This window comes from Condylura cristata, unplaced genomic scaffold, assembly GCF_000260355.1.
Source record: "Condylura cristata isolate star-nosed mole 26May11 unplaced genomic scaffold, ConCri1.0 scaffold00004, whole genome shotgun sequence".
NCBI classification, from domain to species: domain Eukaryota; kingdom Metazoa; phylum Chordata; class Mammalia; order Eulipotyphla; family Talpidae; genus Condylura; species Condylura cristata.
Window position 1 is genome coordinate 11,587,891 of NW_004567105.1, and position 71,064 is coordinate 11,658,954.

The 71,064-nt window shown below is 39.6% G+C and overlaps 2 protein-coding genes across 3 annotated transcripts in view; one reads left to right on the plus strand and one right to left on the minus strand.

The window, feature by feature from the left end:
• UTP20 (UTP20, small subunit (SSU) processome component, homolog (yeast)) overlaps window positions 1-1,408 on the minus strand; it is an 82,725-nt gene extending 81,317 nt beyond the window's left edge. For both annotated transcript variants that reach the window (XM_004675758.2, XM_012720371.1), the window contains exons 1-2: window positions 1,216-1,408; window positions 351-431 (exon numbers count right to left, since the gene is read on the minus strand). In XM_004675758.2, coding sequence (XP_004675815.1) covers window positions 351-431; window positions 1,216-1,260 — 126 coding nt within the window. In that variant the 5' untranslated portion in view covers window positions 1,261-1,408. The remainder of the gene's footprint in view (window positions 1-350; window positions 432-1,215) is intronic.
• A 31,546-nt stretch (window positions 1,409-32,954) lies between these two features.
• Window positions 32,955-60,395, plus strand: SLC5A8 (solute carrier family 5 (sodium/monocarboxylate cotransporter), member 8). Its single transcript, XM_004676484.2, has 15 exons — window positions 32,955-33,308; window positions 37,067-37,132; window positions 38,663-38,714; window positions 41,187-41,254; window positions 42,267-42,421; window positions 43,718-43,858; window positions 45,654-45,783; window positions 49,347-49,435; window positions 50,305-50,417; window positions 53,301-53,368; window positions 53,763-53,849; window positions 54,359-54,558; window positions 56,590-56,693; window positions 59,912-59,988; window positions 60,218-60,395. Exons 1-15 carry the CDS (start codon window positions 32,955-32,957, stop codon window positions 60,341-60,343), a joined length of 1,830 nt encoding a protein of 609 aa, XP_004676541.1. The 3' UTR covers window positions 60,344-60,395.
• The last annotated feature ends 10,669 nt before the right edge of the window (window positions 60,396-71,064 follow it).

The window sequence follows — 71,064 nt, forward strand, 5'->3', positions numbered from 1 at the left end:
CTGCTGAGGGGAGCAGCGGGCGGGTCAGGAGAGGTCTGCCACGCCATGTGGTCACCTCCGGGGCAGGCGGGAATCGAACTCATGCAGAAGCGGCTTTAGATTCTCAGTGCTGTGCTTTAACTCGCTGCGCCACTAGGGAGGGCCCGGTGCTTGGATTTTTAATCTACTCTAATTTATTTCTAATTTGTCATATGTGGCTACTGTATTAAATAATCTAATGCATTTCATGTTCAGAAAGGAATAACTTGAAAAACATTTCACTTCTACTAAAGGAGACAAAAAAAGAAAGAAAGAAAAAGAAAGCCCTAACTATGAATACTTGAAAATAGGCTAATATAAGATTCTCTTACCTCATCATAGCTTGCAGTTCTGTCAATCCGGTGAATAATATCGATATTCACATTCCCTAGTCGTTCTGCAAATGTAAGAAACTGGGGGAAGGAGAAGTGAGACGTTTAAGATGTGTTGTCATTAATACTCATCTTATCTTAAATGTTTGTTATATAATAATCTCATGTGTCTTTTCCTTGAGATAGTGGAACGTTTAAAGCTTCACTAAGCCCCCTCATGTGTTGTCATTATGCATAACAGTATGTTTCACTTGCAATTACAGATTAGTAATCATAACACTGAATTTTGAAACAAGTTATTTTCAGTTATGGCATCAAATTTCCAAGCTGGTTAGATAGACTTAGAGCTAGGCAGGCGAGGTGGCATTTCACACCGGCCCACCTACACCCCCAACAAGCACAGAGACCAGTCCAAGTCGTTGCAACAATAGTATTTTAAACACATAATGAACTACTACTGTGTAGTAAATGAAGTAACTCTCAAACCTTTAAGGGGTAAACATAAAGTAACTCAGTAGCCCTGAACATAAAATCAACTCCCTTCTGCCGACAACCCCTCCCTCCCTCGATTCCGCAGAAGAGCAGGGGAGAACACTCCGTAAGCAATTAGCCTATAATCAATCAGTTAACTCTAGATGGAAGGAAATTCCCAGGCAGGCCGGGCCCCACCAAGAACAAAATCTGCCACCCGGACTCCTTTCCCCACCTCATGTTTACTATTCCCGGAGAGTATCCCACTTTTGACAGTCTCCAGAGAAGCGATTTACACTCCGCCCAAACCACTACGCCCCCTGAGCGCTGTTCAGAGTCAGTTCCACCGCTGAGACCAGGAATCCACGTTTTTGGCTCAAGCTTCTTCGCTTACCCGGTGCGTGTTCTCGGTCTTGTGGGAAACGGGCTTTGTCTTCATGGCTACAGAGGGGGAGCGGCCGCGAGGGCCTCGCGACGGGTCGGAAGGTTGCAACTGATTGTAAGTAAGGGAAAGTGGCTCACACTCTAGTACTCTCCGACTCCCAGGTGCGGAGACTCTCACGTGCGGCGAGAGCCCCTGGGCGCCGCCATGTTGGAGGCGGGGAGGAGCCTGAGCCGGTCACGTGAGCGGAAGGAGCGGAAGGAGCAGGCGCACCCCCTCCCGGCTGCCTCCGGGTGGGGAAAGGCTGCGGCGCAGGAAGGTGGGCGTGGACTGGGTGTTTTTCTTAGTAAAGTCAGAAAAATGTGTATTTTTACCATAAAGGAAAACCAGCTAGCAGCCATTGCCCCCGCTGTGTGCGCTGACCGCAGAACTCTTTACCGCAATACTTCTCACCGTAAAGCGCGCTGTGAACACTCTAAGTATATATATATATATATTTTTTTTTGTTATTTTATAACAGTTTATTTTTACATCATTTTGTACATTTTTTTCCCCATCTCAATTGTAATCCCCGCGGGTTTCCCATCACCAAGTCATCCGTGTGCCATCACCATAATCCCGTGCACTTCCCTCCCCACCCCCCGTTTTTGATCCCATTCCCCACTCCACCCCCGCAAAATGTCTCTGGTATATGGTTTGTGAAGTATATATTTTAATCTCGTTTTGAAAGTTGGGGGGGCGGTCCCTAGGAAAAGAGGAGGTGCCGGGCTCCCTGCCCCACCCAAGGGAGGGTGGAGCTGAGCAGGGAGGAGAGGAATCTGGAGTGGAGACTGAGCAGGAAGGAAGCAGGATGGAGAACCAAAGGGAGACCTGAGGAGGCTCAGGGAGCAGAGAGACGTGAAGAAGCGGCTCTTGTTTCATGGCTTGGACTGGGTGACACAGATGTGGGCCAGAGACCCGTGCGGAGGTTCTCGAAGGCAGCGTTTATCTTAGCTTTGATTTTGCTTTTTTCCTCCCAGGCTTGTCTAGCCCCTTCTGACCATTTTCCTGGCTGGAAGGTCAGTTAGACCTGTGGCAGCTTTCAGGCCTTGCTTTGGGCCAGTTCCATTTGGGTGGACTTTTACCCACGAGGGGCTGGGTGACTTTGGATGTTTGATTTAGAAACTATATTCTTTGTCTTTTCTGTATTGCATGTTTTGTCTTGATATGGTAGATGGAAGAACCTATTTAGAGCAGGCAGGTTTGGGGGGCCCAGGGTTGCCCCTTGCACTGCCCTGTAAGTTTGTGATGAAAGGAAAAACAAGGACGTGGCAGTTTGACAGAGCTATATCTGATATTCTTAACCACTATGTTTTAAATAAAATAGAATCATTACAAAGGCATTATAATGAAAACTCTTAATTTCTGCACAACTTCAAAAGCACTGTTTTTGCTATTACTCTGTCAGTTAGCCAAATAAATTGTACATACAGTTGTGTGTATAGTAGTTATATGACATATGTATATTCATGATATTCCTCATTTGACAAATATTTTTATGGACTGTGTTCATAAACTTTTTCTGAGTTGAACAGGACAGATAATAATAGTGGTTCTGTTCGGATATTTAGTCTGAGGTGGTTACACTTAGATAGCTAAGCAAGATACTAAAGCAATTGAATACACTCCTGCCTAGAGGCTGGGGGAGGTGTCTTACATACATACTTAACTGCCGCCAAGTGTGATGTATTTAAGGCAGTGGAACTGGATGAGATCATTTATGGAGAGAGTGAGTAAAAGGCGGATCTTAGCTGAATCCTGGAGTGTGTTGACATTTAACCGTGAGTGACCAGGAAAATGGGCAAGAGAGCCAATGAGATAGAAGCCAGCTCATCTTGACACAGAACAGACTACTGATCTAAAAGCTGGAGATAGAGTAGTGGCTGCTGGATCAGACACAGTGTGGTCAGTGGTGTTCAGTGTAAAGGACAGGAGGCAAAATATGCAAATGTTTTCACTTCATTAGGAGGAGCCAGTTAAGGGATCAGAAAGAACAATAAAACAAAACTAGCAGGCATCTGGCTAAGAGACTTTATGTGATGGAAGGGGAGGAAAAGGGAGCAGGGCAGGGGAGAGAAGAGCACAGGGACTAGGGCTGTCGTTCATGGTTGAACTGGTGGTGGGAATTTTATGGGGAATACACCATGATGTAAAATACATAAATTTTAAAAAAAGAAAAAGCACCAGAATTTCATTAACCAAAAAATTTGGATCTGTGAAATCCAAAGTGAATCATAAATGGATGTGACTGTATCAGAACACTTGTTGAGGGGGGAATACTTATTTACCCAGTGAATCTTCACTGAGTGCCTCATATGTGTTAGGCACGAATCTAAGGACTGCAGACAAAGCAGAAAACCTTGCCTTTGATGGTCTCACATTCTAGTGCAGGGTGACCAAAATAAGTATATGACTTCCTAGACCATGATGACAATGAATGGATAGAAAGTAGGGTAGAAACTGTTCTCTGTTCTGCAGGCTTCGTTTTCCGTCCCATCTTTTAGAAAAAGTGCCCCCAGCTCAGGTTTTAGCTGGCAGTGTGACCTCTTCATTGTTGCCAAGTTCAGGCTGATATCAGTGGAAGTGTTTTGTGTAGTTCTCAATTCATTTACTGAAAAGGAATAGTAGTTGGTTTGCTCCTGCCTGTAAACTTGCCTTGGACCCATTTTTTCCCCTCTTTTTCCCTGGCTGGGATTGACTGGGGTATCCTTGGAAGCCAGCTATAGAAGATGACAGAGCTAGCTTTAGACTGCTTAACTCTTAACTGTTACATAAGAGGAAGATAAACTAACAAGCTATTTTGTTTTTTGGATTCTTTGTTATTACAGCTTAATTGGTACCTAATTCAGGGAGCATAGGGGCAAAATGGAGAAGGTTTGTTATTTGTGTACAGAAACCTGAAGGAAGGGAGGAAAGTTAGGAAGCATGGGACTATTTGTATAAAAAGATAATTCCAGAGTGAAAGGCAGCAAGTACAAAGTCCCAGAGGCAGGATTGAGCTCCTCTTTAGTCCAGGAGTCCAGCACCCTGGTACAGTGAGTAAGGAAGAGAGGAAGTGAGAGGAAGTGTTGGGGAGCAGATCACACAGTCTTTCAGACCATAGTACAAAAATGCTGAAACAACCTCTTAGCAAAGAGCTGAAGGAGTCCAAGGCAAGGATAGTGGAAGAGTCCATGAAATAGGAGGCTACCAGATGCTTTAGGCCCAGAGAAAGGAAGATTGCCCTCCTCTTCTGAAGCACATTTCAATTGATCTGTGCTTGTATTCACGGGGAATTCCAAAGACATAATGGTTTCAACATATATTCTTGGATGTATTCATACACTACATTCATAACCAATATTTTTTCTATATCAGGATCATGACTTTTCCAGAGATTTAGAGGAGTTTTTACCCAAAAGGTGGATAATATTCCACCAAGGAATAGCCAGAATCTTCCTTCGCATGAATGCCTCTGTCACAAGAGCTATGCAGTCACTTAATTATTAGAATCATCATTTCACAGACTAGAGAAGCCCAGAGTCTCACCCACAATGTCTCACCCATAATGACACAGTAAATGAACAGCAGAACAGGGACTAGTATCTTGGTGTCCTAACTTCCTTTCCAACATAATCGACTTCACTTTGTGTTAGGTAAAAATGGTGGTGTTAGATATTTCAAATCTCAAGATACTCTAGTAACATTTGAACTGGGTTTGGCTGGGGAATTCATTACTTTGTGTCAGCAACAGATTTTCTATCCTAATAATTTTTTTAAAGATTTATTTTTATTTATTTATACATACTAAGAACTAGAGTGTAGGGAAGAAGTGCAGGGGGTGAGAAGATTCACCAGGGACGGGGTGAGGACAGAACAGGCAGATCTATTGAAATACACTGCTAAGGGGAGCAGTGGGCAAAACATTTCCTGCACCAGTGATTCTTTAAGTAAAACAGTGAGCATGAAAAACTGCCCAGATTACAGATAATGTGGAGGGAGATAATTAGTATTAGTAAGGTTTCTTTATAAAGACTGGGAGGCTTTCAAAGTATTTACTATACATCATCTCTGATCCTTATAGCAGTCATGTGAGGTAAGCAGGTTAGATATTACCTGCGATATTATAGGTGAGGAAATAAAATAATCCCAGAGACAGGTGACTCAGCTCAGCTCATGCATCTTTAGTTGATGGTGCCAGATTTTCTAGTTCCAGTTCAAAGGACGTATTGCCACATGCATCCTCCCAGGAGATTAACAGCTGACACTTAAAAAGCTTTGCATATTATGACTCATTTACTTTTCCTACAAGGCAGATTGTATTATTTACATTTACTAATGGGAAATTGAGACCCAAAGAGACTTAAGAGACTTGCCCAAAGTCACATATCTTCATAAAGAAGTCAGAGCTGGGCCCCAAACATTTGTATACTGTATCCAGAATCTGTGCTGTTAGCCATTGCACTATGCTATTTCTCCAAGTAGAAGTTGGTGGAAACTTAATGATTCATTTAGTTCAAGGGCATACTTCAAGAGTCTTCAAGATCAAGTTCAGATAACTCGAAATTCCCATGAATATCACAAGCCCTTCCCTTTGATGTTTATGGCCACTTGGTCTGTTATCTACTTATATGATAGAAAGATATGATCAAAATTTGATTTTTAGAACATCGGGGTGCGGTGGAAGAAGCATCATTCATCATAAAACTTGACATCAACGTTGAAAAGGTTTTATAGGAGGAGTGAACCACCTGCTGTTCTGCAAAAGAATCAGTGATAAGAAGTTATCACTCTTTAAGCCATTGGTAATATGGAGAAATATAGAAGATATACTTGTTTCCCTTATCTCTTCTCTTGGTAGCACCACCTCAGTTTTCTTTTAGACAACCCTTCCCATCCTGCTCCTTTGCTTATTCCCGGTCCATGTGGTTTCAGTACCAACCCAACCTCTATCTCCAGGTTTAGATGCATGGTCCAGGTTGAGGCCCAGTGTAGCCACTTGAAAAAGACAAGTGGTTGGTTAAACAGTTGCCTTAGGGATTAATGGGAAACAATCCTCTTTCTACTTAAATAGACTATAAACTCCTTGAGGGATAATTATTTATACCAATGAAGCTAAAGCAGAAGCAAATAGAAGTGAGAGATGGAGAAAGAAAAGGGAGGAAAGGAAGACCTCTATGTAAGGGTCAACGTCTTGGCATGGGTAGATTCATGAATGGTCAGCCAGGTAAACTGCATAGCATCGTTCAGCAGTCACCACTTATGGGGGTCGGGGGGTGGGGGGTGAGGGGCTTGGTACATTATTCCCAGCAGCTCAGGCACCAAGGCTATTGGCATACCCTTTGCACCGTATACGACATGCCTCATGCTGCTCCTGACATGGGCTCAGCAGCCAGGTGTTTAAACTACAGTGCTCACCTTCCTTTGTACTGCCTCCCTCCGCCCTGGGGCTTCTTGGCCTCCAGAGAAGTGTTTTGAAGTTCACATATGCAAACACAGAGAAGTGAGGGAGCTGGCATCTCATGGGGCCAACCTTAACCACTTAAGGAGTGGTTAAGACCAGGAGCTAGCAGGTCAATGGTCTCCTCTGCTGGTATGAAAACCAGTGATTCTGACCAACTTGTCCTGGGTTTCTCAGGGTTCTCCTGGTTTTTCACAGCAGTTCAGTGCAAAACCCAAGAAAGTCCCATGTTGCAGAAACCCCCCTAATTCTGAAAAGCATTCTTTAAGACTCTCTAGGGGTAGCAGGGGGTCAAGTTCCATTTCCCAGAGCTTAAAACATAACTGTATTGCCTTTCTTTACTCCGCTGGGAACATGTCCAAAAGCAAACCACCTCCATGCAAGTCCCTGTCTCAAGTTCTGCTCTCTGTTGGTCTTTGAATTGGGAAACCCTGGACTTACCTGTGCAGCAGTGAGTAGTTACAATTCTGGGAAACAGAAAAAGGCAGAGGCAGAGGAAATGAGTCAGGACCAAATGATCACTTCCTTAATGTTGCTCCACAATTAATCTGGAAGATAGGGTATCGTTCAAAGATACTATTATGAAATGGTTATGATAGGGTTAAATTGCCCAAACATTAGTAAATTATTAGGAAGGACTGTAGTCAGGAGTCTTAGCTTTTAGTCTCACTTCTAGTGTTTAAAATCCTGTCTGATCTTTGTCATTTTTCTATTGCTTGGGCTTCATTTCCCCATCTGTAAAATAACGAGGATGATTTTTCTCTTTTTTGCTTTGTCATTCTTCAACTGTTGCAGTTACTCAGAGTGATGGTGATGGGGGGAGCAGAGGCTTGAGGCAGATGAACAGGTTTGGTGGCTAGGAAGGAGCAGGGACTGAAGGGACATACCTATGTTCCAAGTTGAGTACATGTCGCAGAAAAATTTATTTTTTAAAGATTTATTTGTACAGACAGAACTGGAGTATAGGCCAGAAGTGCAGGGGTGGTAAGAGTCTTCACCAGAGACAGAGTGGGGAGCAGAACAGGCAGATCTATGAAGTACACTGCTGAGGGGAGCAGCGGGCCGGTGAGGAGAGGTCTGCCACGCCATGTGGTCACCTCCAAAATGGGGATCTGGGAACCTAACTCGCACTAAAGGGGTTGTGGCTCACTTGCAGTGCTGTGCCCTAACCCGTTGCACCACCAGGGAGGGCCCAGCAGAAACATTTTGAACATGGGTGAGAACATGAAGGTCACCTAACTCATCTTCTAAACATTCTTAGATTTAACAGTTGGCTTCAAGTCCTCTTTCCAGAGTGTTAACTAGACAAAATTTCAGGGCCAGACATTGGCCTGTGAGTTTTAAGAAAGGTCATATGATAACTGAAGACCTATGTCGCTAGGCTGACGTGTGCTGGAGGGGTTTGTGCCTGCTTATAAGCCAATGGCTAAATATTCAGGCAGTTGGCAAGTCAAACAGTGGCAGATGGAAACTGGTGAGAATATGGGTAACGTAAAAATAGGCACATGCTCCAGATGGGCTTCCTCAACTGCTTGAGCTGGATCTCCCAGCACATCATGCATCCGGCTTTGTGGGTTTTCTAGGCAATTTGTGACTTTTATAGTACTATTGATTATTTTAAACATTCTCCAAGCTTCTAACCTATTACAGGTGACGTATAGAAGCATTAAAGCAAAAACAATGTATAATTAAATTTCCACTAAATACTTAAATATTGATTTTATTATTTCTTTTTATTTTATTTTTGTATAGAAGAACTGGAGTGGAGGACAGAGGTACATGGGGTGAGAGGAGTCACCAGAGACAGAGTGGGGAGCAGAACAGGCAGATTTTACTGAAATATGCTGATGAGGGGAGCAGCAGGGTGACAGGAGAGGTCTGCAGCACCTTGTGGGTCAGCCCTCTGGTCAGAAGTGGAACTGAGGCCGTAGCAGTGATAGTGCTGAGACTTAATCCCTAGGCCATGGGGTGGGGGGTATCCTAACTATTGCTTTTAAGATGTATTCATTCTATTTTTCTCAACCTAAGAATAAAAGCACCAATTTGTTAAGCCAAAGTAGATGAAGTACTTTAGGTGTAATGATCTCATACAAATTCCTTTAATTTACTGCGGTCATTACAGTGATGATCATCACCCTTTCATGGAAACTGGTTTCAAGATTTTCCTTCCCTGAGTTTGAATTAATAATTTTTTACTTCTGTTTGCATATAGCTTCATTTGCCCTGGATGGCAATACAATTTTTTTGTAATTTATTCTGATATACTTTCAAAATGTTTCTTTTTTCTTCCTTTTTTTTTTTTTTTGGCTATTATTTATCTAGTTGAAAAGGGAAAAATTCCATCACAGACTGGAGAAGTCTTCAAGAGCTCTGTGGGTGACACTGATTCTTGAACACAATACCTACTTGTCCAGGTAGGGAAATCTGTCTCATTCTGTGACTTTTTATTTTAATAGTTGGATGTCTATTGTCGTAACACAAGCCTTTAATAGCCTCTGTTTCACAGTTTTATGATAAAACCATATTGTCATTTTTTGGAAATGTGGTTTTACTCTTCTGTCTTCTTTTTTAAAGTTGAGATAACATTGATTTGCAACACTATAAGTGTTTCAGAGGCCTAGATTCACCATGTCACCACACCACACCCTCCTCCAAGGCATCTTCAATATTCTACCATACCTTTGTCTCTCCCCTGTTTGTTTTCCCCCTTCCCCTCCCCATCTTACAGAATTAATTCCACACTCGGATTTCCAGGGTTTGTTAATGGTTTGGTTTTGTCTGTTTATATTCCACTTAAAAGTGAAACCATCTGGTATTTGTCTTTCTCCTGACTTATTTCACTTAGCATAATGCCCTCTGGTTCCATTCATGTTGTCACAAATGGAGTTCATCCTTTTTTTTTTTTTTAAATAGCTGAGCAGTAAGTATTCCATTGTGTACAAATGCTACATTTTTCTGATCCACTCGTCTGTCCTTGGGCACTTATGTTGTTTTCATAACTTGGGTATTGTAAATAGCGCCGCAGTGAACAGACAAGTGCAGACATCCCTTTGAATTCAGGTTTCTGTACTCTTTAGAGAGATACCTAGGAGTAAGACTGCTGGATCAATGGCTGCAGGACTGTGTCTAAATTAAATATTGTTTTTTGAAAGGATTTTTTTTCTCTTTTGCTGTTTGGATTTATGAATCCAAAGAATGGCCTCATTAAAGTCTGTCTTTCTCCCTCCACTGTACCTCTCCTTACTGATCCTCTGAATCTGAAAGATGCAGCTTTCTATAGCAATCTTGGCAGGATTCCATGCCCCCAAACCCTGCAGGTTCTGTCAAGACAGACTCTTCCTTGCCAGGAAACTCACAGAACCACATCAAGCCATCCCACTGCTGCTTGAAGGGAGTTTGTCCTCATGACTTACTCATTCAGGGCACTTTGGGAATTCTTTACAGATTTCAGAAGCCTAGTTAGAATCATCACTCTGTCACTTGGTAGTTAAGTGACTCAGCCAGTTACTTCACCTCAGTATTCCATCCTTACTGATGGAATGAACAATGCATACTTGAGAGGTGTTGTGAATTTCCCATGAAGTCAAGGTAGCTTAAGCACAAGGCACCTCACCTGTATGGATGCGTGGTGGAAGGGGAGGCCTTAGGCATGTTGTATTTTAATTTTATGTTCTATAAGTCCCCCCCACCCTGCCCTTTACCCATCTCAAAATGTATATTCATAGTCATTAGGATCAGCTTCTGCTGTGGCAATGAATTCTAGGACATGTTATCAAGCCCTTAGGCCTGGCCTTTATAGGAGCTTCATAAATAGTCTCTTAGGAAAGCAGGTACTTTTTTTCCATCATCACACATCTCAGAATCTTTCCTCCACTCCCTAAATGTCAGCGCTCGGTCACGTTCAGTTTCGTTTGCTTCTCACTTCCTGGAAGAGGCTCTTTGCATATCATCTGCCACTTTGCCACACTTAGTGCAGAAGGTGCCCAGGCAGTGCCCTGCTGCATTTTAATGATGGGACAGCCATGTCTTGCAATTATGTTCTGCACAGGAATGATGTGACAGCAAGGAGTGACCATATAAATTGCCTGAGGTTCCTTGGTGTGACTGGGAATCAAAGTCATAGTAACACCCCACAGAACATCCAAGAGACCAGGAAAACAGTGAATGAGACAACACTGATGTTTTGCCAGTTGTTAAATTAAGAGGCCAGTTGTCAGTTGATCATGATGTAGACACTTCCCTGAGGAGCGTGTGTATCTCACAGGATTGTCACAGGACTCTAGGGAAAGGTCTTCGCCATGAGCGAGGGACTGTAATGCTTCATTAGTCCTAGCAGACACAGCACTTTGCCTGTTCGCCGTGGCTGTAACAAGAATTTCTGAGCTCTTAGTGTTCACTCAGAGTGAGTGACTGGGCAAGTGGAGTGCCTGTGAGCTTGACCTTTAGGACAGGAACTTCAGCTGCAACTCAGCTGCAGCCTCTGTTGAGAGCCCTTTGTGTACAAGGCACCATGAGTGGTGATGGAAAGTACCAGTCCTCTGGTACTTTCTCTTGTGCTGCCTAGAAGATGCCTGGTTAAGTGCAGAGAATATGGCCAGTGAAGCTGGTTTAATCCTAGCTCTTCTCTGTGCTGGGTGTATGATTTAGACAATTTATGTAATGTCCTTGGGAATAAGACTACACATTCACCTTGAAGAACTGCTAAACAAAGCAAGTTCCTACTAAGCATGCACTTTCTTATCCCCCTCCTGAAAGCATAGAATTTAAATGCAATTTTGGTGCCCTCAGAAATCGATTATGTACATTTCTGAATTTTTTATGATTTTAGTCATTGAGGCATTGTGCTTGATTGCCAAAGCAGTACAGTTTTTATTTTGTGGCACATGAATTAGAATATTTAGTTAAACAAAAAGAAAAAAAAATTACACATAATTCAGCCATAAAGTTTTAACTTCTGTGAATACCCTTGGGTGTATCCTTTCAGAACTTATTTCATGCTTGTAAATACATATGTTATTAAAAATATACACTACATATTTTATAATCTACTTTTATAAAAATTACAATAGGTCATTATTTTGGGAAGCCCTTGGGAAAATCTCTTTCATAACAAGACAGGTAATAAATGTTCCTTTTCATGGGAAGCCATTGAGAGGAGTATACTATGACAATTGTCTATTGTTGCAAATGAATTGAACCAAAATTTGGTCCTTTCTTCTCAGCGAAAACTCAAATAGTTTCTGTAAGAAAACCAGTAATGCCTACAGATCTCCTTCTTGAGGCCACTTGGTTTAGAAATTGTGTTTGTTTTAACAGTTCATAAAAGTTAAACGCAGGCTTTTATTTTCAGAACAAGACAAAAAGATATTTGTGATTGGATAATGTGTTCATCTGCTCAGGCTGCTATAAGAACATATCAGAGGCTGGGTGGCTTAAACAGCAGACACTGATTTCCTCACAGGTCTTCAGGCTGAAAGTCTGAGATGAGGGTGTCAGGAAATTTGGTTGCTGGGCTCTCTTCTTGGCTTACAGCCAGCCACCTTCCAGCTATGCCCCAACATGTGGAGAGAGATAGAGACCTTTGGTTTCTTCCTCTTATTACATTAATCCTACTACAGGGGCTGATGAGTTTATCTAAAGTGAATCCCTTCTGTAGGCCCACCTCACACTGGAGTCTATGGCTTCAACTTAAGGATTTCAGGGACAATCAGTCCGTAACAGGTATTGTAGGCCATAGCTTCTGCTGTACAAAAGGCAATAAAAGAGAACAAACGCTTCCTCCTCTATGATCCATGTTGGAAAAAATTACCCAGACTGCTGTTTATATGGTTGAGGAATCTTAACACTTGTGGAGAGATGGAAGCCATGCAGGTAGACTGGGTATTAGTTTGTGAGACATAAAAAACCAAGCCTCTTGGTTCATTCAGCTCTCTCTTGTGTCTTCAATATTGTTATCACTATAAGAAATCAAGAATTTTAAGAAAATGTTGGCGAGAGGGGCTTGTCTGATTACTTTAGGTAAGCTTTAACCTAATGTTAACTACCTTTCTGTCCCAATACATATAAAATTTGCAGAGTAGGAAGTTATACAGCCTGCACCTCAATTTCTTTAATGGAAATGGGATTAAGGGAGTGATCCAATTATTTATAAAAAGACTACACTCTGGGTATTGCCTCTATTATCATTCAACAAGGATTTTTTGAGTTTGTTTTGATTTTGAGCTGCTACTGCATTCTGGGCACTGTTTTATGCGCTAGGGACTTATGGTAAACTAGACAGGTAAAGATGTTCTTCCCCGGTAACTTGCAACTCTATTTGCTGACATATACCACCATCTGATATGTATATAACCTTATTGTTTATAGCTTCAGGACTTAGTCATGCAAGGTGAAGGCAGCGACAACATAAACAAAGTCCGTATTTTCGGAATATCAGTTTCACTTGAAGATTTAAGGGAGAAGGAGTGAGGGTTTCATTCTGAGGAAGGGTGAGGCTGCTTCTTCCAGTCCCTTCTTCTAAGCACTGGGCTTGGAACCTCTTCACCCAAGAACTGGCCCTGGCTCCCCCAATGGGAGAACTGGATGGCCTCAACTTACTGCCCACAAGGGTCCCAAGCTAGATAGAATGAGTGAGACCTTGGAGTGGGATAAAGGAGCAACTGATGACAAAGTGTCTAGAAGGAAGGGACTCTGTGAGGCCTACTTGATGAGGGTGGGTATGGATTGAGAGGCAGCTCAAGGGAAAATCTCGCACGTTTGTTGGAGGAGTCTCCCTAACCATGGTATCCAAGTGGAGAGGTCACATGTTGGATGGTTTGTAAACTCTAAAGGTTGAAGACCTCAGCACGGGGAATTCTGTGCTCCCACTCTACACAGCCTACCACCTCAGTAATTGTGATTTGTCTACTGAATGAGCTGCATGTGGTGCCATAAAATTTCAGACCAACTTCATGTTCTGGTGAATCTAGCAATAACTTACTGGCCAAAACATACTAATCATGAGTCCCTGTTTTTTGTTTTTTTTTTTAATCCTCCTTGCTTTAGTGAACTTTGACTCGTCCCTCCAAAGTTAGATGGGGCATCACCTCCAAGAAGCCTTTCTTGATCCTTCTTTGAACTTACATATCTATTCCTTTGCTGTGTAAGTTGGAATGTTTACCGGTAGGCTCTTTGAGGACTGGGTAATGATCTTGCTCACCCTTTCATCTTCACGAGCTAGTTTATGATCTACCAGATAAATAGTGATCGTGATTATTGCATTTATTATCCCTCTTAGGTCAAAGCGATAAGTACAAGTATCTCCAGTTAGGCATATCTACAAGTTTTATTCCTGGCATGTAGACTTTGAGATATGTGCAGGAAATTTACAGGGAGCGATTTCTGGAGTACTGAATGAAACAAGATGTGGCAGAGGAAGAAATGGGGTGTCAAACTGCCAACATGAAGACCTAAGCTACTTTCCCAAGGACCTCTGGAACAGGGAAAGCTTGCAGAGTTATCCTGAATCCGAGCAAGGGAATGTTTTTCACCACATTATCAGTCAGTCAAAACATGCAGGTTGTCGCTAAGAAGGAGCATGGCCTTGGCATGAGATGTTCTTCAGCTGAGAGCAGAGTTAGACATCATGGCTTCCATGGCTTTCGCACTGAGTGTTTCCGTCCAGGAGGGACTAGCATGCCCCATTGTCCATCACAGACCTCTGCTTGTGCTGTTTGGACCCAGCAGCTTCATTTAAAGGGTCTTTCCTGAGTACTAATGAGTGCACTTTTCCTTAAAAAATCTCTACCTCAGCGTGGGGAAAGACATCCACATTCTGGTTTATACATCAATCTCTTACCAGGTTGGTAAGCATGAATTTTGTCTAGGTAGGTTTCTGAACTTAAAATTTGAGTGCAAGATTTAGAATCCTGGAAAGCCTGCCAAGATATTTGGAAGCTCTTTAAAAAAATCTCTCCACATAGGTCTATTTATGGCATTTGTAGGGCAACAGAAATTTCATATATGGATATGAAATTTTATACAACTATATATTTATTTCCAGAGAACACTGAAAATGAATATACAGAGAAGGATGTTATATGTTTTGTTATTTCAACCCCTGCAAATTAGGTCTTTGGCTGGAGACCTCCTACTTCTGGCCCCGAAAGTGCCTGAACCACTACCACTCCCTTATTGAAAGCTCTCTTTACACGCAGTGTTTTAAAATCAAACATGGTAACCAAAAAACAAGCAAACAAACAAACAAAACCTGTGAGTTAGAAATGAAATCTCTGGGGTTTGAGGTGGGTATTTTAAGAGCACTGAAGTTTCAGTGGGTGGTGAGGGAAGTAAAGAGGATTAAATCAAATTTCTCATGAAATTAGAGTTGGCACAGTTTCTTTAACTCCAACCCCCAGCTGTATCCTGAGACAAATAGGACCACTGCCAAAGATAACCTGCTCTTTGTTTGACCACTGGGTATAAAGTAACTTAATAAGTTTTTGCAAATGTCACAGGATTTTTAGTCTCAGTTGGACTTCAACTATTGTGGATTGAATTATGTGCCCTTGAAAATGTGTATGTGAAATTTGTTGGAGTCCTAATCCACAGCACCTCATAGTGTCACCTTATTTGTATGTAAAGTCTTTACAGATGTGAGCAAGTCAAAATGAGCTCAGGGAGGCCACAGTCCGGGATGAATGCTCCTTGTAAAAACTAGAAAAACTGGGAACAGATGCAAATACAGAACACATGTCAAATGTGCATGAAAGTGACTATTTATAAGCCAAGGAAAGAGACCTGAACAGAGCCTTCCTTTAAAGCCATCAGGAAGAGATATTCCTGCTAACACCTTGAGTTGGGACTTAGAGTGTCATCACAGCCCTAGAAAACTCACCTACCTACTTCATTTCCCAGAGGTCATTATAAACTCTGTGGGTGAATCTTTTGTGTCAGGAAGCAGAGAAATGTCAAGTGAAAACAGCTCATTAAGTAAAAAGTGGGAATTTATTATTTTTATAAGATGGTCTTAGAAACCCAAGGGCAAAGTGTGGGCTAGGCTATTGGGGCACACCGCAGGCAGGAACACATTCATTCATGCATGCATTTATTTCTCCAAATATGTTACTAAGGGTTGGTTTTATATCATTGCATTTGTTTTAGGGGCTAAAGGTTTGCATCTGTGCAAATGTGTACTTTCATACCAGGACCACCACCAGAGCCCCAATATTGGTCCACCATGCTCCATTGAGTCCTCTCTTTCCCCTTCTGGTTGACCTGGTTTTACAAGGATTTGCAACTGGTTTGGTTTTAGCTGACCCTTTATTTTGTTTCTCTGCATTCCACTTGCCTTTTACTTACCTTTTTCTAGCTACTGGTAGTTTCTGCTGGTCCCCAGTCTTCTTTGGCTTGTAGTTCCATTACTCCGATCTCTACCTCCATTTTTACACATCATTCCCCGCTGGGTTGAAATTTCCCTCTTGTAAGTATGTTATCATTGGATTAGGTGCCACCCTAATCTAGCACAACCTAGTCTTGGTGACACTGGCAAATAACTTATTTCCAAATAAGGTCACATTGACTGGGAATGGGGCTTGGGACTTGTATTTTGGGAGGGACATAATTCAACCCACAGAAGATGAACACCCCAGTTGGTATCCATTACATAAACTTCCAACACGTTTCTTAATTTCCTGCCTGTTTTGATTTTTCTACCTCCTGTAATGAGATAGAGACCTTCCTGAGACAACGGCCTTTCACCTCCACTGACTGTTATCATGTATCTTCAGTCACCTTTACCTTCCTACCTGTTAGCTGAAATGTCTAGAGTTGCCAGATAAAATACAGGATGCACAATTAAATTTGAATTTTGGCCAAAGAACAAGTATTTTTTTTATATAACTATGTTCCAAACATTGTCTGGAAGTCTTGAATTTTTATTTACTAAATTTGGTAACCCACTTTAATGATCTGGAAATGCTTTAGATAAAGCACGTGGTCTCCATTTTGCCATCACTTCTAAATATCTACATCTGATCTGTTTAGTCATTTAAATGATGTGGCTGATGGCCTTTAGGCATATCAGTTTGCAACACCCATTCTAAATTTGGAGGGTACTTAGAAGGTGAAATGTGACTAGAAACTGCACGAGGTCAAAAATATAAGTGTGAAGAGAAAGGTGGATTTGAGTCATTAAATTGCAGAATAAAGTTTGAATGACTCTAGTTTCACCACGTCAGCTACCAAGAAGCAAATAAGCAGACGAGGATTACAGGAGGAAAAAAGATGATGGGGGAAGTGCTATCTTTGTGCTTACACACAGGGGGTTTGAGAGCTCTTGTGGCTGGGTGGATGTGGGTGTTCTGGAAGAAGGTGGGTGTTGAAAGTATAAACTTAAAGCCATTAGCATGTGCTGAGATGTGAAAGTAGTTAAGATTTCCTAAAGAGGAGCCATCATAACAGAAGAAAATAAACCCCATGCAAGAATAGTGAATGGTGGAAGAAATCCAACAAGGAAACACACATGGTTGGGATGTAGAATCATGGCCAGCAATCTGGACTGGGCTTAGTGGGGGGCTCCTTTTGCTGGCCTTGTCTAGGTATATTACATCTGCAGGCAATTGTCAGATGCTCTGCTTCTGCAAATGATTGATATGCATCTGGTTGTATTACGTTTGCTGCAACCAACGCAAGTCACATGGTCAACCCAGACACAAGGATAGGGAAACAGATTCCATCCTTTGACAGGAGAAGCTATAACACTGTCTTGCAAAAGGCACAGATGAGAAGAGAAGTATTTGTGGCCCACCTTTATAATTTATAAGGTGGTTTTATTATCCCCCTTTTTATAAATGGGGAGACTGAAGCACAGACACTTTAAATAATTTGCTTATGCTCACAGGCCTGGGAAGTGCAGTATCAGGATTTGAACCCAGGTAGTCTATACCAGGGCTGTGTCCTTAACTATGCTTTATCATGGCTCATAATAAACACCTCACAATAATAGGCGTTCAACAAAGTGAGGGTTTTTCCCCCTAAATATAAAAGGCAGCATAAAGAATGGCCTTGGAAACCATTAATTTTAAGAAGAAAAGCAAATGATTATGGCAAAGTGCTATTATCCCTATCAATAATGACGGTCATTGATTGATACTAAAGTATTTTTTTAAGAACTAAGGATAATTATTATAAATTATATTTGACCAAAGGCATAGTAACAAATGTTGCTCAAAGCCACAGGAGTTAGACAAAAATACACAGAGTTGTTGTAATGCTAAAAAGAAATGTATTACCTGTTGGCCATTTTACACAGTGCCCTGTATATAAGGGAAGCAATGCAAATATTAGCTAGAGTCACTTTACTAGAGCTGTAGCAGGCCAAATAGAGCTTACAACTTGCTAGTAACTCTGGCTCATTTACTAGTCACATAGCAATGTGTATATAAGGGAAGCAATGCAAATATTAGCTAGAGTCACTTTACTAGAGCTGTAGCAGGCCAAATAGAGCTTACAACTTGCTAGTAACTCTGGCTCATTTACTAGTCACATAGCACAAGAGTTCCTAGATGCCTAGGTATGTTCTAGACTCTGGGTAACTGGGAAATGCTCACTTCTAAATTTTCCTTAAAAAAAAAGAAAAGAAAAACTGATGTCTCATGATTTTTCAAGAACCTTTGTTTTTGGGAACTGGGGTTATAGAGCTACCTTTATTGAGAGCGGGATTCCCAAGAATATGACGAGGCTTTATGACTCACTTGCAAACAACTCTCACTTTGCAAGAATGAATAACGTAGGGGAGTAGATTGGGATTCTCTAGCTCTTCCTGAACGTGCATCTGGTTATACCTGCAGTGATCAGGCCTGTCAGCACGGGCAACATGTGGTGACATCAGGTTGGGACTCTGTGTGGGGACGTTCAGCTCCTGGAATTTGCCCTGTTGGCCTCTGTTCTGCTTTCTAAAAACTTTTTCCAACTAGTCTAAAGTCAGGATAATAAGGCTACAAATTATTTACTTAGAGGAGTCTGATGCTATTCCAGTTAAATCTTTTGAACATGTTGTTTATCAGCTTGCATTGTGAGAAGGGCTTAGGAGTTCCTTCCCTTTTATTTCATTTAAGAGGAATTCATGGGACTCTCACTTTGCTTTAAGGGTGAGAGTGTGGAAGGAGAGAGTGTGGCAAGATAACTGATGTTTACTTAGCACTTGCTTTTTGCCAGTCTTTTGGGAATCTAGACTAGAGCAGACCGGGCCTTTCAGACAGGGGCCATGTCAGCAACCAGCATGCTGACTTGTCCGTAGCCAGTGGTCCATCTGTTGAATCACATGAGTATTCATATGTCTGTTTTCTCTCTCTCTGCCTCTCCTCTTCTCCCATCTTTGCTAAATCTCATGGCATTTGCAGTTGCCATTGCCTTGGCCCAATTGAAGATCATCCCATAATTTCTATGTCAAGTGATCATTGCAAATAACTGTAAAACTAGTTAATTTATTATTACAGTTCTTGGAACACAAAGATTTTTTTTGGTAGTGTAGGTTCAATCTGTGAGCTTGATGAAAGTCACTTTAATTTAAATGGTTCCATTGACCTTTTTTACATTACTCACAAAAAAGACTCCTCTGTCTTCTTAGGGTGAAATTTTGGCACTGAAGAGCAGCTGAATTTGAAGGATGCATGTTGGAAAGTTGAATGAAAAGGGAGAGAAAAAGTGTGGTCACAGGAGAGAGCATATTGGCATGTCATAGTTGTTCCTTCCCTCCACTTCTTAGATAATTTAGCTCAGGAATTAGAATGGGGATGAGCTGATTGAAGACTTGGTCTTCTGGGAATTGTTTATGCCTTGAAATACTTTAAATATACATTAGGTCAGTTTTTCCTAGTTTAGTCATTCTGCATTGCTTTTGCAATTTCTGTTAAACCTTTGTATCACCTATCCCAGTCCTTTAGTTATTTTTTTTTTTATGGCATTGTTAACTTTTGACAGTTTTGATTTTTCCCCTTGGGTGTAGCCCCTGTAGTTCTCCACCACCGCCATGATCCATCACCACAGCCCCTTGTGCTTTCCCCTCCCCTGTTTTGACCCATCTCGCTCCTCCTCCTTTGCTAGATGCCTCAGATCTATGGTCAGCTTGCAAATTTTGTCTTTTTCCTGACCCTTTGTTCCATTTCTTTATATTCCACATATAAGTGAAACCATTCAATATTTATCTTTTTCCTTCTGGTTTATTCTGCTTAGCATAATCCTTTTCAGCTCCATACATGTGGCTGCAAATGACATGAGTTTTAAAAATCTTTTTGATGGCTGAGTAGTATTCCACGTGTATATACCACATCTTCTTGATCCACTCATCTGTTTTGGGGCATTTGGTTTGTTTCCATATCTTAGTCATTGCAAATAGTGCTGCAATAACAGGAGTGCAGGTGTCCTTTTGAATTAGTGCCTTTGTGTTCTTTGGGTAGATTCCTAGGAGTGAAATCACTGGATCATATGATAGATCCATTTTTAGTGTTTTAAGGGTCCTCCACACAGCTTTCCACAGTGGCTGCCCCACATTCCATACATACCAGCAGTATAAGAGTATTCTCTTATCACCACATCTTCTACAGCCTTTTTGGTTTCTAGTTTTTTAAGTATAAGGCATTCTCATATCACCTATAACATTATTGACTTTGTAGTCAGTTTACTTAAAATTAATTTTTTGGAAAAGTTTCATATCACTACATAAAAGTGAAGACAGGCATCCCTGCTAAAAATTGAATATAGCTAGGGACCTCCCTAGTGTCCTCGGGGCTAAGGCTCAGTGCCATCACCTTGATGACTTGAATTCAGTCCCTGGTCAGGGAGCTAATCCATGTATAGTGCAGTGGACCTGTCCTGTCTCACCTGCTCTTGCCCTCAGCAGTGTATTTCAGTAAATCTTCCCCCACTGCCCTCCACTCTGTCTTAGGTGAATTCTCTTAAGCTATACTTCTGGCCAGTACCCCAGTTCTTTTATGCAAAAATAAATAAAAAATTTGAATGTAACTGTAAAAATTAAATCTAGTGAAACAAAGAAAGTGTTAGAAACAGTTTAACTTAAACTGCCTTTCCTGAGCTGTAAGCCTGAGGCATACTTTCCGCTTAGGGTGTTGCTGAAAGACCAGCCACAAACTTGAGAATTTACTCTGGAAGTAATCAGAAGGGATAAAAAGAATTTTAAGAGGAATGATAGTTCCCCCACATCTTTCAGTATAACTTAATACCTATTTGAGACACCACATAAAGTGATCTCCCTAATAGATATCATCCCACACATTGCAAAACATTTCATCTGAGAAGAAACTTAATGATTCTTACGTTTGCTGCAGACACAAGTGTTTTGCTAAAAATACCTGTCATGAAACATGGAAAAGTTAGTCTTCCATGCACAGCCTTAGACCTTTCAATTGAACACATCTGGCATAAATTTTCCAGCTACAAGCATATTGACCAGAATGTTTTGGTTTCCCTCTGCCCGTGACAAGGAAAGAGGGGACCTTCTTAGGAGCAAGCAGGACTCTCAAAGCCTACGGGGGGAGTGTAGCAAAGGCCCCGTCACTTACTGTTTCTAAGAGAGTCTTCTTTTATATAGAGGTCCTACGATCTTGTAGGAGTAAGGATGGAAGCATTTCCAGCATCCTCTCTCAAACATCAGCTCATAATCTCGATGATTTCCTGCCCTCAAGGCTTGCTTCCTAGAGTTCTTTCAGGCTGTTGTCTGTTGCTATTCAGGTATACTCCACAAGCCCTGGTATTCTTGAAACAACTCAGGTATCTCATCTCTATCTGCAGGTCATAGAATCTTCAAGTCAAGGGCTGTGAACATTCACTGGATAAAGGATTACAGATTAGCTGCACCTCCATGTTTATAGTGAAGTTGCTTTAAATGCACACTTAACTTTAGGAGGGACAATATAAATCAAAATCAGACTAAAATTTCCATGGTAGGTCTCTCTCAAGTCTTTTTCTGAGGCTGCTCCCATGTTTCTTCTCCCTGAAAATCCAGAAGAACAAGAAGTATCACAGAGTAGGCAAAATACTATCACATGACAGCATGTCAAAAAACATGACAGCCAATTGCATATATACTTCTCTCCAAGACAAATTCCAGTGGAGAATGTTAATTTCTATATCATTCTAACAAATAAAATAACTTTTAAAATCTAATCTGTATCATAATATGTGCATATTGTGAGCAGAGATAGACGATTTCCATGAACTATGCTCCCTTTGTCTCTATTTTGTTAATTACTTTGCACACTCTGTATATGTTTTTCATTGATGATTTTGGAAGGTTGAATGCGCTTTCAAAGCCTGTCATTGATCATCACCATTGTGGAGAACACATGAGACCTTCACTGAGAGCCAGCTTACAAGATTGATTAGAAAACCTGTCTGTTTAGGTTTTCTTGTTATCTTTGACCTAATACACTATTATATTTCCTGATACTGGGCTTGACTTTGAAAGGGCTTAGACTATGTCTGAATCATTTTCCATAGAAGACATTCAGCAAATCCTTAGGTTGTTTACCTAGAGGTTCTTGGGCCTACAATTGCTAGTGGAAGCAAATAAAAATACAAATTATTCAATTATATTTGAATTTCAGAAAAGAATGAATAAGTTTTTATTATAAGAATATCCTGTGCTCATATTGAACTCAAATTTATGTGAGTGCTTGTATGTCTACTTAGGTAACCAAGATAATTCTAGGAGAATTTCTGAAACTACTTTATATAATGGTAACATTACAGGACTAGAATATAGTCTCTGTAGACAGTTATTTAGAAGGAACAGTCCTCATTTACATACCCAAATGAGACTTTTTTCCTAATAAAAGATATCAACTATTTTATTGTTAGAATTCCCAACATTATAGTTAAGTAAAGCATACATTAAGAGGTAACAAACACAAACACATAAGCATTTCATTTTGTACTTTGTTTACTGTACAGTGACCTATCTAAGTTTGTAAATAAAGTTTCTTATTACTCTAAAATCAACTTATGCTTATTTAAATGGGTCCAACCAACATGCTTTTATGTATGTGTGTGTGTTTGGAAGACTTGGGGTATAAGCCAGAGGTGCAGGGAGTGAAAGGATTCACAAGAGACAGAGTGGGGAGCAGAACAACAGGCAGATCTGGAATACACGCTGAGAGGAGCCACGGTGAGACAGGAGAGGTCTGCTGCGCCGTGTGGGTTTGTTCCCCGGGCTGGGGATAGAGTTCAGGCCACAGTGGTGATAGAGGGAGGTCATCAGGGAGGTCTTCGACTTTTTCTTTTAGACCACTGATGAGTGGTCTAACATGCCAGAAGTGTGTCATATGTAATGTATACATTACTGAATTTGGGCAGATCAACCGGTTTTATTCAAATGCTGTAAGGGACAATGGGTCAAACAAATAGGAGTGTACTGCCACAATACCTAAAGAGGGGAATTCCCCATTGAAAACTGGTCTTAACTTTGACCTTTTCCTGTTCTCAATTTTACTTCCTCTGACTTAAGGTGTGTGAGAGGTAAGATCACTTTTTCAAGGAGTGTCCAGTGTCTCATGCCTCTGTTTAACCATTATCTAGTAATAACAACTTGCCATTATATAACCCAAGCAATAAAACAGCACCAGCACATAGTTGGTGACAGTAGGAGACGGCTGACACTTTGATGTACAAGACACGTGGTCAGATATTTTGTGTCCTTCAGGTTGTAATGATGCATATTATATAATCAATGTTTTCCGGCCTTATATACTCCACATGAATTTCCTTTCCCTCACTTTTCATTGTGCTTTCAATAGTTTGGAAGGAAATAGAAGGAAATCAATAGGATTTTGTTTGGCAATAAATACAGAACTTTTCCTCTTTCAGTCAATTAGGAATTATCTTTTAAAAACTAGGCCTGGCCCTCCCTGGTGGTGCAGCAGGTTAAAGCATAGCACTAAGAAGCATAAGCCACTTCTGCATGAGTTCGATCCCTGCCTGCCCCGGAGGAGATCCACCTGACTTGGCAGACCTCTCCTGACCTGCCTGCTGTTCCCCTCAGCAGTGTACTTTGTAGATCTGCCTGTTCTGCTCCCCACTCTGTCGCTGGTGAATCCTCTCACCCTCTGCATCTCTGGCCTGTACCCCAGTTCTGTATGAATGAATAAATAAATCCTTAAAAAAAATTAAGGCTTGATACACAAGTGATTTGGTGATGGGAAACCCATGGGGATTACCACTGAGATGGAAAAAGGGACAAAATAATGTAAAAATAATCTATTATATTATTTTAAAAAATCAAGACTCTCTTAGCACTCTATACAGCATCCTAATAAAATATTTGCTGAATTATTTTTCTAATAAAAATAATGCTATATATTTACTGAGAAAATTGGGAGCAGAAAGTATGTACCTGTGTGTGCAATGACAGAGAAAGGAACTAGCCTGATACAAGCACTAAATCTTCATTTTCCCTAGTAGGAGGAAGTTAATATAAAATGCCAAGTTTGGGGACTGCAGTGATTCTGGAGTCAGGCACGATGGGAGCTCTACCCCTGCATGGTGGACCGTGGCACCCCGTACATACCCAGTCAGTTATGCAGGCAACACCGAGCGACAGGTCATTGTTCCTTCATGTATTGTCACAGGAGACTCAGCAAAAGTAGCTGTCAATGCCCGAAGGAGGGTACTGAGCTGGAGCTGATGACCTGAACTTTTTCACAGTGGATGAAGCCACCGAGAAATCTATGTATGCTGCAAGGTGGCCAAGGAAACATGGAATAATTGAAGGCAAGGAGTTATAGAAAGGTTCATGGGACAGTGATTTTTTTTTTTTTTTTGGTAAATTATCATCAAGCTTTACCTGAGGATCATTATTCCTTAATGATCAATTTAATGCTTTAAATATGTGATCTGTCTATATTTGCTGATATAGATATAGGAAACATATTGCTGAGTTGTCAAAAAAAAAAAAAAAAAAAAGGCAGCCCTGTGGTTGTAGATTAGTCTAATGCCTTTGCAGAGCACACGTCTGAACTCCAGTCACTGCTCGGTTTTTCGTATGCCGTCTTCTGCTTGAAAAAAAAAGCAGAACCGCTACTGAATACACCAGAAGATAGAGAGTATCTGGCAGAAATTCTGTTTGAACCGTTAATGTACTAGGACTTAGTGCTGTAATTCAGGCACTGCTGGCCTGGGCAATATCTTAAATATCTTGACAAGTTTGCAAACCTAAGTTGGCAATCTCTACAGGGACTGTCCCTAAAACCCACACCATCCTGGTGGCAGAAGGCTATGTAATTGGCAGCTACATCAAACACATCCCAATTTCAGGAGATGTTAGGTATTTCATCCAACAACCACTGAAGGAGAGGGGGGTGGGAATCTTTCCTGGGCAGGCACTGGACACCACAAGTCACTAAGGAGAAATAATGTTACATCTACGCAGAGAGAGTCAAGACATTTTCCAGGTGTGATGTGGGTCCCGGAAATGGCTCAAGCAGCACACCAGTACCCTTGTGAGCAACGATGTCAGCAACGAAAGGTCCCTGGGACCTTGAATTTTTTTCACTGAGAGTTTGCCAATTCAGATTTTATGGAATCCATGCCAGATGTTGAAGGCAGCAGAACTGCCCACCAACCTGTGGTGCCAAGAGCCAGGATGTTCAAGGATTTTGGCATGGGTGCCAAAAAAATAAAAGGGTGGGGGGGACCCTCCCTGGTGGCATAGCAGGTTAAAGCACAGCACTACGAAACTAAAGCCGCTTCAGCACAAGTTCGATTCCCAGCCAGGGAGGTGACCCACATGACAAGGCAAAGTTCTCCTGACCCGCCCGCTGCTCCCCTCAGCAGTATACTATGTCAGTCTGCCTGTTCTGCTCCCCGCTCTGTCTCTGGTGAATCCTCTCACTCCCCTGCACCTCTGGCCTGTACCCCAGTTCTGTATGCATAAATAAATAAATAAATAAATCTTAAAAAAAAAAAAAGGGTGGCAGATGCCAGACTGAAGCCCACTGAGCTGCTCAGTGAGGGCAGAATTTGAGCACGGCTATGCAGGCTCAGGCACTCACTATCGCTGCCCCTCTGCACCCAGGTTGGAGGTCCAGCCCCAGGGCTCCAGCATCCCAGTCACAACCCCATCTTTGGAGTTCTGCCTCCGTGTTTGCTTTGTCATTGCTATTCCAGCTGTGTCCTGTGGGTGACCGGGCATGCATTAAACCAGTGAACCCTGAGCAGCTGTCAGCAGTGGCATTTGTGTTGAGGTGGTGAAGCTAGCTAGCCCCTGACACAGGGCACAGGACAGAGTCCAGTCAACACAAACCATTGATGGGCCCATTGCTTGGTGGCCATTCTTTCTCCTCCACCTCAGCTCCCCCATTCTCCCTTATCTTCCTTCTGAGCAGACAAACACTGCTACCTAAGGAATTCAACTGCTACTTCAAAACTTGCTGGGAATAACCTAGCCATGGCAGAAAATAGTTCTGCTATTAAAATTTTTTTTTTTTACTTAAAAGTCCTATCTCCACAACTAGAATACAAGGTCCTTGAACCTTCAAGGATATTGTGACACATTTTTTAAAAAATCTCAATTCCTAGTCCAGACCTTACACATTGTAGGTACCTGATACATGCTATATTGATGACACTTGTAAATACTTTTCCTTTACTCATACAAAATATTGAAGAATAGTCATCATAATGACCTGGGGTAGGCTAAAATATATTTAGGTATCCTTTTTGCTTTATCTGCACAATCTCATATTTCCATGTTGATTGGAGATAGGAAAGAATCTCAGTTCTCAATGGTATTCTTTCATCCTAGAGGGAAAGGGGACCACAGAAGTGTCTGGCATGTAAAAATAATAAATACGATATGAAAACAAACTTATATTTAACACTTACTGTATACCAGGAACTGCCTTAAGCCCCTTGCCCATGTTAGCTCATTTAATCCTAAAGATGATTCTTCTCATCACACACACCTAACATCATTCTAAGAACATCCTGAACTCAAAATCTGGGTTATTTCCTGATTTTACGTAAGTGGATTGACACTTGCTCTTTGAGACTAATTATCCTGGTGGAGTAAAAGTTATGAATACATTTGAAAGACTTTCGTGCCAACAGTCTATACATGAGCACAATGGTGTATCTTCACTCGCTCATGAAATTGAGACTTGTTTGAGTCACAAGTAGTGGCACAAACAAACCAAAGAGATTATATCTTGTGAAAGAAATTTTGAAACTAAGAGTCTAGTGGGACTCATGTCACTGCTTTGTGGCATGAAGAGATCTTGATTACCAAATGAGAATTCTCCAAGTAGCAATCTGCCTAACTAATTCATCTTATGAAGCACAGAGTTCTGCACACACACTGAAAATGGCTGTTTAAAATGAACATAGCCTGTAACACACAAAGCTTTCAGGTTGGGCTTCTAATTCCAAGAACTCCCCCATCAGTCGGGCAGTGGAAGCTAGTTTGCTCTGCCTATACTAGTGTTTCCAAGGAGGCAAAAATCATACATAATGAAAGACAGAAGTCAGCACCCGCCTAGGGTCAGCCCATCACCCGCCCAAACCAGAAAAGCAGGAGGCTGATGCCATGGAATGTTCTGTGTTTATTCCTTCTGCCAGCCACCTGCTGGAATCAGGCTTTTCTCAGAGCCTGTGGAATTGGGAGAAAAAGTTGCCCAACCACAGCCAGAAACTTCAGCAGTCACTGTAAGGGCAACAAAATTGATGACCTTAAAGAAAACAATAGTCATGATAACTATTAGTAACGAAAACAATTCCACCTAGTTAAGTTGGCCTACTGGCCTTATAGAACATTTCTACTCTCTGCCCAAAGTGCAGAACAGATACTATGTAGGGAAGGAGTAAGATTGGCTAATGTTGGCAGAATAGAGAATCAACATTTTGGAGCTGAGACCTTCCATTTTCCAAAGAGGAAATAAATCCAGAGACTTCCCTAAGATCACATGGGCATGGTGGGTACTGGAATGCAGACTGGAATTCTGGTTGCAGGTGCTTTTACCTGAAGTTACTTGAAGCACTAATAATGCAATGCTGTAATTTTCAATGTTAACTTATTTTTGTTTCCTTATTTAGGATATATAATAAACATTTCCCAAGAATACTGAATGAGAGATAGGAAATGTAAACATAGTTTCATCCCAGGGAAACCTGTTGGCTCTGTTGACTGTTCTCAATATTCATACCATGGCCTGTAGTTACAGCCACTAGCTCTCAGGCCCATCAGTGGCTCTCCTGGGAGAAAGCAAATTAGCTCAACTTTAAAAGCTCATCAAAAGTGGAACTGGAGAAAAATCTATAGATTCCTATGGTGGCTTTAAACTACTATTTTCTCAAAATATTAAATGTGAGTATACGTTTAAGATCAATGAATTATACACAGTTACACGGAATTACATAAATAGGCACATTTTATGTTTTTACATTTTATAAGTACATTGATTAATGAGAGGAATAAGACAACTCAGTGGCATAATTCTAGAGAGAAACCAATACACAACTCCCCTTCCCCCCAAGCCCCAACAATTTGTACCAAATAGCTAATATCATTTATCATATTTACGAAAGAATATAATTTTTATACTAAAATAATTCTTAGGCAACAAATCAATGAAATCAAAAATCTGACAGTAGCTCATATAATTCCCTTAGCTGTTGACTCATTCATTATTTTACTTTGTACTTTTATTTATTTTTAAAGATTTATTTGTTTATGCACACAGAACTGGGATGCAGGCCAGAGGTGCAGGGGTGGTAAGAGGACTCACCAGAGACAGAGCAGGCAGATTGGTGAAAAACACTGCTGAGGGGAGCAGTGGGTGAGACGGGAGAGGTCTGCTGTGGCATCATGTGGGTCACCTCTGGGGCAGGGATTGAACTCATCCAAGTGGCCCAGGCTAGCTTCATAGTGCTGTGCTTTAACCCGATGTTTACTAGGGAGGGCCCTCATTAATAATTTTAGATATCATTTAGTCCCAGAACAATGTTTATCCTATCCTTGCATTTAGAACTTCTACTTTCACAAATTCTTGACACACACAATCCCATTACAACAGATGTCATTTCACCATTTTCTCAATGAAGAGCTTTTCACATCCCCATCATGACTCTTACTTACTTCAAAAGTGATAACTGATATAATAAAAGAATTGGAATCATGCCTTGCATATAATCTTAAATAAGCTTGACTTCATCTTATAGGCTAAATGTGTCCCTAAAACCAATGAAATTGAATTGCAAGAAAGCAGAGCACCTTACAAAATGCACTTAAAGAACACTTTCCTTATGCAATGTGAGCCACCAAGTGAGGAGTAACCCTGTGATCCTGTGGGCTCTGCACCCCCACTCTGAGCCAGCCTCTCACTGCCACTTCACTTGTGCTGCAGTCTGGTTGTCTGCGGCCCCTGGGCCAATGCTCTTCCAAGTGGTTCCTTGTGGAGTCAATGGTTGTCAAAACAAAGGAATAACTGGAGATGGCCAAATGAAGTCAAGAGGATAAGGTAGGAACTGGTCATAGTCACAGTTGATTTGGGGTTTAAATCAAAGATAGTGTAGTTTTTGTCTGCTCACAATGAATAAAATTCCTGGGAGATTGGCCTCTGCGAAGTCTGTCTGGTGAAGACTGTGGTTAAGGAGGAGGTGGCAGAACCACCTTATTCGTTCTGGATTTTCTGAGGAACTCAGTGCTTCGTTGAGCACGTGGCCCATGGCACAAAGACATTACCCAGTCTCCATTTCCCATTCTCCTTTCCAGCTGGAGGTGTCCATGTGATTAAGTACAGTGGGAAAAAGGTGAAACTGTTATGTGAAATTGATGGGAAATAAGCCAGACCCTTTCTGCCTTTTCCATCTTTCTGCTGAGATAGAAACCAAATCTGAGGATGGAAGTGATGTAAGACAGGAATTTGGATCCCAACAACTTCACATGGCCTCGCCCCTTTCCCTGCCCAATCGCAGGCTACTTATCACTGGATGGCTTTAAATATTAACGAGAAGTAGACTGTTATCTTGCTTAAACTATTGTTATTTTGGTTATGCTACTGTCAGCCAAATTCAATATTAACTGATAAGTAAGGGAAACAGTGACAAATTAAAGAAAATCATTTTAAGTCTAATAGCTTTAAAATAAAATATGTTCTTATTGAGTTCTTTCATTTTTCCTCCAAAATGTCAGTGGAAACACAGTGGCATGGAAAGGAAATTTGCAGCATCAGAAAGAAGGACCAAGTCAATTTATTTGAGAGGATTTTCTAATAATTTCTTCCCTTTTCTGTTCATATTTTCAATACGTACTTAAGAAAGTACTGCCATGCATCATAGTAAGTGCAGAACTGATTGTCATACTAGTGGGCTTCACCATTCATCTAGTTGTGAAGTGGTAGAATCTAAAAGAAGAGGACAATAATGTAAAGCAATCTTTAACAAACACTACATCTGGGAATTACTTTTGGCGGGGGGGGAGGGGACTACTTTTTCATTTGAACATGAGTATAAAAACATAATGTCCTATGGGGAAAAAAAAGAGGAACAAGAATTGGAAAAACATTTTGAAGTCTCAGGAATGAGAATCTCTCTATACACTATTTACTCCTGGAATAAAAAGAAGAAAATTTAAGAAACTTGTTTTTCATACTTGGGAAAACACAAAATGACAATATCGTATGAGATGAGAGCAGAACAGATGAAAAGACTTCAGATGGAATGAAACGGGAAGAGTACATTTTAAAAGGTTGGGAGATATTTAAAATATTACAAGTCGAGAGATTAAAATACTAGTAGAAGTAAATCTGTAGGGAGAGCAATAAAGTATATTATCATAGCAGATATGGAATCAATGATAAGAAAAATAAACTTGGTTTCTTAGACAGCTCAAGGAAAAGGAAAACAAGACTGAAGCAAATAATATAGAGAATTCAGTTGTTTCTGAAGAAGATACTAGAACAATTGGAACACAGGTTATAATTAAAGATGCAAATAAAAAGAATCCAAATGATAGTAATAAAAGAGTGCTGATCTAGAAATATCTTAGCAAAAACTTGGGAAGAAAAACATGAAGAACAGAATTATCTCTAGCATTCTGCCAAAGAGGTTACTTACAACGAAACAGAAATTTGGCTGATATCATATAGATCTGTAATGCCATATGACAATGGAAAAAATACCTACAAAATTGTGCATAAAAAAGATTATCAAAAATGAAAAAAGAATATAAAACAGTATTTTTTCATTTGAATTTTTTCATGTGTGAAGGCAATTGATAAATAGCCTCATATATTCGAAGGCTCAGAAAATAGAGAATTTGTGGCTTCTGGAAAATATTGGAATACATATGTTGGACACCAAAGAGATCTGAAAGAACAACCAGGTGTAGCGCACACATAGTTGATGGCATTATATAAATATTATATATAACTTATATACAAGGGAAAATAACATCACCACTCCAACCCCCTTCTCAGTTATTAGAAAGGAATTAAATGACTATATAGCACCAGCCCTTTACCTCTTGGGGTTTTTTGTGCTATGATGTCATTTAACCCTGTGTAACTCTATGAAAAAAGAATTATCCCTATTTTTTATTTAGCACACTAAGATATAAGAGTAAGTACTGGCCTACATAAAGTGGCTAGTAGCTAGCAGAGTCAGGAATTCGGGTTTTGGAGCCTACAGTTAACCTTACACTGTTCTGCCTGTAAAGTGACTAATAGAGATGTATGGTCATTAGCTGCCTGGGGCTCTGGCTTTAACTAGATATAGCAAAGAAGATGAGCTTTGTTTAGAGCTATTGACTTTACATTACCCAGAAAGTGAATTAGATACTAGATCTGCATCCTTGATCTTGATTCCTTAAAGCTGCCTAAGTGCAGATAGATAGATAGATAAAATTTCAAACAGTTCAGACATAATTCAATATCATGTTTGCTTACATAATTGAACTATTTCACTTTAACTTCTATTTCCTTTTGAAAATGTTATACAAATAATGGCAGTTTACGAAAAGTAAAATCTGATAAAACTTTCTTCACATACTAGGCTGGACTAAATGTGGATTGTTTATCAAGAGGTCAACTGGTAAATCATAAAGGTAAATGAATGAATCAGGACAACCTGAAACAGACCACAGATCATTTGGCTGGAAGGTCTATACTAGAAGAAAAACCTGAGAATCACATTGCTTTATAAGCATGATTCATGTGTTAATAAGATTTCAAGGCAAGCCAATGAAGAAATGTTTGTGTACAGATACTGGAAGTGGTAGTGTTTCCTATGGGCTTCCAAGTGCCTTCATTTAAATATACGTATATATTCCTACATTTAACACTATAGTTGGACTGTACAAAGTATAGCATGCTGGTGACAAGAACAAGTTCCCATACTAGACCTGGATTACAACTCTTCATCTCCAGCACTTCCCAGGGTGATAGCTGTTAACTTTTCTAACCAAGTTTCTTCATTTAAGGAACAGAGGTGATTCCTATTACATAGGTAACAGTTAAAATGCCCGGTGTCGTGTCACCTGGTAGTAGGTATTCTGAATACCTACTATAGTGGTATCTCTCTTGGTGGCTGTCATCCCTAGGAGAAGCGGCTGGGGATTCAAAACTGAAAACACAGACAATTACTAGCACAGACTTTCCCTTTATCGCTTACCGCGGGAAGGCTGGAACCTTCAATGGCTGCACACTATAAATTTATCAAGCAAGGCAATAAAAAATATTCCAGGCGTATCTTTTCCTATGAACTTGGACTTTGAATTGGAAGACATGAGATGACCAGCTGATCTTCGACCAACTTCCCCAAAGGTCGCCTGCATTTTTAAAGGGTGCTTTCCCTAGAGTGCCACAAGATAAATGTCCGCTGAGTGCTCGCTGCGGATTCTCAGGACGCGGCTAGAGGCGCCAGGTCTCACCTGTCCAGGTATCCGCGGCATCTAGGCGATCCGGACGGCTTGGGTCTGCCACCTGGGACAGCTTAGCTTGGCTGGTGCGAAGAGGGCTCCCCAAAGTTGCATTTCAGGGGCTCGTTGGCTGCGGTGTGCGAAGAAGCTCTGCCGCCTTCCTTCACCCCCACTCTCGCAGGGCACTCGGCTGCCGGGTACTGACACTTGGAAGACGCCTCCAATCCCCGCGGGGCGCCACGCCCGCCACGCTTGCAGCGCGGGGGATAAGTGAGCGCCCTGCCGCCCAGGTAAAGCTACAACTCCGGCTGCGAGCGGCCGGGCAGCCAGTTTGCGCGCAGGGCGCCGACCGCGAGCCACCGCGCTGCCATGAGCGCGCCGCGGGACATCGGCACCTTCGTGGTGTGGGACTATGTGGTGTTCGCCGGGATGCTGCTCATCTCGGCCGCCATCGGCATCTACTATGCCTTCGTGGGGCGCCGCGGCGAGCAGACCTCCAAGGAGTTCCTGATGGGCGGCCGCAGGATGACCGCCGTGCCTGTGGCTCTGTCCCTCACCGCCAGCTTCATGTCGGCCGTCACCGTCCTGGGCACCCCATCCGAGGTCTACCGCTTTGGGGCCATATTCAGCATCTTTGCCATCACCTATTTCTTTGTGGTCCTCATCAGCGCGGAGATCTTCCTCCCGGTGTTCTACAAACTGGGGATCACCAGCACCTATGAGGTAAAGGGTAACAGTGTGCAGAGGACGACTCCGCAGGCTCATGGCGGGAATTTATGGGTCGGAGACCCACTACTGTATCAAAATCTCTCTCTGTCCAGACTGCCACCTTCCCCGCCATCCCCTTCCCCTTTTGGGGAGAGGTGTCCAATCAAGACTGGGTAGTGAGGGAGAGGACTTGCAACTTATTCTTAGGAGTGTCAAAAAGGTGCTTCCGACCTAATCATAGTGTTTCTGACCTAATCAAAGAGTATCATAGCAGTGTGGGCTAAGGTTCTTTGGCCTTTACATCTTGATTCTTAGTCAAGAAAAAAAACGTTTTAAAACTTTTTTTTGGGGGGGGGGTGCTGGGAGGAGGAGAATGGTGTGAGTCCTAGCTCCTCCTCTGTGAAGTCCTCAGGTTTCACTCCAGTTTCCATGATAGTTGAAGGATTTGCTCTTTGCCCTCCTTCCTGCACCCAAATATACACTTTGCACAGCGGGGCAGGAACCCCCAGAAGGCTAAGGTGCAGTATTTCTTGTCTCAGTCCCCACCTTTGAGATCAGATCCAACCACTTACTGGCTGGGTAACCTTGGGGGATTTGTTTAACCCTTTGTGCCTGCGTCTTCACCTCAAAATGGAAAGAGTAATTCCACCTGTCTTATCAGTTACGGGGAGGATGGATAGGAAGCAAATGTGACATTAAGAAGAGTGTCTGCACATTGCTAAGTAAAAAGAGCATGCTAGGTAAATGTTGGCTGTAGCTGTGGTTATGGTGGTAGTAGAGGTGGGTATCTTGGGATCACTAGAAAAATTCCACTGCAAGGATCTTATCTCTACCTTCTCTCTCCATGGAAAGATGATTAAGAAAACCACTTTCTTCTGCTGCAGTTTCACTGGTTATAGGTCTTTCCAAGTTGTCCATAGGAAAGAGCTTTGCAAAGATCATAAATGTTTGATTTAGTTTCAAGAATATTGAATGGAAGATCCAAGGGAAGAGTAAAAGCTTGGAGGAGTGGGGTCCTGTTCAGTGACCCCAGTGGTCTCCTTTAACCAGGCACTAATTTACGAGCTCCATGAACCAACCTGCTGAAGTTTCTTCTCTAATAGACCATTATCCAAAAGATTGAGTCTTAATCCTTAGCCAAAGCCTGTGTCCTTGAGTTTAGGTATATTTGTTCCAGACCAGAGTCACTGAAGTTGCTTTTCCAAGTGAGGCTGGTTCAGTTGGTTCTGTGGATGGGAACAGACCTACATCGTATTGGTGACAAAGTGCCTGGGTGCAGTGACATCATCCAGGGTGAGGCCGCCCCTGAGATAGCATTGCCTTCCTATCTGGCCATTGTGTTTAGGAAAGTTCAGTCACTGCCCCAGAAGTGAGTGGGATGGCATTCTCTGTGTTGCTGAAAGTGGCAAGCTATATGTCCCAAGCTAACCTCAGTCTTCAATCGTCTTTTCCTTCCTTAAAGTGTTTTAGAAAAAATTAATTTAGCATTTAATGATGATGATGAGCCAAAATTCTAAATTCTTGCTTCTTTTGAAAATGTAAGAGAGCGTGACACTGGGCCCACATTCCCTGTGGCCGTAGGAACTCCCATTTATACCCACTGCTCTCTCTCCCTGAGTTTGTCTTTTGAGGTGTCATGGTTACTTTCTTATCATAGAGAAAGCTATGTCTGCACACATGTCTTTGGTAAAAATGTGAAAGGGAAAATGGATGGGGTAAAGGATGTTCTTGTATGGAGGGAGAGGTCAAAGAACATATTTCTTGGTGGACTTGAGTATTCTAACATATTAGTACATATACTGACACATACATATATACACAAACTCATGTTTGCGTTGTCTGACAGGACCAGTAGTCTGTGCGCTCTGATGTGTTGTTCACCAACTCCAAAACTTAGGAACAGTTGAAAGAATCTGGCAGGAGGACTTCAGTCCCCATGGGTGAATGCTGTTCTCATGATTGCTGACCCATGCTCTTCAGGGGCAGCCACTTTAACTCAGCTAGAAACAGATTTCTCACATGTTTCCAGAGGTGGTGGCTAATTCAGTGCTTCAGCTAAACATGGCAAACAGTTAACATTAACTGGACAGTTAACATTAACAGTTTAAAACGTGCTGGTTGCTGGCTGGATATTTTACATCCATGATCTGAACTAATACTCCAAACAATCCTAAGAAAGTTAGTGTGAGGGCCCCATTTTGCTGACAAAGACTCAGAGTCAGTGAAGTTGCAGAAAAGAGCTTGAAGCAGAGCGGACACTTGCCTACTGTGCGGTGGGGCACGCTGGCTGCTTCTGAAGACCTCAGTGAGTCTGTTATCACCCCAGCGGCCTCCTTACAGAGCCAGTGCAGAGAGCAAAGAAGGCTGAGGACGAGTGGGTTGTGGGCACGTTAGTGAGTGTCCACTACTGGTGGGCACCTGGCAATGGAGCCAGGGAAATTAGACAACATGCTATTTCCCTGATCATTGGTCAAGATGAGCAAGATCTTGAAGAATAGTTTATTTTATGCTGACTAGTGGAGCTCCGTCTACAGATTAAGAAGTCCAGCACCTAGTGATATCCTGGATTCGTGCTCAAGAATGAACTCCGCCCTGTTTATACTTTGTCAGCTAAACCTGACTGCACAGAACTATTTTTGATATCTCTTTATCACTGCCTTTAAAGTGTAGTTCCAGTAGGTGTTTAACAACTTGCAGATCCACTGACAGGATGTGTAATTCAGGAATCCAGTTTCAGTCACTACTTCTCAAGGGTCTTTCTGGACCTTATGAAATCTGTGTCTTTGAACTTAGTTGCCCAAACTGTATTTTTTCTCTATTCAATGGAATTCTTAGCATCCCTAAAATTTGAGGAATTGGAGAGGTTTTGATTAACTATAGGCAGCTACTCTTACTTTGTACCGTGTCTAGAAATCCAACAGCTATTCTCTGGGCCTAATGTTCAGAGACTCGGGCTTCTGGTGTTCTCCAGGTCTAGCAGCCCAGTAATTCTGATAGCTGCAACCATGATGGATTTCTTGGCTCAATCCTGATGTAGTCTTCTATGAGCTTACACCCATAGTTTGTCTGGATCCAGCCAATCTTGGGGGGAAATATCTAACTTACACATTTTACATATAGTATAGATGTGTGCATACATAGCACTTGGTTCAGTTTGCTGCATTTTTATCAACATCACACATTTCTCTTTAGTTTTTTTAGTCCTTCAGCAATTAGACATACTTACCTAAAAAAGGCAAAGAACTTCAAAACTGGAGCTAGTGACAGGGACAGAGAAACTGGAGAGATGGTCTCCTATGGCAAAAAGCATGGAGAAACCTGATGTTGAAGACATGCTGTCCAAAGATTATTACTTTGTCTCTCACACTCACTTCAGCCTCCATGAGGAGATGGCTGAAAGATCTCCATGTTTGACAACTGTACCTCTTTAAAAACAAGGTAGTGCTGGATATTGGCTTCATCAAGGTTGGGGTTCTTTGCATGTACACTGCCAGGCTGGGGTCTGTTACTAAAATCAAGTTTTCCTGTATTTCTGATTATGGGGTAAAGGTTCTCAAAGCATTTTTTCATCTCGGTTGTAATCCCTGTGGACTTCCCACCACCAATTCACCTGTGTGCCTTCACCATAGTCCCGTGCACTCTTCCCACTCCAGTTTTGATCCCGTTCTTCTCTCCAGCACCCCCTTGTCTCCTCAACCCTTTACTTAAGCTGCTGATTTTTAAAGTGTCCAGAAGTTTCACATATTAACAATCCTTCCTTTTTCTGGAAACAGTATTTGGAACTTCGATTTAACAAATATGTTCGTCTGTGTGGAACCATACTCTTCATTGTTCAAACAGTAAGTAACTCTCTACTCATTTATTTTACCTTTGGTCATCTAAAATGTTTTCAGCTATCAAGACATTTGAGCCAAACTTATCTGGTAAACACATGAGATATAAAAATGAGGTGTTGAAAATAGGAAGAACGAACAAAAGAAAAATACTTGTCTCTAGACAGCATTAATCCTGACGATCATAAAGCAGTGTTTCAAACAACTGTGTTACTTCTTAAGGAAAAATACTGATTAAAGTAAACAGTAAGTCCTATATTGATCTGGCTGCAATTATATTCTTTAGGAAAATATATTTTGCCCTTACCCCACCTCCCCAATGTTCCCATGACAGTGACAGTGAGGCATTATTGAGGAGACAAAGATATTTGAAAGAGTTGTAGTAACTGGTGATAAGAATTAGAACAAAGGAAAAACAATTTTTTTCATAGTATTTTTGCAACATGTTGACTAATAGGTATGAAAAAGCTAGCTGATGTAAGAAGATCTTAAGAAATAATTTTCTCTGTTTGGAAGCTTTTAAATGAGTCCGCATTCTTTATTAAAAGTGAAATGTAAGACTCAATTGAAGCCTCCCCTGGGTGTGGAACAACAGAACCATGTGCTCTGGAGGAGTTTTTAGAGCCAAGAACACAATCCAGTAATTCAAGAATATGCAAATACAGATCTATTGATTCACACCAATAGAAAGGAGAGATTTGTCAAGCAACCAGTGATAGAGACTTGCTCTCTCCACCTAGGCTGCTGGACAGTTGTCGAGAACATTTTTTTTTTTTGTCTTGTCATTTATATTTATCTTCTTGGCAGCTAAGTGCTTAGAGATTGGTTTTATAATGGCGGTCTAGGAAGAAGTTTTTTTCTTTCCTCCCTATTTGTTATTCCATTTCTCCAACCAAAGGCTACCTATGCATTTACTAGTCTGGTAGAGATTCTGATGCAGAGTTGAAGCTGGTAGCTTGGATTCTTTTGCCAACTGTCTAGACCCTCTTGGATCATTGTTAGAAATATGATAAGAAATGAAAATTGGATAAGTGTGAGGAAGGTGTCCTGTGGTTATATCTTCAAATTTGTCATCTTGAACAGAATAATGACTGGAAAGTCAGTTCATTCTTGCCAAAAAGAGGGGAACTTTAGCATCCCTTATTACTGGTATAATACTACCATGCGATATAATCAAACATGCAAATGCTTTACATTTTTTCCCATAATGTTTTTAGAGAGTAGTCATCTAATGAACTTCTATATGATATATTTGAAAAATTAAATGCATTGAAAATGGTATTTGGGGGGAAAGGCCATTTTTATCTTATTAACTATTGTATCTCAGGTTAGTACATATTTGTGAAATGTATGAATGCAAAATAATAAATAATATAAAAGATGCAATGTAATTTTTGTTGGCATTCACAATTTTTAGTGCAAATTTACACTTGTTTAATTAATAGCATGCAAGCTTTTAAAACTTCAAATTTTCATTTTTCACAACTAATGATGTATCAGTTCATAATATTTATTTGCTTTTCTTGTTCACTCTAGATTCTATATACTGGAATTGTTATTTATGCCCCTGCCCTGGCTTTGAATCAAGGTACATTTATAGCAACAAATCATGTGTGCTCATTTGTTGCTTATTTTTAATAGACCTTATTCTCTTTTTGGGGAGATGGGGAGATGGGGGAATGCCTCCGGTAACCTGCATTAACTTGATGGGGGAGCATGTTGAGTTCATTGTCTATATTAAAAACTTCTTTGAGTGTCTGGATCAGACATGTTGATCAACAAGTTGTAGAAGCAGCAAAACTGGTAGAGTTTATTGGGGTAAAGGTACATGTTAGTCATATCCTTAAAGGGCTTTGGGGAAACCCCACATCCTTTGAATTCTTATCAACAAGTGAGTTTATCTGCAGCAGTCTCTTGTAAAATGGAAAAGTGGACCCTGTGATGGGAAGAACATGGTGCAGTTCCTGGAGTCTTTGTAAAGTGGAAACCCCCTGCTGACTCCAGACTCTAATTTCTTGACTTTGTGATAAATACTGTTGATTACCAAAGTTTACAAAGTACAGCAGTATTATTACAAAGAATTTCTTAATACAGTATATGCTTGACTTCTGAGTGTCAGCCATGTTTCATGTCAGTAACACCAACAACTTGAATGGATTGTTTCATCTGTAAAGAACTGAGCTGTAAGTTCAATAAGTTACCTATTGAATTTACTATAATTGAAGGTGTTGGCTTTATGGTTTTAAAGTGCAGTTGTAGGATAAAGAAGATCTTGAAAAAATTGAGGCTTTTCTTTCTTTTCAGTTTACTGAACTACTCCCTGGGAATACATTGAGACTCATGGCACTGCATTTTGACCATTTGAATTTTGATTGACTGTTTTATTGCTTCTATATATTAAAACACAGGCAAATTAAGTGTACAGCGGGTGAGCTTAGAAATCATATATACTTGTGCATCACGATTCAAGGCAAGATGTGGAATATTTCCATCAGCCGATCCTAGACATTTTCCTTGCACTTTTTTTGTTTCTAAAAGTTAATTAATTTAATTAGTTAATTGCTATGGATCTTGAGGTAAAGTTGGTTTACATCATTATATTTATTTTAGGGGCTATAGGTACACATCTTTGCAAATATGTTTTCACACCATGTCCACCACCAATGACCTACTATTCCTACACTCTCCCACTGGGTGCCCTCCTTTCTTTTCTGGCTGCCTGGCAGTCAAATTTCAAGGGTTTATTATTGGTTTGGTTTTGTCTGACCTTTTGTTTTGTTCCTCTATACTCCACATACAAGTAGAAACATCTGGTATTTGTATTTCTTCTGACTTCTTTTTTTTTTTAAGTCATTATGTATATATTTGTGTGTGTGCGTTTCTTTTTTTTTTTTTTCATCTTTCTTCATTTTGTGCATTTTTTCATCTCAGTTGTAATCCCCAGTGACTTCCCACCACCAATTCACTCCTGTGCCATCACCATAGTCCTGGGTACTCTTCCTACTCCAGTTTTGATCCCATTGCCCTCTCTATCCCTGTTAAATGTCTCTGGTTTATAGTTGTTGATTGTTTACATTTTTACATTATTACAATTGCTATTTTTTTTTCCTGATCCCTTATACTTCTGCTATGAGTGAAACTATCTGGTATTTTTCTTTTTCTTTCTGGCTTATTTCACTAAGCATGATCCCTCCCAGGTCCATCCATGTTGTTGCAAAAGGCATGAGTTTATCTTTTTTTTTTATTACTAAGTAATATTCCATTGTGTATATGTATCACATTTTCTTAATCCAGTCATCAATTTTTGAGCATTTGGGTTGATTCCACATCTTCCCTGTAATAAAATAAAATGGGGTGCAGGTATCCTTTTGAATCAATATTTGCTTTTGCTTCTTTTGCTATTGGGAACAAATCCCCAAAGACAATGTTGTGGAGTGTTTTGCCTTCTTTCCTTCAATGTATTTCTTAGTTTTGGGTCTTTTATTGTGTCTTTAGTCCAGTTTGAGTTAATTTTTAGGCACAAACCATTTCAGACCATCCACATCTTGCTTTACGAGCTTAGACAGATAATATCTTTTCATTTCATCTAAGGTTGCTAAGTTTGGGGACATGGAGTGGTTATCATTATATTTAAAAAAGTTATAATCTGCTTCTTCATATCTTAGATAAATGGCAATAAATTACATAGACTTTTTCCATCTTGATCCTGGCAAAGTAACATGCACCTTGTCTTTCAAGGGTTGATAGATGAGTCTGTTTATTCTGACCTTAATGGCAAGTGCTCGTTAGCCCCTTTCAGTCTGGACAGCCACATCATAACATCAAAAATGCCTTCTCAGATACTTAGTTTAGCCATGTTGGATCTTTGTATGGTGTCTAACGGTAGAAACCAAGTTCAACAAGTAATTTTGATCCCCTTTTGTTTTGGAACATTCTGTTAGATTTATACCTCATTTAGGCAAGTCAGTATAGAGGTAAATGCTCATTCTTCTGATGATTTTTTTGAAGTGTACCTTTTTAATGCATGTTCCACAATGAATGGTGCTGTGTTTTCTTCCAGTCACAGGATTTGATCTGTGGGGCGCAGTAGTAGCCACAGGGGTGGTCTGCACATTCTACTGCACTTTGGTATGTCAAAAACATTATTTCTCTTCCTGGTCTACAACTTGCTTTGCAAAATTGAAAATTCTATTTATTGTGCCCTGCAAACTGGGTTGTTTTTATCACTCTTCCACTCCTCCCTTATGCAGTGTAGCTCTCTGTAAGGAATATTCAATTTGGAGGAAAATTTGATCCTACATAGGACATTGATCACAATGATGCATTTTTCCTTCATCTAAGCCATTGCAGTGGTCCCTTATCTTGTCTCTTAATTCATCTTTACTGATGTCAGGTTATACAGCTGTGCTAATATTCAATATTATTACTCAGTTTGGAAACCTGAGAAAATGTCCCATAGTCTGTAGGCAGGAGTAACTGTGAGAATCAGCACCATTTTGGCTTGGACAACAATATTACCAGATTCTGGTCCTTTTAGTGGTGCAAGTATTATGGCATCCCTAGTAGTTTAGGTATTAACTCTTTGGTTGCTGGATCTTTTAGTTGCAAAGCCTTCAGAAGGGACTACGTTAGGCAAGGTCGTAGGGAGCTCTACTGCAATATACCGAAAGTTTGTAGCAGTAGCTAATATAAAATAATCTTAGTATTTCAACAACTGCTCTGGCCATCTGGATGCATATTGGTTGAGTACCAACCCTGCCTATAAAATTAAATCTATGATTCTCTATTTTGCAATTTCAATGTGAATTTTCTTTCCCCACATTTCCCTCTACCAGTCCACTTCATTCAGAAGTGTGTATTTGGCCACTCAGTATGCTCTGTGCTTTGACCACACTAAACTTTTCCCTATACTGTTTTCTCTGCTTGGAGGTGCTTCTGTCTTTGCCTCTGTGAATATTTGAAGATTTGGCTTAAAAATCACCCATCTATCCCAAATGCTCCCTGTTAATATCCTCCCTCCCTATACCTCTCTCTTGTATTGTTGGCCAAGCTCTATGTTTTCATTTAGCATAGTATTTGAACATGTAGATGCTTAAAATGTCTAGTAGAAGCATTAATCTACTCTATTTTTCTCTCAAAGGGTGGGCTTAAAGCAGTTATCTGGACGGATGTTTTTCAAGTTGGTATCATGGTGGCTGGATTTGCATCTGTAATTATACAAGCTGTTGTGGTTCAAGGTGGAATTGGCAATATTCTGAATGATGCCTATAATGGTGGAAGATTAAACTTCTGGAAGTATGTTGCTGTTTATTTCTTGAATACTAGAATACTTCTTTTTCTTTAAAGACCTGGGGTATAGGCCAGAGGTGCTGGGTAGGGTTTGGGGTCTGGGCGTATTATGGTAAGAGGATTCAGCAGAAACAGAGTGGGGAGCAGGACAGGAAGATTTACTGAGGGGAGCAGTGGACAAGATGGGAGATATCTGCTGTGCCATATGTGGGTTAGCTTCCTGGCCAAGGGCTGAACCCAGGCCCATGGCATGATGGTGCTAAGACTTAAATCCCTTAAATACACCAAAATAATCTCTTTATTGAAGTAGTTTACTTTAGAAGGCAAACAGCCTGCTGAGGATGTAGTTTAGAAAGCTGAAACTGGAAAATACATGTATAAGAGACTTCTTCCAGGTCCAGTCAGGTGATATTTAGGATGGAGTATCCTCCTGAAAAGCAATTTATAGAAAATAGTGTGTGTGTGTATATACATATATATATATGTATATATACATATATATATATGTATGTATACACACACACATATATACATATAAAAAACCTTCTATGAAACCCAAATTTGTAGAATTTTTTTTCAAGCTCATACTGTGTATCAGAGGTAAATAGGATCATTAGTTCCAAGGGTATGTATTAGGAAGGTCTAAAAGATACATCAAACATGGAAACTGAGCTTTCTTTTTAACAATATTTTGAACTTAAGTGCATATCATATAGTGACGTTTAACTCTTAGCATTTAGTTTGTACACACTGCATTTTAAGAAAGCATAATTATAGTGACCATGACAGTTTTAGAACATGAATTAATTGATTTAACTGACTTAATGAGTTGGAATATACATTAGAACTATTACTATACATGTACTATGAAAGACGTTATTATACATAAAATTTGTTGCTTTGTGTTTTTTCCTTAGGATTATTCCTCTCTTACTCCTCTGCTCCAATTCCTCCCTCCTTTCTATCCCTATCCCACTCTCTCCCTTCATTTTCATGTTCTTCTCTGATTACAGTATAGCATATTTGTTTAGCTATTTCCTAAGGTCATGGGAAAGCAACTTTTATAAATGTTCAAAGATTACAACATTCATTTTCCCTTAATCCTATTCAGAACTTCTGTATCTCTGAAAGTGTCTATTTTCATTTAATTGAATTTAAGTTAGGCATAGTTTGAATTTTATATTTTTTAAAAATGTATATATAGTGTATAAGTTTCCACCTGGAATAAATATGTATATATAATATTTTTGTAGTTTTTTTTTTAACTTGTAGTTCAGATTTGTTTTGTTTCTTTTCATTTAGTTTTGATCCTAACCCTTTGCAAAGACATACATTCTGGACAATTATTATAGGAGGGACCTTCACGTGGACCAGCATTTATGGTGTCAACCAATCCCAAGTGCAGAGATATATTTCCTGTAAAAGCAGGTTCCAGGCAAAAATGTAAGTTAATCTATATGAGTCATTAATAGCCATCAGATGTTTTTATGGAAGCTCATCTACCTACTTATAAAAGCATCAAGTAGAAATAACAAGTACTTTTTATTTAAAATCAGATATTTGAAAATGCTATATGACTTAGTAAGTAAAACTAATCTCATCAAATAGTCATTTGTTGTGCATATGTTTATATAAAGAACTGCAAGGAATAGAAATTATAAATAGTGACTCTTGTCATGAAGAAATTTCACATCAAATTGGGAAAATATATACAGATATGCGAAATGTAAAATAAAACTAGAGTGGTATAAGAGTTATATGAATCAGTATAACTAAAGAGGAAATGCCCCAGAACTTATATTGCAAGACTACTGGAGTGTTTTATTTGCAGACACAATCTTGGGTTTGTAATCCTGTTCTGATGCTTGCTGCTTGAGAGATTCTGAGTAGTTATTTAGTCTTCCTAAGCTTCTGCTTTATACTTGTAAATGAGCATAAAAAGCATTAGACAGGCCCTCCCTGGTGGCGCAGCGGCTTAAAGCACAGCACTGAGAATCTAAAGCCGCTTCCGCATGAGTTCGATTCCCGCCTGCCCCGGAGGTGACCACATGGCGTGGCAGACCTCTCCTGACCCTCCCGCTGCTCCCCTCAGCAGTGTACTTCGTCGATCTGCCTGTTCTGCTCCCCGCTCTGTCTCTGGTGAATCCTCTCACCGCCCCTGAGCCTCTGGCGTGTACCCCAGTTCTGTATGCACAAATAAAAAAAAAAAAAAAATCAAAAAAAAAAAAAAAGAAACTTTAAAAAAAAATAAAAAAAAAAGCATTAGACATCACAAGGGAGGTAATAGATACAGCTGCTTAATGAGAGAAATGTTTACTCTTTAAGTGTTAAGGCAGTGAATTAATGATGTTAACATACCAATATCAATAACTATTACTTAGCAAGTATTTATTACATGGCAAGAACTGTGCTAAGTGATACGTTACATTTCATTTAGTCGTATAGCTCTGTGAGGTAGACATTGTTATCTCCAGGTGTAATGAAGAAACTGAGAATCAAAGAGGATAAAACATTTGCCCAGGGCCACATGTGCTAGGACCGGCATTTATGCTCAGATCTGACTCCAGTACCGATAGGTAAACCTGTACACTGTACTGGAGCATGTGTTGCGTACTATAAAATGGTCATTGCGTGGGATGAGGCATGTCCCCAAAGGACAAATCACCTTTCACTCTTAGTAGATGGTGTTACAAACCACTCTTAAATTAGTATGCTGATTTGCTATGTAGAAGTGAACAATGTTTAGCAGTTTATAATTGCTTTACTTTCAGAAAGAAAATGAGTAATCATTATTGCTCTATTAAGATCTTTATTTCATAAGAAGCCCTAAAGCAGTATGTTTAGATGCCCTTGGAAATATGGCGAGGAGGACACATTCCCTCAATGGGAAAACCTCATCTATTCCAAATATTTACAAACATATTGCTGATTGATATCGTAAGTAGAAGGTTAGGCCAAAATGAATTAAGCAACAGTTTTGGTAACTAAAAGATGATGTGTTTTTATTTGGTGATGGGAAACCCAAGGGGATTGCAACTGAGATGAAAAAACACACAGAAATATGTAAAAATAGACTAATGTAATAATAATAATAATAATAATAATAATAATAATAATAATAATAAGATGATGTGTTTTTATTGAGTATAGTCATGAAGGTATCTTCTGGTTGCCAAGTTTCCTAATCTTTAGAACAGAAATTAAAATGGTCATTGCTGCTTTGGTTTTTACTCTTTAGGTCTCTCTACATCAACCTTCTGGGACTCTGGGCAATCCTTACCTGTTCAGTGTTTTGCGGACTTGCTCTGTATTCCAGATACCATGACTGTGATCCTTGGACAGACAAAAAAGTGTCTGCACCTGACCAGGTCAGTGTCATGCTTTTTTCCATGCACATTAATGCCATTTTATTTCTTTTTCTTACCTGACTGTTCAAGCTAGGAATTCTGTACTATATTGATGATAGTGGTAAGAGTGGACATTCTTGTCTTGATCTTTGAGAAAGAGCTCACTACTCACTATTAACTATGATATTAGCTGTGGGCTTGTCGTATCTGACCTTTATTACATTGAGGTATTTTACTTCTACTGCAGTTTTATTAAGACTGTTAATCATAAATGGATGTTGAATCTTGTCAAATGCTTTCTCTGCATCTATTGATATGTAGATCACTCATTTATAGATAGTTTGCCTTACAGCTTTTAAATGGTAGAGAAACAGATCTTATAAGTGAACATCTATTGAGTACCAGCTGGGTGATGACATTCTGTGCTAATAGCTTTGCATATTTTATCCCTTTCAATTCTCTCAGTCCTAAATTCTAATATTATAGATGAAGAAATGAATGACTACTAGGAAGATTATATCATTTTCATATTTATTTAGCTAATAAATAATAATATTTTAAGCATTCATCAAATACCCTGAACAACAGCTATCATAAATGCTTTGTATAAATTTCAACTTTTAACCTCATAGCTACACTCTGATATATTATCTTTCTTTGAAGGTGAGGAAACAGAGGCACAGATGAGGTAATAAAGTAACCAGTTAATATCCCTGAAGCTAGATTCAAATCTAAGCAGGTTGCCACCAGAGTCTACAGTTTGAAATTCTCTTCAATATACCATTTTTCAATAAGTATAGCGAGAATTCAAACTCGGCCTACCTAACTCCAAAGCTTGAGTTTTTGTTCCCAAAGTTCTTGCCAAAGTTCTTTTCAAAGGGGCCTCCCTGGTGGCCTAGGGGTTAAGTCTCAGCATTGTCACTGCTATGGCCTGAGTTCGATACCAGGCCAGGAAGCTGACCCACATATAGCTATAGCATAGCAAACCTCTCCTGTCTTGCACACTGCACCCCTCAGCAGTGTATTTCAGTAAGTCCACCTGTTCTGCTCCCCACTCCTCACTCTGTTGAATTCTTCACTCCCCGTACCTCTGGCCTATGCCCCAGTTCTTGTATGCATAAACGAATAGAAATACATCTTAAAAATTTTTTTCTATGACTTGTTTGTTAACCAAACACCCATGTTAATCACTAGGGAAATAGATTAAATGCAAATAGATTAAATTTTATGGTGGTGCAAGTGTATCATGAACTCTCAGAAAAATACAGGTTTGTGGAAGCAGAAGATGAGAACATCCTTTAGCTGTGTATCTCAACCTTATCTTAACCTGTACTCTCCTCTTGATCAATAGATCCTTCTATTCACTCAGAGAATCCAGGAATTGTGTTTAACGTGTAGATGGAGACACTCCCTTATATTTTCTCTAGCTGAGATTGCTTTTGATTTATATATACGTTGTCTGTAGCTTGTATCATGAAGACTACAGAGACTTAAAAAGTGTCCCTAATGAACCTCTCCTGTACTGTAGGCCCAAAACAAAACAGACCTACAATTTCCTACCCTTGGGATTCCTTGTCATAGGATATATTTGACAGGGAGATCTTACAGATATATACCATCATTTTTGAGAAAGAGCTAGGTTTCTTTCTAGTTCGATGATTCTATTTTTTGTTGTAGTAGTTGGTGAGTGAATTCAATTAACATTTCACTGGGGATATAATACCAATAAAACAGTTTGTATAAGATCAGTTCAAAGCCTTACCCTGTGGGGAACAATGAGGTGTTTCTGCTGTGCTTGTTGGAACTCACCCTGAGGAAGAAGCATTAGGGTCTAGAAATAGTCTTACTGTTTTTCTGTTTTCATCAATATTACCTTATTGATTCTACCTATCCTGACAGGCCATTTGGAATATGAAATATCACACCAAAGACTCTTGAGAATCTTAATGATTGGGTAAAGGATTTTAGAACTTATAAACACCAAGGCTAGGAACTTTACTTTTGCTTATGTATAAAATACTGTTTGCAATTAAACTTTTAGGAGATCTTTGGAAAACTGGGTCTCAGTTTAATGGAGGGAAGTGCTATTCCCTTTCATGCAAATGAAGAACTTGTGAGATTAGGGAAAAAGAAGAAATCATTCCTGAAACAATTCAAGACAGATCTCTGCTCCAGTGGAGGTTATTCTTTCCTATCCTATAAGTAAATTATTATTAAATGAAATCAGAGATGGATAAGATAGGGTTTTGCCTGTCATCCACTCTGTACTAAGGGAGAAGGAATCAATAATGTTTCAGTGCAGGTGAATGGATATTTCCCTTCCTACTCATGTACTTGCTATTTCTGGAAAGGTTAGATGGCACTGGAGAGTTTTATGCCAAGTGAAATAAGTCACCAGGAGAAAGACAAATACTGGATGGTGTCATTTGTATTTGGAACATCAAGAAACAAAACAGGGTCAGATAAAGCCAATACAATGGAAAATTCTAGATAAGAAATTGGGGGGAGGGAGAGAAGACAAAGTGGGGAAGGAGCACAGAGGATTACGGTGGAGGGTTGACTGTCTGGTGGTGGGTGTGGCGTGGTAGCAGCACCTAAGGGGGTGATCTACATCTCAGTCATACCCAATGCTGTCAGCCATTGCTACCTGAATTTATAAAACAACAAAAACTCAATAAAAATAACTTAAGAAAAATAAAGTTGTAATAGGACCTTTTTTTTTTTCAAAGAAACAAGTTTTTAGAATTTCCCAAGCTTATTCTCCACTTATCATCATGTCTCATACTATATTCAGTTGCAATTATACATTTTCATCCCTGGCAGTGATTGAAGTTCACAGAAAGTGCCTAGAGGATGGAGTAAAGTTAAATGAAGGCTACTTACTTCAACACAGAGAATTAATTGTAAATTATTTACTTTCAGTTGATTTATTTTTCCAAACAATGGAAAGAACAATATTTTATCCAGTATTTATTATATTCTACATATGTATTAAGAGCTTTCCATAGATTACCTAATTTAACTGTTTGTTTTTTTTTTTAAAGATTTACTTAGACATAGAAGAACTGGGGTACAGGCCAGAGGAGTGGGAAGTGGGAGGATCCATCAGAGACAGAGTAGGGAGCAGAACAGATAGGTTGAACTGAAACATACTGTTGAGGGGAGCAGTAGGCTAGACAGGAGATGTCTGCTGCGCCATGTGGGTCAGCTCCCTGGCTGCGGCTTGAAGTCAGAGTGTGAAGGTGATAGTGCTGAGACTTAACCACTAGGCCAGCAGGAAGGCCCGTAAGTTAGCTTTTAGAACAACTCCTTGAGGTTAGCGTCTTCCCTCTGATGCAGATGAGGAAACAGAAACACAGGGAAATTAAGTAATCAGCTCCACCTCTGTCTGAATCCAGAGCTTGTACCCTAAATCACAGTTGTATTCCTTTCTTTGTTAGGAGTTTAATTTTAGATAACTGGAAATTATAGTTATGTGGAACAACTCCCTTCAGTTCTCAAAGAATGCATGATAAATGACACTTTATTTAATTTTATAAATAATAAACAACTAATAGCGAGGAGTAAATTTTGGAATTTTTCAGCTCATGCCTTATTTGGTACTGGACATTCTACAAGATTTCCCAGGACTTCCTGGCCTTTTTGTGGCCTGTGCTTACAGTGGTACTCTAAGGTATGAACTATGACTTATAATACATTATTTCCCCAGTGGGATCTTTCTTTGGTTATTGATTAGCCTGGAGGCTGAAGTAGAGCTTTGGGCTTGGTCATAGATGGTCACTGATGCCCTGTATTCTCTCTCTATGACTGGTCTCTGCGAACTGCAGGCTGTCATCATTGGTCTCCGCTTTCAACTTGGTCTATTCACCTTCCCTGCAGAGTCACAATAATGATGATTAATTCATGGTAGTTTTTACCATTATTAAAAATCAGTGCCTTCCATCTTTGTTTAAAATAAACATGTTCCTACAGATGATTGAGTGCAAATTTGAATTAAAATCTCTTCTTTACATATTGAATAGTACACACAGTCCAAAGAAACTTATTTTGCAATTAAACTTACTCACTGCACTTTCTTCCTGTATTTGCTCCAGGGGTTTGTTATTACTAACATGCACAGCAGATATTAGTGAGAATCCAGAACAGTAATATTATTGATATTTATGAGCATGATATTTAGTGAGGGTTTATACTACTCTTTCCAATGCACAAAGAAAAATATGTTTTGAAATCTTTATGTAATAATATCAATTCATATTATTATATTATATCTATATTTTTTCCCCAAGGCTCTGAGAATTAATTGTAAAATGGATGCAAATTTCATTTTTAGTGCTCTTAAGTCTATGGACATTGCCTGAATCATTTTTGCATGACAACAGCTTCCAGAAAGAGAATGCTTTGATCATTAAAAATGATCAAAAATAATACAGTCGAATTTGGCTACATTTCAAAAGTGACCATTTGTTCACCCTTTCTCATTCCCACTTAAAGTGTTAAAGTTAAAAATATGACAAAAGAAAAACTTATTTTCCCTTGCAGCACAGTGTCCTCCAGTATCAACGCCTTAGCAGCAGTGACTGTGGAAGATCTGGTCAAGCCTCACTTCAGATCACTCTCAGAAAAGTCTCTTTCTTGGATTTCCCAAGGGCTGAGTAAGTTTTTGTTTTCCAAATTTTATTTTAATTTTTTAAGTTAAAAAAGGTGATTTTGAGAGATAGCAGAGATTATTTTGCAGGGAGCAAGCCCCCCTACGTGTGCAGGTTGATGCGTGTGCACACCTGTGACAGAGGCAGTGGCCTCAATGCAGCCAATGGATTGGGGGCCCCCTCAAGCAAGTCAGTGGTAGGGGGCCCCAAAGAATGACTTCTAGGCATCTTATTTGGTTGTTCTTCCTTCTTAGCTTCTTCTTCTTTTTGTTTTTAGATTTATTATTTATTTACATATACAAGAACTGGGGTACAGGCCAGAGGTGTGGTGGGTGAGAGGATTCACTAGCAACAGAGTGGGGAGCAGAACAGGTGGATGTACTGAGATACACAACTCAGGGGAGCAGCAGGTGGGACAGGAGAGGTCTGCCAAACCATGTGGGTCACCTCTCTGGCCAGTGATTGAACTCAAGCTGGCAATAGCTTGATAACACTGTGTCTTTAACCTCTGTACCACCAGGGTGGCCCATTCTTTCCTATTTTCATCCTGTCCCCAAAATGCTTAGCTAAGAACAAAAGTCAACACTTTTCCTTTTCAACTTGAGTCCATTTAAGTCTACAGCCACACCACTCCACTTGAGTCCATTGAGGAAATATTCTTTGTTAGGATATTCTTAGGGATGTAAAACCACACTGTTAATGTATTTCCTGAGAAGGTGCTTTCAGTTCAAGGTCTACCATCTGTGTATGGATTGAAAAAGAAACACTAAATTGTGGTTTTTGGCCTATCTTGAGGCTGTCCTGGAGGTGTTCAATAAAATTGTAGAACCCACAGGTACAATAAAATTGTGCCAGGAATCCAAACATTTTATTCATATAATTTAGAACATTATTAGGAATTAAATATCAGATTGAATGGAAAGGCTCAAGGGCTCTCTGTTCCCAAATTTCCCAAGTGTAATATCTGAGTGAAAAAAAAATCTGGCAAAGCAGGGAAGAGAAGAACAAAAAAGAATATGGTGATGGTTCACATCTGATATGGTGGCCAGAGAACTATGGAGACTGCCATAGTGTAAGAAAAAAAATATCTAATAAAACTATCTGGCTAGCATACTTCATTCTTCATTTTGACATCTTGGGAAAATGTGTTTCAGAATGAATGACTAATAAATTTTTTTTCTAAAAATAACTTCAACACAATAACACTAGTAAATTGTCAAAGAAATAATAAGTCATACTCTATTTTGAATCATAATTCTATATACATGTACTATGACTGTAGCCTGGATTATGTATGTAAACAAACTATATTATATCTTTCAGTGTCCCTTAATTTTAGATAGTATTGCATCATTTCATCATGTATATTATTCTGATGCATAATTTTAGAATGAGACAATGCTCTAAGAGAGTATTCAGACTGGCTCATTATGGGATTATTGAAGCTGTGTGATTTAGTAGAGTGTGTAGAAGCTTTGAAGTCAGGCAAACACAGTCATTTTTCATCAATTTACTAGCTGTTAGCTGCAAGCAAACTCAGTAATCCATTTGAGCCTGTTTCTTTATAGGGAAAATGAGAACAAAGAATATCTGCCTTAAAGGGGGATTGTGAAGTTTAGAGATAATACATATAAAATGAAAGGCAATAGCCAGCACTCAAGGAGTGATGTTGCTGGTGATCAAATGCAAATCAACTCTGCTAGTGCAGACAAGGCTTTCATTCATTTTGAAAGGCTATATAAAATCGTCTTAGGTATGTGTGTGAGAAGAATGTCATAGATGTGGCAATAATTGGAGTTTGTTCTTAATAACTCCAAATACCAAAAATGACAGTTGTGATTATTCATAAGCTAACAAAAGGAAATTAGGGCTGGAAACAATATTTATAGTAGGATTCAGAAACATCAAAACTCATCAAAACTCTGCAAAAAATTAAGATGAAATTATTTTAAGGTGCAATAAAGTTATTTACTCAACCTATTTAGCAAAGATTTTTTTATGCTAATAAAAGTAAGATAGGAATATCATAATACTTTTACAAGAAAATTTCCTACTTACTTTTTCTGTATTTTGAAGTTTGGGAGATTAACTGATTTCAGGTGATTTTTACTCAATAGGCAATAAAAATAAAAAGTCTTTAAATTTGGGTTAATGTTCATATAATTGGAAAATTGGTACATGTACTTGGAAAAAATCTGGAGGATATTGAAAAAGAGAAAAATATTCCCATAAACTGATCACTGTTGTGGATTGAGAATTCCTTAAAGAAGTTTGGGAGAAACAATTCACTAGAATGGGAAATCAAATTCTGCCTTGAAGTGGCATTTTCCTTGCCATTTTCACAGGAAGAATTGGAGATGGTGATGGAGAATGGATTGGTCTAAAAGTCCTAACCCACCTCTTAGTGTACGCTGCCACTTCCCAGAGGAAATGAGCTCGTAAGGTCACAAGACCAGAATTTCCCATGTTCATTACTTCCCTTCCCATGCATGATGGGGATAGCAGAACTGAATTGTGTCCTATTTTTGACAAACTGAAAACAGAGACCTGAGCCTCCTTTAAGAACAAATGTTTATGGAGGATTAGATTAGATTAGAACACAATAGTTCTTAGTTTTAAATCCCTATAGTTAATATCAGGGATTCTTACTTACATAACCTTGTGTTGTAACTAATCTCAGAACACAAGATCAGGGTTTTGTTTCCTCTTTGCACACTGCTGACCCTGCAGAAAAATACCCTTTCATTGTCTGGCTGGCTGTGATGTCTGTGGCTGTTCTTGACCACAGTCATATAATTCACATTGACTCAAAGAGTGGTAGTTTATTCTATTGTGAATTCTAATCCCCTGCGTCTGGGCTTTACACTGGCTTTTCCATTGTCCGCCTAGGTGTGCTGTTTGGAGCCCTGTGTATTGGCATGGCTGCCCTGGCATCACTGATGGGAGCTTTGTTGCAGGTAAGAGGTGACCATTGAGGGTTATGTCAGTGGTACTTATCCATCGCTTTGTTTTGAGGAAGATTTTGAGACTATTCAGCACAAGATTGTTGATATCTTGAAGAATGAGGCAGGAAGAATGTTGTGTTCCCCAGGTATGCATTCACACATGTGTTCCCAGGATCCCCCACTTTCTTTTCCTTTTATCTCTTTTATTGAGGGTACCAGAAGGAACAAATGGACACTTAAAAGTGAGAAGCAGAAGATTCCAAATTCTAATTACCTCTTTGCCACTGACAAGATTTCTATGATTTTCAGGAAAAGATTGGATACAAAATCCTCATTTTGGAGAATGAATGAAACATTTTGACTTTGAACTTGAGATTACTAATTGCTGTCTTTATTGTTTTCACAGGCAGCTCTCAGCATATTTGGCATGGTTGGTGGACCACTTATGGGCTTGTTTTCTCTGGGAATTTTGGTTCCTTTTGCCAACTCAATTGTAAGTATAAAGAATGAATGATGGGAATCTTTCTTTCTCGACTACAGCAGTAGCACTACGGTTTTATTGATTGTAAAGACTACTTCTCTACCTGTCCTTGTAACTTCTCTTGTCAATTACTCAAATTGAATTTGCTACCGTCAACTGTTGACTGTTGTCCTTATTTGGGTTTGAAGAGACAGAAAGCCAGAATAGAGAGCTGGCTATAGAAATTATGGAAAGAATGCAAGTATACAGCATCCATGAAGAAAAACAGGCAGAGATTGGTGATTGATTAAATCTGGATCTGCAAGGCATATGTAGGGAACAAAGAAACAGAATCCCCAGGGGCTGGAGTACTGGGGACCTATGCTGTATTTGACAACTGCCAGGGATCTTGCAAGGGTCCATGGTGTTAGGAGGGAAGTTGTTGAATTTGGGTTGGATCATGTTAAGTTAACCTTCTATTATTGATTTCATCTCAAAGCAAGCTACATTATTTTTCATTAATAAGAAGTCTTGTTTTACAGGGAGCACTTGTTGGTTTGATGACTGGATTTGCTATTTCTTTGTGGGTTGGAATTGGAGCTCAAATTTATCCTCCACTCGATGAGAGAACAATGCCACTAAGCCTTGAAACCTATGGCTGTAACAACACATTTAACGGAACAGATTCAATGACCACAGTGATGCCATTTCCTACTAGTACTGGAATACATGACACTGGAAGGTATTGAACTAGGCTTTGTAATATCACATTTTCAAAAGTGTATATGAGAAGTGGAGTATCCCAGGTGTGGTATTGTCTTACCTACAGTACTATGATTTTGCCTAATTCCAAACTGGGCAGAGCATCTCACTGTCAGACTAATCATTCAGAAAAAAATTTTCTTAATTTCAGTAGAAACTTCTGCCTTTTCTACACATCTCAGTAAGACTTGAATAGTCGCTCAAAGCTTCATGAATAAATCCTATCAAATACCAGCTCTAACAATTGTCATTGTTAACCAAAGTACTTTTAAAACGAAATCCTCAATTATAAAAGACATATGACTTACATAATCTTTGAAGTATGGCCTTTGCCAACTAAAAGTTATAATTATCTAAATATAGTAGATGATAATTATTTGTTCCATTTTAAAGACTAACTTTTAGAATATTAGCAATGAGTTATAGCTGTCATCTTCCTGCTAGAGGTTTTGGAATGCTTTTGAGCTTCTGGCCACTGATGGGGCCTGATTTAAGGAAACAGTGAGTGTTTCATTCCCTAGAATGAACTATGTGAGAGTTATTACTTTTGAGTCAAGACAGGGCATCTCACTCTTAAAATGGCCACACACCTGGGCAAGGATAGTGACTAGACATGTAGACTATTGGCATTTTGTGACCCACAGAGAATTCAGCTACGAGAATGTTTGCCACTGGGAGTTCAAGGCTGTTAAATTTTACATGGGTAGAGAGAGAATGTAGTTTCAGAGCAAGAGGGATGGGGGGGTTGACTAGATGGGATGCTGTGGAGAGAGGGGCAAGGAAATGCAGGGAGCAGTCTGGACAAGCATGAAAGCACCAGTGATGGTTAGGGGTGGTAAACAGTCATGAGGGAGTCACAACGTGGGAGAAGATTAATGGAAGGGTCAGTGGAAGGACATTTGGGTATCTGTACTTCTTTTTTCAGTTTTGCTTAGCATGTATCCTATGACTCAAATAAGTCTGTTAATGTAGGAGTTTAAGGCATAATAGTCATTTGATTCCTAACAAATAAATTAGCTGAGGTCTTCCATGTGCCTGGTACCATAATAATCCCTTTTATATGTTAGTTCATTCATAAAATAACTCAGCAAATAAGCAAGAATTTTTGAACATGAACCATATACTCAGTGGTGGGCTGGCCATATATGTGTTATCTACTAAAGTCTTTTCCTTCCATTCACTGTGGTTCCCACCTTCCAGGAAGTGATAGTCTAGCTGGAGAGAATGTGCAAATCTCTATAACAATTATACCAGTAAGCACAATATATATAACAAGTAGTACATAGTAAGTAGCCAATAAATAACTTGATAAATACTTGTTAAAACAAACAGAGCTAGAGCATAGATAAGTGAAGATTCCAAAGATGTATTGCTACTTGAATATTGTAGAGGTTGGCTAGATAAAGAGGTCTAGAAAGTCATTCTTGGCATAGAAAATGACCAGAAGGTAAGATGGACTAGAAAATAAACAATTAATAAGTTACAGCAAGTGGTATTTATCTGCTATTATGGGAGCGAAAAGGAAGAAGAGTCTGCTTCTGGACGGAGTCAGGAAAGCCATCTTAGCGGATGATCACATGAGCTAATTGGGTAGATATATTGCAGAATGAAGGAACAACATGTATGAAGGCCCGAAGGCCTGATGCCACACTGGAGGAAATGATCCCTCATTCATTGTGGCTGGGAGGCAGGGAAGAGACTCACAGAGCTGAGAAGGAAACTTCATAGGAGCAGGAGGCCTATTTATCTCTTTCATGGAGGACCCTCCAGTGATGAGGACATAAAGCAAAGATGAAAGAATAAACAAGGACATTTAGTATTATTGTATATGGTAAAGGTGAAGTCGGACTTTAAATTTCTGATCCAATAAGATAACATTGGTGTCACAGATTATGATTTTACAAACATCATTAAATATTATATTTTGACTTTCTGTGAGGATTCTTGGTAACTTCTTGGCTGCTAGTAGTGTTGCATGAAATCTTACAACTACTTTCTTGCTCTCTCTCAGGACCCCACTGATGGATAACTGGTATTCTCTATCATATCTGTACTTCAGCACTCTTGGGACTTTGATAACAATATTTGTGGGAATGCTTGTCAGTTTACCAACAGGTAACTAATATCAAGATATTTATTTGTATTTACCTTTATGCCAGCTTTCAGTATCTGTATTTTTGTAGCTATTTATGTTACTATAGTCCTCTGAACAACTTAATTATTTGCTCCTTTTTAGTCATGGAAAACTTGAAGGTCTAATCTTTGTTCAGCTAATTACTAGCTGTATGAACTTGGGCAAATCTATATACCTACCCTGAATTGTAACTAAGACGGGGATAATGTTGACCTATCTATCTCACAGATTGCTATAAAATTAAAAACAAAATGCTTGAAAAAAGTGTATACAGCTACTCATTGTTAGGAATTTAACACATATCTTTATAATGGCCCTCCCCCTCGATCATGGATGGCCCCTATACTGTTTCTATATAGTTGTAAAGAAGGGGACATGTGTAACAAGGAACAGTAGTTATAATTTTGACATCTAAACCTATTGTAAAGGCTTTTCTCAGATATTCACAAACTCTAAAATTTTTTTTTACAATTTCAAAACAAGGCTACCCATAGTGAGCACTGCTCTCTGGGATTACAAGCAACTGTTATCTGGACACCTCACTCTGTCTTCATCCTTAGATTCCCTTGTTCTGTACCCCTTTGTACCATTTCTCCTGGTTCCTGTTTACTCCCTGAAGTGGATGAACCACAACCTACAGACCATTCTTGAGGGAGGGTGGACAAGAGAAGAGATTTTGAAAACTGTATGTCTGAAACACATGTCTTTAATTCTCCCTTATACTTGACCAGTCATTTGTTTGAGTACAGAATCCTCGATTGAAAATGACTTTGTTTCTCAGAGGATGTTCTGATTTTCTTCCAGTTTCCTCTGTTGCTGTTGAGTGGGGCAGTATCATGCTATCAGCTGATCCTTTGCATGCGACATATTTCACAATGGCTGCCTTGCCCGAGACCCTCAGTAGGGCCCTATCAGTAGGAAGACTCGTAGGAAGACTCCTGTCCTTCAGCTATGGGACATTTCCCTATGTTACTCCTTTGGTTTTTCCCTGCTATTTCCCATTTTCTCTTTCTAGAAATCCCATAAGTCAAATGTTTGTGCCTTGGACAGCCCCTCTAATTTTTCTGTCTTTTCTCTCCTATTTTCCATGTCTCTCTTGTAGGTCTACTATATGCGATATTTTTCAATTACTTTTCCAGTAATTCTCAAAGGAGCAGTCTGATCCAGTTTTGAGACTAGTCGGTAAGGAAGGAGGGCAGGTAGAAGGTTGTTGCCATCATCCAGGTGAGCAACCACGGAGGCTCAGACCAGGGTAGTGAGTGGAGCCGGTGAGCTGGTGGGACTGCGGCCCTCAGGGTACACAGCTATAGAAACTAGACTCCGTAGAGGCAGTGCCGCTGTCCTCTTTATCAAATGTGTGATCTACAGCCAGAAACCCCACATTCTGTCCAAATATGTAGATGTCTTTCCTTTATGCTATGAAACTGCCAGGGCTGTACTCCTCTGTAGACCCCACCCTCACTCACTTTATTGATCAGTGTTTTAAATGGTATTTTTCTTGCTTTTTAAAAAAAATGCCATTGTCAGTCATTTACACATCTACTCATGATTTATTGGCACCTGAGTGCACCGACTTCCAGGCCCCGATGATGCTTTCATTTCAAATTAATCAACTATATTAGCACTCAGAGGTGGTGCAATGATAGCTATTATTATATTGTAATTATTATTGCTATAGTTACTTATAATAAAATATGTAGCTATTTTTTTACTTGTCAAACAATTGCTTTAAACTATTACCTTTATATTCAAAAAGGACAGTGCTTTTCCTCTTAAATAAAGTCATCAAAACCGTAGACTTATTCTCTTGCCTCTTTTGGTATATTTTTAGAAATAGTTTAAACATTTTTTCATAAGGAACCTATTTGTCCAGATCTGGAAAGTCCCTATTATTGATTTTTGGTGCTTATTCAATCCATATTTTTTGTTTGTTTAAGAGAATAGGGTGTCAGGATATACATTTTGAGTGCTCCTTTCACCCCTCAAAAACGCTGACACTGATAACCATCTCTATCTCTTGTTTTAAGAAGTGCTTTTGTATCAGTGATATAGCATTAGTGATTAAAAAAAATCACCTTAATTAATTTCATAAGTGACATATTCCTTCTCAGCAGCATTGAGCACCTTGGGAAAAAAAATCTAGAAATACACAAGCCTTAGGCTCTCTGGGAAATAAATTTAGAAGCTCCCATAAGGTACTAGCAATCTCTTAGAATTCAGGCCAAACAGACTTGGCTGGCACTTTGCCTTACCTAATCACACGTGAGTCTTGTTATCAGTAAAATGGAGGTAACTTCCCAAGTAGACCAGGAGCTTTGAGTGTGGTGATTGTCTAATTCATTCTGTTTCTCCGGCACTTAATAGAACCTCTAGCACATAGTAGGCACTGAACAATGTTGAAGGAATAAATCGAAAGTTGATCCCAATTCCAGAACAGCAGAAATTCCATAATTAAAGGTTTAGTATTTGTACTGAAGTGATGGCTGGCAAACTTTTGAGGACATAAGGTCACTACAGAGACTTGATAAAAGTCAGGACTCAGTGCTCCACCCTCAGGTTAGTCCAGGTTAGAGTACAGGAATCCGGATTTTAAATACTTTTAGGTGATTTGAATCACATGGTCTGACATATATGATTTTAAAAGCATATTTATTAATCCACAGATAAAATACCAAATCACAGAATATTTTTTTTGTTGTTAAGGGAAGAGGATTTGGATCCAAATCCAACATACTAATTTTCCTTTGGATAATTTATCCTTCAATTCATAATTTCTTGCATTTCTTCACACACTTTTTCATCCATAGCTAATAAATGGGAAAAGGGTGACCCCACTATTGGAAGGCAGATGGCTTGATATGGCTTGTGGAGGATGCTTTAAAGTCAGTATTCCTACCAGTATTTGCCAGATCACTCTACTTAGGCACAGATGGGTCAGTTGTCTTGAATTAAGTCATCATTTATCTTGAAACGCTAGACATACTTTGCCACAGCAAGAAGCTTGTAGAAGCTGACGAATCTGAGCCTAAGGACAGGGAAACGGTTTTCTAGATCCCCAGCACTATTTAAAAGATCCTCTTTATGTTTTTAATGGGTGGGCAGAGCTGAATGTGCACAAGGTAAATGCCCATATGATGGAGTGTCAGCAGGCATTTGTGGGTGTCTTAACAATGTAAGTAACATCTCCATATTTTTTCAGGTGGAAGAAAACAAAACTTAGACAAAAAATTTCTACTAACCAAAGAGGACTTTTTATCCAATTTTGACTTTAAGAAAGTAAGTTGGCTTTCTTTTTCCTTAAATTAGTAACACTCTGCTTTTATTATCTGCATAGGGTACTAGTTAGTGTTTTCTTGAACAGTGATGATCAAAGAAGGTATTTTCTCTGTTCCTTAATGACCTGTTTCTTTTTTAAAAATATATACGTATTTTTTACACTATTCTTCATTAATAAGTTTTTCAATTACTAGTGATCTAATGAATGTTAACTTTTTTTTTTTTTTAGAAGAACCAGGTTTTAAGCTATAAATCTCACCCAGTAGAAGATGGTGGAACTGATAATCCTGCCTTCAACCATACTGAAGTGATCCCGACAGATCAAAGTGGCAAGGACAAGGAGACTCATTTTTGAAGCAGCTCTGACACTAGATGATCATAACCACATCTCAGATCTGCATGTTTTCTGAGATATTTGGATCAGGTTTAGATTTTTTTCCTTTTTGTGTCTATTATGTCTATCAAAACAAGGAATGTATTGGGAGATAATATCTTGTTAAAACAAAATCCTGACTTCCCTTGTGACACTCACTACTGAAGCTACAATGGATTATGAATCTCAGCGTCAGCATTTCCTCCATCTTTCTTTTATGTTAGTGAACTGTCATTGTGAAAATTCAGGAAGCTATGACGATGTGTATGCCAAAGGCTAACCACACACACAACACATACTTCATGGTCAAACTCATATTCTTAAATTTGGACATTGTTAAATATTTTCCATGCCTTGGTGCTACCAGACGAGGTTTAACCTTTGCCAAAGTCATAACTACTATTGAAAAGGGCTCTCTTCCTCCTACAAACTCTAGTCTAAGGAAGCAGTGAGAATCATCCTGCCAGGGATGACCATGTGCCCAATGAGCATGGCTGTCTTGTAGCTGGGTGTTTAGTCTCCTGCCTCTTTTGCTTGTTACCTAGAGTTCCTGGCCATTTAGTTCTGCTTCGTATCTACATTTCTAGTTCAGACTCACCAGCTGAGTTGTTGTGCACTTTATCTGTGCTTGCCTTAGCTAAGGTCCTGTTTATTGCCTTGGGTTGCATGTCTTGAGACACCCAGCATGAATGCAGCTACCCCAGATCCTAGTTCACTAAGTCCTAGAGGAACAATTTCACTCCCATGAGCCTGATATTAGAAATACTTTCAACATTGGTGTGTATGGATTTGGTGATCAAAGTGTATTTATATTATTCTTAAAGATGAGAAAGATCTGTGGAGTTGGATGATTACATTGGATGCTTTTATTTCTGATTGTAAATATCAGGGAATCTATTAAATTTGAAGGGACACAAACTTAGAAATTTTGTACATCTAGTGTATTAATCCAAAAGGTTAAATAGACAAACACTGCTATTTTTCTTCAGTGTTGTGGTATAACTAAAAATGTCATTTGTTCCATGTTTTAAAAGTTTAGGAAAACAACTTCAACTAGCACTCTCAAAGTTCACTTTATTTATTTTGCTAAGAATTTGGTTTTATAGGTATTCATCAATAGTTTATTTTTTCCTGCAGTGTCCACAATAGATACTGTTTTTTTAAAAGAATTTTTATTTAAAGTTTTAAAATAATACTGTGAGAAATAGTTAGGTCCATTGAAATGTTTTATAATTAATTTTTGCTTATTTTCTAATGTTTTAGAAAAGCATTCTCTGTAAATTTAAAGATTGACTAATATAAACATCAAGACATAAAAACAAGAATATCATTTAGCTAAACAAAGTGATTTATATGATCTTTAAGTTAATGACGTATTCATATATTTTGTGTATGTATAGATGTTATTTTTTAATCAATATATTTATAAGCATCCATCAAAGTTTGTGAATCTTTCCATAATTTTTTAAATGAGTTAGAAGAGATAATCTTATTTGTTTCATGTGAGTGTGATTTGAACTATTATTTATTTAGTAATTCTAGAAGCACATGTATGTAGAATATTTCAATTCTGGACAATGAAATTGGTTTATTAAAATAATTTTTGTCTCTTTTCTGATTGCCAAAGGATTCTGTAATATAGGGTATATGTAATGTATTTTAATGTGAGGTATGATGCTTCCATTCTTGTCTACATTCTTTTAACAAAATGTATCTTTGGATATTAAAAACAAATTCTGTATGATCTAGTTATCTCACTTCCCGGTTTTTACTCAAAAACCACTAATTTGAAAAAGAAAAGTGCATTCCCATGTCTGCAGCACTATTTGCATTAGCCATGAACTGGAAACAACCTAAATGCCCACCAAGTGGATAAGGAACATGAGGCATAGAAACATTGTGGAATACTATTCAGCTGTTAAAATGGACAAATGATGTAGACATGTTTTTTATTTCAGAAGGTTTTGATATGGAGCATTGTTGACACCGAACTGATAGAGAAAAGAAATGGGGGTTGGTGGTACCAGCTGGAGGATGCAAGATTCTGGCCTTTTCACTGACAGAGAAAAGGGGGGATCAAGCTGAAAACTGGATTTAAGGCTTTTAGGGAGGGTGAGTCTGCTGATAGACCCCCAACTCTCACCCATGGCTCTGATCTTATTAACAAGGGTGTCCACTGATCAGTACCTAGGGTGCAAAGCTCTTCAGTCAACACCTGCCCACCCCTACCTCCGTCCTTTCCTGGTCATACCTACTTATGTATACTTACTGCGCCAGGGCGACCTGCTCTTGTCTAATTTTAAAGAGCTTTGTGTATCCACAGAGTCAAAGAAAATACCTATATATTAAAAAATAAAATTAGAAATGAGAAAAAAAGAAAGCCTCCTGTTCAAACACTTAAGGAAAAGTAGGAAACCAGCTGTTGCAGTTCCCTTTGTGGGGGCGGGGCCAGTTGTGCAGGTGGTTGAGGCGGGGAGGGAAGTGAGAGGTGGTGAGACAAGAGAAAGGAGAGAGAGAAAAATGCATAGTGTTACCTTCCGGCTGAGACCTGGTATTATTCCACGATACTGGCTAGAAGCAATGATACTAAGTGAAGGCAAAACTTACTTCATAAAACAAATGGTAGGAGAGAGTCTCAAAACACCTTGGCTTCCATGCTATCAGAGAGACACAGGTTGGCTTCAAGAGGCCAGCCATAGGAGACAGAATCCCATGACGAGGCTCAGAGGATAATATTTTGGTGGGCAAGTCTGAAGATTAAGTCTCTGGACCACTGCACTGCCTCAGTGCTTTGTCTTCCTGTGAAAATACTCTGGTCTTCGGTGTTGATAGCTCAGAAGAGGGATGCTTCAGCAAACCCCAAAGAAAACAAGAATTTCTTCTTGAGTTTTTTGAGTCCCCCAAATCAAGTCTCCTACTTGATAAAGATAAAATATCAAGAAAGCTGGCTTTTGTGAGGACTGGTCCATGAACCGTTACATTAAAAATGGATTCTCTCAGCAGGGAAGTCTCTCCTGACCATGGGCATCAATGAGTCTGAGGAGTCTTGTGTCCTGTTTTACATGCTGAGCCCTGGAATGGTGGCAGCAAATCATCGTAAGTGTTCAGGTTTGAAAATCAATAAAACCTGTGCTCTATCACCTAGTTAAAGCTTAAAGGCACTAGACCCCAGAGAATACACAGATGAGCAGACATACAGCCATGGGGGGAGTCTGAGGGGGGGAGTTTTAGGGAGACTTCACCAATGCTGCATGGTCACAAAAGCAGAAATCGTTGTGTGAAATGTCCAGGTCAATAGCATGCAAAATAGCCACACAATTTTCTGTGACATAGTTTGCTTAGAACAGCAAAGTGATTTCTAAGCTCCCTAGGGCAGCATGGTGGGCAGAAGGGAAGCCCATATGGGACTGGGATGGAGCAGGCTGAAGCACGCTTAGATGGACAGGGATTTCCTGGTACGTAGCGGAACAGGACTATAGTAAGACAAGAACAACGAGGCAAGTGGGGAGTGGTGTCATATATATAACAGTTTATTTTTACATCATTTTGTACATTTTTTTTAAAATCTCAATTGTAATGCCCATAGGCTTCCGATCACGGAGTCACTCACTCATGTGCCATTACCATGAGTAATGTTCACTTCCCCCCCCCCATCCCATTCTCCACTCCACCCCCACAAAATGTCTCTGATATATGACTGTTCATTATTCTTATTATTTTCTCTCCTGGTCCATTATACTCCTGCTATGAGTGAAACCACTAAGCATGATCTTTTTCAGGTCCATTATACTCCTGCTATGAGTGAAACCACTAAGCATGATCTTTTTCAGCTCCATCCAAGTTGCTGCAAAGACATTTTTTTTTGATTGCTGAGTAATATTCTATTTTATATATGTACTTTTTTTTTGAGCAAGTAAATCAACAAGGTAGCTGAAACTGTATTTCAACTTCTTAATACTTTTCATGATCTCTTTTCATAAAATTAGGCATCTGTGCACATTGGTGTTACACTTAGCATCTAGAACAGAATCTGGTCCACAATATTGATACTTGTCAAATGAGTGAGTTCACAAATTTCTGCCTCTTCGAGTTTTCATCTATCTGGTGAGTTTTTAAATGACTGTCACAGGTTTGATTCCCTGGGAAGCAGGGAGTTTAATGTGCTTAATTAAACTTAATTAAGGAGAGCTTTTCGGATCATGGTTTGTTTTGACCTGTGGGTGGAAACAGCAACAGCTTTTGTTGGAAATCGAGGTTGAACTACGACGCACATGTAAGGACAGTTCCCCACAGACAGTCTGAAGCGAGAGGCAGGCTGTGGAGTTAACCCCGAGCTGGGTGAGCTAGCCAGGGTCTCAGACTGACTTCGATGAGCCATTGGAGGGGGCAGTTTCAGGAAGGGGCGTGGTCGAGCCAGGTGATGCTTGCCAACAGGCATTTTGGGGGGGGGGCTTAAAGGGGGGTAGGGAGAGGATAAAAGCTGTCTGCCAGGCCCCAGTGCCCATGCGGGGGCAGGAAGTCGGTCGTTGAGGTGGCTTCTCGGCAGCGTCCTGCAGCGTCCACTTCACCAGGTAACCGCCTAACTGGCTTTTGCACGGTGCTACGCCGTCAACCTGAACTTAGTTTTATCTGACTCCAGAGCCCATAATTTTCACGGTTTTGCTCTATTGTAACTGTTGACGCTCAAGTGAGGGTGGGGATTGGAGTTGGGAGACATATTCTCCGGCTTCTGGGTGATGCAAAGCCCATGTCCAAAGGAGGACCTTTGTGTGCGATGACCCAGGGCTGGAGGAAGTGCCAAGTGCTCTGGTCAGCTAAAAGCCCATCGTGGCAGTGCTTTTAACGAACATAGAGCCAGCTGATAACGCTAACCACCAGCCTTACCAGCCGGCTGACAGTCTCTAAAATATTGTAGAGTCAGATAAAATTATGTTCTGTTTGAATGTAGACTATATTAAAATACTTCAATTTTTGGTAAAATATTGACTAAATCAGTGGTTTTCAGAGTGGGTGCCAATCAACCGTATAAACATCACCTGGATTGGAGGCCAGTGAAATTCTTGGGTCCATCTTAGTCCACGGAATCAGTGAGGGTGAGGTCCACATGGTTTTGAGTTAGTTTGAAAACTGCTGATTGAGATGATACTGATTACCAGGAAAGACAAGCTGGGTTTATGATTAGTAAATTAGCTAGATACATATGATTTCTTTTAAAAAGGCCTGACGATTTTGTTTAGTGTTTTCTTTGCTTGTTGCTTTTGAGTTGCTTCAGAACTTCCTAATTAGTTTGAATTACTGAAAGTTAAAGGTTGCCTGCTAGGCAATGGAGGGCAGCTGGATGTAATACTTTTAGTATTTACCCCTCTTTACCAAGAGACCAATGAGCTCCAAATCAAATAGTCTTCAAAAATCACCCCTGTAGGCCCTCCCTGGTGGCGCAGCGGGTTAAAGCACAGCACTGAGAATCTAAAGCCGCTTCTGCATGAGTTCGATTCCCGCCTGCCCTGGAGGAGACCACATGGCGTGGCAGACCTCTCCTGACCCGTCCGCTGCTCCCCTCAGATCTGCCTGTTCTGTTCCCCACTCTGTCTCTGGTGAAGCCTCTCACCGCCCCTGAGCCTCTGGCCTGTGCCCCAGTTCTGTATGCACAAATAAATAAATCTTTAAAAAAAAAAAAAAATCACCCCTGTAGTGGGAGCCTTGCAAAGCCAGCCTTCCTTACTGTTTTTTGCTAAAAAATTACACAAAATTAGTGCCTAAACTTGGAGTTCAATGGAGAATCTAGGGAAGTCACCCCAGTATCCTACTTGGGAAAATAATAACTGACATTTAGATCTGTGACTTTAAGCTCTTTGCTAGAGTAGGGGGTTATAGGAAGTTGAGGTTTTAATACTTGACTCGGTCATGGTAATAGTGATGGGGACGGATGGGGCAGGTTAGGCCATTGGAGGCTTCTAGGGTGAGGAGACCTCAGTGAAAAGGACTTTTTGGTAGCTGTACTTGTTGACAAGTTGAAATCTAAGCTGGACCTACAGATCTATCTGAATAGGCATAGAAGAAAGTGTTTCAAGGTGCCTGGAGTGGAAGAGTCGGCGGCCTGGGGATGTGAGGAGCTAGACCTGGCTGGTGTGGAGGTTTCTACACTTGTACCAGAACTTGAGAATCATTCAAAGTTGTGAATGTTGAATCCAGGAGGCTCTTCTGCTATGCAGTGCATTTGCTGTATTCTTAATCTGTCTCTACTGTTCATTAGAATAATTATAGTGATGATACTGAATTATTCAAGGAGGGATAAAGTGGGTTTCAAGGTCAGTTTAAAAAACCCTGGAAATCTATAGAATGATTTTCACTCAAATTTTAGCGAAAACAAAATGTTGCTCTTTCTAAGATTAACCTCTCCTGCTATTTGGATAAGTTTATATTTGAAATCACAACCTCCTTGAGGGAATCCTCAAAATAGGTTTTAATGAAAATTATACTGTATAGAAGTGGGCTATTTCTAATATTCAGGTCTTACAAAGACAAATAAGATTAGGTGGATTAGAAGATCCTCATTCTGGCATACTCATTGCCACCAATATTTAGAATATTCTACCGTCCAGACTGAAAAAGTTTAGAAACATATGCTAATATTTTGCTGGTTATATTGTTGGATTTTATGGTGTACATTCATCCACTAAATACCTGACTTCTTTGTGTATGTGTATATGAAATTTTTAGATGTTTTGGGATAATTGACAGATGGTGTCATATAAGTTTAAGGTGCACAACAGTGATTGATTTTCATATTTTAGGACATTGACTACAATAGTCCTAGTTAAAGTTCATCATTTCCTATTTCTTTTCAATAAGAAAGGGAAGGAGAAGAGAACAAATTACTCCTTGGGATAAGAACCCCCAGGATTTACTTACTTAATAATTTTCATATTTGTCAGCAAGGTCAGCTATCGTCATCACTTTGTTTATGGCATCCTAATACTCATTTTATAACTTGGTGTTTGTGCTCTTGATCATTTTTCTAACCTACCATCCCCCCACCACTGGCAATCATGAATCTGATCTTTTTCTGATTTTTGTTGGTTGTTTTTTTCCCTCTAGATCATGTATAAGTCAGACCACACAGTATTTGTCTTTCTCTGATGTACTTCACTTAGCATAACACCCTCAAGGTCCATCCATGTGGTGGCAAATGGCAGGATTTTTCATTTCCTTTATGGCTAAATAATATTCCACTGTTTATGCAGACCCCAAGGTCTGCATTTGTTCCTTTGTTAATGGACACTTAAGTTATTTCCATGGGTATTGTAAATAATGCTGCTGTGAGCATGGGGGTCCAGATAAATCTTTGAGAGCGTTTTCCTTTCCTTCGGGTTGGTTCACTGAGTGGAACTGCAGGATCTTGTCATGGTTCCATTTTAAAAATATAGAGGAAACTCCAGACTTTTCCATAATGGCAACATAATTTACAGCCCCACCAGCAGGCCCAGATGTTCACCTATCTTCATGTCCCAAGCCAGAATTCGTTATTCCTTGACTTTATGGCAGTGTTCTCACAGGCAAGAGATAGCTCCTGTGACTATATTTCCCCATAATTAATGATGCTGAGTACTTTTTTCATGTTCTATTGAACAGTCATGTATCTTATTTTGAAAGTAATGTATTCAGGGCCATTTAAAAGTGGGGTCAATTTTTTTTTGTTCTAGTTTTTATGAGACATATATTTTCTATTCACTTTGTTGATTAGCATTTTGCTCTTTTTAGTGTGTAGTCTTTGTTCATTTTGTTGCTGTGTATTGGGTATTGCTTAAAACACCACCCAGGAGAGGTGAGAAGAGTCAGAAACTCACTCCCTGGTGAGTACATCAATATACATCAATCCTTAGGGGTTGCTCTTCACCAAGTGTGGCCTTCTGAGGTTGCCCAGATTTTGGGGAGAAGGTTCCAGGGGGTAGGGACCCTCCATGCTTTGCAGCTGCAGCTTGAATGTCATTGGTCACTGCCTGTTCCTGGAAATATCCTGTCATTTGACCTGGCCCCTGCCAAGCATCTGGGACTCCAGCCTGCAGCCACTTTGCGGGGAGAGAAAGGGGTGGGAAGTGTTGGGATTGGTTTGTATGGAGGCTTAGTTGTTCATATACCTGCATCCCCAGGATGCATGCCCTGTCATGACCTGCTGGATGCCACTGGGTTGTCTGCCACACATTTATCCCCAGCTATGTGGCTGGCCCTGGGCTTCTGGGATCTGGTGCCACGGCATCATTACCACACACATTCCTGGTGGTGTTGTCACTGCATTATCAAGAAGAGGAACCCACATAGAGGTGGGTGGGAGTAAGCATCCCCCTGGAGGAAAGCCAACAGTTGTGGGAGGACAGTTGGTTGAAAGCTCTCCAGTACCAAAAGAAAATTGTTGCCAAGACTCATGCCAAGTAGCTTTCCCCTATATTTTCTTGTAGTTTATGGTTTCTAAACTTACATTCAGGTCTTCAGTCCTTTCTTAGTTAATTTTTCTGAGTGGTGTAAGATAGGGATCTAGTGTCATTCTTTTCCCTACCTACCTAGATACATACATATAATTTCTCGAGCACCATTAGTGAAGAGACTGCCTTTTCTTCATTGAATGTTTTATTCCCTTGTCAAATATTTGTTGGCTGTACATGATTATGTTTATTTCTGGGGTTATAATCCTATTCCATTGGCCTGTGTGTCTGTTTTTATGCTAGTACCATACTGTTTTGATTATTATAGTTTTGTAATAGTTTGAAATCAGAACATGTCATACTTTCCACATTCTGCATACATTTTAGGGCTTTATTTCTGTGTAAGATGTCATTTGAACCTTTTGTGTATGTTTTTATTATAAGTAATTATTACAGAAAAATATGCTATTAAGGAGCAGACTAACTACTGTAGACAATTTCTAATACCATTTTGGCAAATTTTCTTCAGTCTTTATTTTTATTGTGGTATCATTTGTTCACAATACTGTATATGATTTGGAGGCATACCCTACTCCCCTGAGCAGAGCACCCATAATTTTTGACTACTCTATCGGGCCTTTTTCTCTTTTGTTCACCATCCCTGATCCTCCTCTGGTAGCCTTAATTCTTCAGCAGATTTCAAGTATTGGGTTTAGTTTTGTGTGTTCATTTGTTTCTTTATAGTCCATATTTGAGTTAAATCATCCTATATTTGTCTCTGCTTCTGAGTTAGTTCATTTAACATAATCCTCTAGGTTCTATCCATACTGTCCCAAATATCAAGATTTCCATTTTTTAAAATAGTTCAACTGTATTCCGTTGTGTAAAAATACCACATCTCCATCCACTTACCTATCATTGGGCAACTTAGGTTGTTTCCACAACTTGGCTTTTGTGAATAGTGCTGCATTGAACATAGGAGCATATATAGCACTTCAAATTACTGTTTTGAATTCTTTGGCTGGATACCTAGTGGTGCAGTGGTTGGATCATCTGGCAAACCTATTTTTAACATTTTGAGAAGCCTCCATAGTATTTTCCATAGGGGTTTGACTAGTCTACATTTCCACCAACAGAGCATGAGGGTTCCTTTTTCTCCATACCTTGCCAATATTTGCTATTTCTGGTTTGCTAAGGTGGGCAATTTTCACAAGTCTGAGATGGTATCTAATTGTTTTAAATTGCATTTCCTTCATAAGTGATGATGAACATTTTTTTTTTTTTATTCCATGTGTCTGTTGGCTATCTGTATGTCTGCTTTGGAGAAGTGTTTCTTCTTTGATTGGGTTCTTTGTTTTCTTTGTTGGGTTGTATGAATACTTGGTAAATCTTAAATGTCAGTTTCTTGTCAGATGTTAGCCCCATGTCTATGTTTTATGGCTTGATTTTTTTAATAAATTTTTTTTGTATGGTTGAAACAGTGATCTAATTTTATTGTTCAAGTGGCTATCCAGTTTTCCCAGTAACATTTTTGATGCATTCCTTGCACAATTGTACACTATTGACTTCTTTGTAATAGATTAAATTTCCATAAATGTTTGAGGTTTTTCCTACATTCTCAAATCTATTTCATTGGTCTGTGTGTCTATTTTTATTCTAATACTATACTATTTTAATTACTATAGTTTTGTATGATAGCCTGATATCTGGGAATATAATACCTCCATTTTGTTAGGTATGCTTTGGTTATTGAGGGTCTTTTGGTTCCATGTGAATTTGAGTTATATATGCACTATATCTGAGAATATCATTGAAATTTGATAAGTCTGTTTCGTTGGGTAAGATGACCATTTTTTAAAATAATAGTTTATTTTTACATCATTTTGTGCCTTTTCCATGTCAGTTGTAATCCCTGTGGGCTTCCCATCACCAAATTACCCGTGTGCCATCACCATAGTCCAGTGCACTTCCCCCCATTTTTGATCCCATTCCCACTCCACAACTGTAAAATGTCTCTGGTATATAGTTCTTCATTATAATTATTTTCTCTCCTTTATACTCCTGCTATGAGTGAAACCATCTTGTATTTTTTTTTCTTTCTGGCTTATTTCACTAAGCATGGTCCCTTCCAGCTCCATACATGTTGCTGCAAAAGGCATGTGTTCATCTTTTTTGATTGCTGAGTAATATTCCATTGTGTATATGTACATCTTTTTAATCCAGTCAAGATGACTATTTTTTTTTTTTAGGTTTGTACTCATGTTTTTTTTTTTTTATTAAAAA

Excerpts from the sequence above, each read along its gene's own strand:
- SLC5A8 (XM_004676484.2), top strand. The coding sequence starts at position 32,955 with ATGAGCGCGCCGCGGGACATCGGCACCTTCGTGGTGTGGGACTATGTG. Across the intron at positions 42,422-43,717 it reads GGAAGATTAAACTTCTGGAA|TTTTGATCCTAACCCTTTGC; the intron begins GTATGTTGCTGT and ends CTTTTCATTTAG. Across the intron at positions 50,418-53,300 it reads TTGGATTTCCCAAGGGCTGA|GTGTGCTGTTTGGAGCCCTG; the intron begins GTAAGTTTTTGT and ends TTGTCCGCCTAG.